General features: G+C 45.4%; 1 protein-coding gene across 1 annotated transcript; it reads right to left on the reverse strand.

The window, feature by feature from the left end:
• Positions 1-35,290: 35,290 nt before the first annotated feature.
• On the reverse strand, positions 35,291-39,395 carry LOC125506689 (photosystem II protein D1-like). Its single transcript, XM_048671444.1, has 2 exons — positions 38,302-39,395; positions 35,291-35,443 (listed from the first exon to the last, which is right to left on the reverse strand). The coding sequence occupies exons 1-2, from the start codon at positions 39,316-39,318 to the stop codon at positions 35,291-35,293; spliced, it is 1,170 nt and encodes a 389-aa protein (XP_048527401.1). The 5' UTR covers positions 39,319-39,395.
• Positions 39,396-72,089: the final 32,694 nt, after the last annotated feature.

The raw sequence follows: 72,089 nt of genomic DNA on the forward strand, positions 1-72,089 counted from the left end.
TCTCGGATGAGATCCCGGACGTCACGAGGAGTTCCGGAATGGTCCTGGAGGTGAATATTTATATATAGGAAGTCAAGTTTCGGCCATCGGGAAAGTTTCGGGGGTAATCGGTATTGTACCGGGACCACCGGAAGGGTCCCGGGGGTCCACCGGGTGGGGCCACCTATCCCGGAGGGCCCCATGGGCTGAAGTGGAGGGGAACCAGCCCCAGTGGGCTGGTGCGCCCCCTTGGGCCTCCCTGCGCCTAGGGTTGGAAACCCTAGGGGTGGGGGGCGCCCCACTCTAACTTGGGGTGCAAGTTCCCCCCCTTTGGCCGCTGCCCCCCCTTGAATGGATCTCTAGGGGGGCCGGCGCCCCCCTGGACCCCTACATAAAGAGAGGGGGGGGGAGGGCTGCGCACCCTAGCCCCTGGCGCCTCCTCTCCCTCCCGTGACACCTCTCCCTAGTTGGAGCTTGCAAAGCCTGCGAGATCCACCGCTGCTTCACCACACGCCGTCGTGCGCTGATCTCCATCAACTCTCATCCCCTTGCTGGATCAAGAAGGAGAAGATGTCCATCCCCAACCATACGTGTGTTTGAACGCGGGTGCCGTCCGTTCGACGCTCGGTCACGTCGGTGATTTGGATCACGACGAGTACGACTCCCTCACGCTCCTTGAAACGCTTCCTCTCGTGATCTACAAGGTATGTAAGATGCACTCCTCTCTTCTTATAAGATGAATCCATAGATTGATCTTGGTGAAGCGTAGAAATTTTTTATTTTCTGCAATGTTCCCCAACATCTATCCCCCTAGGAGCATGCGCGTAATGCTTTGGTTTTTGATGGCTTGTAGATTTTTGCAATAAGTATATGAGTTCTTTATGACTAATGTTGAGTCCATGGATTATACACACTCTCACCCTTCCATCATTGCTAGCCTCTATGATACCGTGCATTGCCCTTTCTCACATCGAGAGTTGGTGCAAACTTCGCTGGTGCATCAAACCCGTGATATGATACGCTCTTTCACATAAACCTCCTTTATCTTCCTCAAACAGCCACCATACCTACTATTATGGCCATTTCCATAGCCATTCCGAGATAATATTGCCATGCCTTTCCACCATCCAGTTTATCATGACACATCCATCATTGTCATATTGCTTAGCATGATCATGTAGTTGACATAGTATTTGTGGCAAATCCACCGTTCATAATTTTTTCATACTTGTCACTCTTGATTCATTGCATATCCCGGTACACCGCCGGAGGCATTCATCATACTTTGTTCTAGTATCGAGTTGTAATCATTGAGTTGTAAATAAATAGAAGTGTGATGATCATGTGAGGGAGTCCTGGATTAGGGGGTGTCCGGATGGCCGGACTATACCTTCAGCCAGACTCCTGGACTATGAAGATACAAGACTGAAGACTCCGTCCCGTGTCCGGAAGGGACTTTCCTTGGCGTGGAAGGCAAGCTTGGCGATACGGATATGTAGATCTCCTACCATTGTAACCGACTTTGTGTAACCCTAACCCTCTCCGGTGTCTATATAAACCGGAGGGTTTTAGTCCGTAGGACAACATACACAACAACAATCATACCATAGGCTAGCTTCTAGGGTTTAGCCTCTCCGATCTCGTGGTAGATCTACTCTTGTACTACCCATATCATCAATATTAATCAAGCAGGACGTAGGGTTTTACCTCCATCGAGAGGGCCCGAACCTGGGTAAAACTTCGTGTCCCTTGCCTCCTGTTACCATCCGGCCTAGACGCACAGTTCGGGACACCCTACCCGAGATCCGCTGGTTTTGACGCCGACATTGGTGCTTTCATTGAGAGTTCCTCTGTGTCGTCGCCATCAGGAAGGATGCCTCGCCCCGTCTTTAAAGACGGCACCGTTGCTAAGGGAGCTTTGGCTGTCGGCCAAACCCTCCGGCTAGGTGGTTTTCTTATGACCGCCTGTTCGGCTTCTGCGCCGACGATGACCTCTCGAGCCATCGAAAACAATCTTCATGTCAGCTCGGAACTCGCCGAGCAGTTAGATCCAATGGAGCTCTCCTCCATAAACGAGCTCTTAGATAGCTTCGCCGCCCTGGGAGTCGCTACGGATTATGACCAGATTGGGCCTAAACTCGATCTAAGAGAGATTAACTCTCCCCAAGTCACCCATCACGTTGTCGTGCTAGAGGGACAGCGCGGTGACCCTTCATCTATCTTAAGGACTCGCTACGTCCGGATTCCCGATCCCTCCAAGCCGGATACCCGCGGAGGGGAGGATATCACTCAAGACCTGAACTTAGAGTCAGGTGACGGGCTGGATTCATTGGGCAACATCCAGGAATCCAAATTTTCGAGTTCGGAAATTCCTCGGCCTCTGAGCCTCAGATGGGGTGAGGCTTCGGATTTAATTCCACCCACCCACCCCAACATAAGCGATCTATCCAAAATCAGGCAAGAGCCCGATGAAACAGTACATCATTACTGGGCCAGATTCCTCCTGGTTAAGAGTAGGCTAAGGGACTGCCGCGAGGAAGACGCAATCTCAATCTTCTGCAATAATTGCACAGACAAGGGAATACTCAACGCCATAAGTCACCGTGATATTACACACTTCGCTGACTTGGCGTCCATTGTACGAAAGTACTGTGCGATGGAAAGCGCCTGGAAAACCGAGATCAAATTTTGGGACAATCCGGCCCTGAATACAAACCCAGTCCGAAATAAAAGGGTGCATCATCACCAGACACCCGGGTCAAGCACTAAAAAGCAAAAACCCTCTACAGGGCATGGAACCGTACTGGAAGGATGGCTAAATGGACCCTGTAAAATTCACAGTACAGAGGACGCCACACCAACTCACAGCCTCAGAGCATGTTGGATACTCCGGCAGGTGGCCAAAATTGGCGAAAATCTCCTAATTCCGGAGGCCACAGAAAGCCACCCCAGAGACACCAATATGGTATTAACAGTCTTCGAGACTTTTGCATCAAATAATATGTGAAAAAGGACACTCCGCAGCCTTGCCGAAGTCTACCAAGTAGCAACAATAAACCCATGGAGTGACACGGCTATTACCTTTAACGCCGGTGATGAACCTAAATTCCGAACAGCCCGAGCACCAGCCGCATTGGTCCTCAGTCCAATAGTGGACGGCTTTCATCTTGCCAAGGTACTCATGGACGGCGGCAGCGGATTGAACCTCAGTTATGAGGAAACCCTTCAAAAAATGGAAATAGACTGGAATCGCATTGAGCGAAGCAGCACAACCTTTAGAGGAATAATTCCCAGCCGGGAAGCGCGCTGTACAGGAAAAATCACACTAGATGTGGTGTTCGGCACGCCGGATAATTATAGGTCCGAAGAGGTCACGTTCCATGTGGCTCCGTTCAGCAGCGGTTATCACGCTCTGCTAGGGCGGGAAGCGTTTACAATCTTCCAAGCAATACCCCATTACGGGTACATGAAGCTCAAGATGCCCGGGCCTAACGGGGTCATCACTCTCGCTAGTGATCCGGACATAGCACTCCGCGCCGAAAACAAGACAGCCGCACTAGCCCTCGAGGCACTATCCGAAGCCCTAGCGGCTGAGGAATTGACTACGCTGCGCTCTACGGTGAATAGGGACGATGTGGTACTCGACAAAAGATCCAAGTCCACCTCCTTTAAACCGGCGGACGAAATAGTCAAATTCCAAGTCCATCCAACGGACCCCAATAAAACAACTTCCATCGGGGCACAGTTAAACCCTGATGTAGACGCCGCACTGCGAGAGTTCCAATGAGAGAACTGGGACATTTTCGCCTGGCACCCTTCAGACATGCCAGGAATTCCACGCAGGCTGGCCGAGCACAGCTTAAATATCCAAACAGGATTCAAACCTGTCAAACAGGCTCTTCGGCGTTTTTCCGAACCTAAGAGACAGGCCATGGGAGAGGAGCTAGCAAAGCTATTGGAGGCCGGATTCATCAGAGATATAAAACATCCGGACTGGCTAGCAAACCTGGTGACGGTACCAAAGAAGGACAAATCCTGGTGCCTGTGTGTTGATTTTAAAGACCTTAACAAGGCTTGCCCAAAGGATCCCTTCCCCCTCCCCCGCATCGATCAAATTATCGACGCTACCGCAGGACACGATTCGTTGTGTTTCCTCGGCGCATATTCCGGCTACCATCAAATCAAGATGGCAGAACCAGACCAAGCCGCAACGGCATTTATCACACCATACGACCCATTCTGCTTCAACACGATGCCCTTCGGGCTCAAAAACGCCGGCGCAACATATCAGCGCATGATTCAGACATGTCTGGCAAGCCAGATCGGCAAAACAGTGGAGGCATATGTAGATGATGTGGTCGTCAAAACAAGACATGTTGAATCTCTAGTAGACGACTTGAGGCTCACATTTGATAACCTCCGAACATACGACATCAAGCTCAACCCGGAAAAATGCGTTTTCGGCGTTCCAGCCGGAAAGCTCTTGGGCTTCATTGTATCCGGTAGAGGCATTGAAGCAAATCCTGCCAAGATCTGAGCTCTGTCGCAACTGGATATCCCAAAGGACCTCAAACAAATACAAAAGTTAACTGGATGCGTGGCGGCTCTAAGCCGCTTTATCTCCCGCTTGGGAGAAAAGGCCCTACCCCTTTACCGCCTCCTCCGGCGCACCGAACACTTCAAATGGACAGATGCAGCCACGGCCGGACTCGACGAAATAAAAGCCATACTGGCAACAAACCCAGTCCTGGCCGCGCCAAACATTGGCGAACCAATGCTATTATACATTGCAGCAACACATCAGGTTGTAAGCGCAGTGCTCGTCGTCGAACGAGAAGCGGACGGACACAAATTCCCCCTTCAAAAGACGGTCTATTATGTGTCCACTGTCCTCACTCCCTGCAAATCACGGTACCCGCATTATCGAAAGATTGCGTACGCGGTATTCATGGCATCCCGGAAGCTACGACACTACTTTCAAGAGTGTTCAATAACAGTAGCCTCGGAAGTACCACTTAACGATATTATAAACAACCGTGACACAACGGGCCGGATTGCAAAATGGGCCATTGAGCTCCTCCCGTTTGACATAACTTATAAGCCACGGTGAGCCATCAAGTCGCAAGTCTTGGCCGACTTCGTCGCAGAATGGACGGAGGCCGAACTCCCTAAAGAGTACGGCACATATTCAAATTGGATCATGCATTTCGACGGCTCCAAGATGTTGGCCGGACTGGGGGCCGGCGTCGTTTTGACGTCCCCCACAGGAGACACAGTTCAATACGTACTCCAGATTATGTACACGGACTCCAACAATGCAGCCGAATATGAGGCCCTTTTACATGGTCTCCGGATGGCAGTATCCATGGGCATTCAATGCCTAGAGGTGCGTGGGGACTCGAACCTCGCAATAACCCAAATAAATGGAGACTTTGATGCCAAGGATCCAAAAATGGCAGCTTACCGCAACGCCATCTTAAAAATGTCAGCTCGGTTCGAGGGGCTTGAATTTCACCATATAGCCCGGGAAAATAATCAGGCGGCAGGTGTCCTAGCATGCATCGGCGCAAAACGCGATGTAGTCCCCCCAACATCTTCTTGGAAAGGCTGTTCAAGCCATCCGTAGTATGGGAAGGGGAGCCGAACAATAACAGCCCGGACCCAACCGCACTGCCCGACACCGAACATCCTGGCACAATTGGAGGCTCTGTCAATGAAATAACACCTTCAGCCCACGTAATAATGGCCGTCATCGCCCCGTGGACAGAACCATTCCTCGCCTACCTTACTAGGCAGGAACTCCCCGAGGACCAAAATGAGGCATGCTGCATAGTGCGGCGATCCAAAGCCTATAGAGTCCATGAGGGAGAGCTTTATAAGAAAAGCACTACCAGAGTCCTTCAAAGGTGCATCTCCAAAGAGGAGGGGTGGAACCTCCTGGCTGAAATTCATGCCGGACTCGGCGGTCATCACGCTGCAGCTCGGTCCCTTGTAAGCAAGGCCTTCCGTATGGACTTTTATTGGCCGACGGCCCAGGCAGACGCTCAGGACTTAGTCCAACGATGCACCGGTTGCCAGCTCTTTGCAAACCAAAGCCATATGCCACCCACCACCCTCCAAACTATCCCCATTACTTGGCCCTTCGTGGTCTGGGGGCTTGACATGGTTGGACCCCTTAAAGGCCGAACCCACAAGCAAAAATACTTACTGGTCATGGTGGATAAGTTCACCAAATGGATAGAAGCCAAGCCTGTTAAGACGGCCGAATCCGGACCGGTGATAGACTTTATATCCAGGGTTGTACACCATTACGGCGTCCCCCACAGCATCATCACTGATAACGGCACGAACTTCATGGCTAACGAGGTAAAACTCTGGTGCAAAAACATGGGCATCAAGCTCGATTATGCTTCCGTCTATCACCCACAAACTAACGGCCAGGTCGAACGTGCAAATGGTCTTATCATGAGCGGCATCAAACCCAGATTAGTGCGGTCCCTCAAGGATTCTAACACGCACTGGGTAGAGGAGCTCGACTCTGTACTTTGGGGGTTGGGGACCACGCCAAATCGCACCACCGGATACACACCATTCTTTATGGTGTACGGCGCAGAGGCAGTTTTGCCTTGCGACATAATTCATGACTCACCTCGAGTGCGCATGTACGAAGAAAGAGAAGTCGAGCTCAATCGGCAGGACATCTTGGACGCATTGGAGGAGGAGCGTGACGTGGCAAAAGCCCGTTCCGCATTCTATCAACAGCAGGCTCGAAGATACCAAAGCAGAGAAGTACGGGCCAAAAATTACAACGTTGGCGAATTAGTTCTACGACTACCGGACAAGAAAAAGGACAAACTCAAGACCAAGTGGGAAGGTCCCTTCATAATTGACCAAGTCCTGACTGGTGGAGCGTACCGCCTGCGGGATGCATCAGATAACCGACTCGAGCCGAACCCATGGAACGCAGCCCGTCTCCGACGATTCTACGCCTAGCGCCGGACTCTGTGTTCGTCTCCTTCCTCTGTCCATTTTTTATATATTTATGTCTTACATTTCTCTTCTTCTCTCTCTCTCTCTCTTATAGCCTTTAAAGGCTCATAAAGTGACGCGCTATCCGCGCTCATTAAACCTGGGGGATTCTTTAAACAGAAGCTTATTCATACGGGCTTCATGCCCCACACATGTGTCACACTTCCGCATGTACCTTTTATTCACCATTATATGCATCGATATGACTTAAGTTTTGGCCAAGCTGGGTTACCTGGCTCCTGTGCTTACCCCTACGTTCCCAATTGTTCGGCTAGGTGGTAAAGGGAGCACCTCTGCGATTGTTACTGTCGGGTCAGCCGGACGTGTACCTCAGACTGGGTGAAGCCGAAAGCTAACGTTCTTAAGGGAATATTCGGTTGGTGAACTAAAGATGATCTTTTTTTATCTATACACCCCCAGATGTTTTTCCTGCGTTTCTTTTCGCAGCATGGACATGCACCTTAGGGCATGCCTCCCAGGGAAAGGAACCCCTAACGAAACTATTCTCCCTGGAAGATGTTTCTTACTAACCATGTAATATAACATAACTAGTCGGGCACTTGTCTGTTCACGCACTAATGACCCCTATGCCTGGTCTCCATGCATTCCCTGGTTCCTATATAACCGCATGGGAATTCGGACACACTCCGGACCGTCAGGTCCCGAGGCTGAAGCGAAAAGGTCGGCCATGACAAATGATCTACAATCCGGCTAGAAGGCATTATAAATGTCAATTAAATTACATAGTCATTTTGACTGATTGTATTCCTCTTCAATACCATCTAACAGGCTGTCTAATTTACAGTCCTACTGGGAATACTTTGCGGCCAATTCTACTTGGCCGTATACTAAGCTTACAGGGATCTCCTTCCCATCGGGCCCAACAGGACCGACCTCGGCCATGTGGTTGGGGTCAGCCTTTGCGTACCGCGTCTTCACCATGGCCCAAGCCTCCCTAGCGCCTTGACAGCAGGCCGATATCTTCCACAATCGGAAGCACCGCCGTGCTCCCTTTAGCTTCTCCGCAAGCTCTCCAAGACCTTCGGGCATGGAGACGGATGGCCACAGGGCCTGGGTGATGCCTTGCATCGCCTGCCGAACTCAATCGAGCAGTAGCGAGAGCTCGGGAAGAAGGTCACCCGTAGAACCGGGCATCTCCTCTGCAGGACGACCTGTCAGCACACCTATAGACATTGCTCTGTTACTCGACTTCCCCACCGAACTTTCTTTCAAAGGTTCATTCAAGCACTTACTAAATATGCCGCGCCGAAGCCGCTGATTCTCCTTCACGGAGTCTAACAGCTGGGCACGAACATCTTTCAACTCGATGCCCAGCTTGGTGTTGGCATCTTGGAGATTGTTCTTCTCCCGCCTCACCTTTGTCAGCACCTTCTCACCAGCCTTTAGCTGACGTAGGAGGTGTTGCCTTTCCGAATTCAATCCGGCGCCATCTGCAATTTCATTTGTCAGATTCGCACCCATGCCGTGCTTCGCAAAATACTTATCTTTCGAAGTGTATATTACCAGAGGGGGTCTCCTTGGGCTCCCCTGCCGCGGCTAGTGCAGCCTCAAGTTGGGCTTTGCACTCTTCCAGCTCCTTGGACAGTAGGGAATTCTTTTCTGTAAGAACCTGCATAACAAATGAACGTTAAATCAGTTATTCTAACTGTTTCAAGTCTCGGGGGCTACTAGTATATATATATATATAATTACCAAAATTTTCTTACCCGTATGTCTTTTACATATTGCTCCGTGGCTCTGGCTAGACCATTTTGAGCGGCACGGAGGTACGCATCTCCCGAGTTGAAGGCATCTAACGCCCCTTGGGAGAAACAAGCATCGTGAAGAATTGTCCGGCGACGCCTGTGGTTCATGGTACTCTCCACCTCAGAGTTGGTGGCAGACAACCCGTCCACATCCTCCATCGGAGGAGCGTCTGGCGCGTGCCTTGTGTTCGCCTCCGTCTCCGGACCAGGCTTTGGAGCCTAGCTGGTGGAGGCGCGATTGGCAGCCTATTCGGATATAGTCCGGCGAGGTCTCTTTGTACTAAAGAGAGCATGAGTGTCAATGTGCCTCGAAGGTATAACACCTGGGATAAGGGGGCGCGCCATACCTTTGTGCTGACGCCTCGGTCCGGACTGCACTTCTTTTCTGCCCACGGGGCCCTGCGGCCCCTCGTTGGCTTGTCGCCGCGGGTTCGGCCTTCCGCCTTAAAAACCTCCCCTGCAAAGTTTGGTTGTAATCAGGGAACTGAAAACACGAGAGGGCGGACACCTATTCGGGGTACTGGGACTTCGATCTCAGTTACCTGGGAGGCCGGGATTAGCCCTGGGTAATCGGCCGTAATGGCCACCAAGGCGTTGTCCTTGCTCAATTGATGGAACACTCCATCAATCAGCTCCACAGATATGTCCGGATCCTCTTGAGATGCCGGGTCGAGGGACCGTCCTGGGTCCTCGGGTTGTGGAGGAGGGCTGCTTATTTCCTTAACAGCCCAGCGCAGTTCCTGCGTTGAAGTCATCAGACTGAATATTTAACAATGGGATTACAAAACGGATGGGCAAGTAAATATGACCGCTTACCCAGCTTGGGGGATTGTGCATAGAGAATCCACCCTGTGGGTTGACGCGGAGAAATTCCTCCTCTTCTCCCTTATACAAAGTGGACAAGATCTTTAGTAGAGCGGCAGCTGAATCCGGCCCCTTACAGCCGTAGCGGGTGGCGTCGTCCTCCCCGTTGAAGTCCCACATGGGGTGGCTTCTATACTGAAGTGGTTGCACCCCCCGCATAATGCATTCAGCCATAACCCCGATCATGGTTAGTCCGGAATGGGCTAACAATCTTATTCGGCCCATCAGGTAAATGATGTCCCTGTCACTTTCCCTCTGAGGGCTCCATGGATGCCAGCTTAGGCTCTTCTTTAAGGGAGCACTGTCGAATTCAGGGAGGACGATCCGGACAGTATCCGACAGCGGGACGTCTTCTATATAAAACCATTCCGAGGGCCAGTCTTCGGACGCCTTCTTTGGGGTTCCGAACAGGTATCCGGTCCCGGCGATGCGCCACACTTCGGCTCCGCCCACTTGATACATTGACCCCTCCTTAGAGCGGGGCACAAGGCAGAATAACCTTTTCCATAGCCCAAAATGAGCCTCGATACCCAAAAACAGATCATAGAGGGCTACGAAGCCCGCGATATGCAATACGGAGGCGGGCGTGAGATTGTGTAGCTGGAGGCCATAGAACTCCAGGAGCCCCCGGAGAAATTGATGGATTGGAAATCCGAGCCCCCTTATTAAATAAGGGACGAGGCACACCCGCTCTCCTTTGGAGGGATTAGGGGCACTCTCCGCTTGCTCTCCGCCATTATAGATGGCAAGGCCGGCTTGAACCGGGACCATATAGGCCGGGGGGAGAAATCCCTTGGTCTGGAGCGTCACTAGCTCGCTATGCGGGATGGATCATCTCTCCCAATATCCAGGCTGAGGGCTGGAAGGGCGAGAGGAGGAGTCGCGACGGCTGGCCATGGTGGAATGGACCTTTGTCGGATGCGCTCTGATGAACACTCGCGAAGGGGGAAGATGTGGTTTGGATCTAAATCCTCGTCCCCTTAAATAGGTCAGCTCATTTACGTGGCTAGGGGTGTGAATGTAAAAACACTCAGACTTTTCATATTCGTTTGACACGTGGGAAGCGGCCATTATTGGGCGTAGAAGCCAAGGAGCGCAACATCTACAAGAAACCGGACTTTATTCAACAGGTACATGGAATTTGGAGGAGAACCCGCCTTTCAATGCCGAAGACAATCTGCGCGCCGGACTCATCTTCATTGAAGCCTAGTTCGGGGGCTACTGAGGGAGTCCTGGATTAGGGGGTGTCCGGATGGCCGGACTATACCTTCAGCCGGACTCCTGGACTATGAAGATACAAGACTGAAGACTCCGTCCCGTGTCCGGAAGGGACTTTCCTTGGCGTGGAAGGCAAGCTTGGCGATACGGATATGTAGATCTCCTACCATTGTAACCGACTTTGTGTAACCCTAACCCTCTCCGGTGTCTATATAAACCGGAGGGTTTTAGTCCGTAGGACAACATACACAACAACAATCATGCCATAGGCTAGCTTCTAGGGTTTAGCCTCTCCGATCTCGTGGTAGATCTACTCTTGTACTACCCATATCATCAATATTAATCAAGCAGGACGTAGGGTTTTACCTCCATCGAGAGGGCCCAAACCTGGGTAAAACTTCGTGTCCCTTGCCTCCTGTTACCATCCGGCCTAGACGCACAGTTCGGGACCCCCTACCCGAGATCCGCCGGTTTTGACACCGACAATGAGCATCATAAAGTGCAGAGTTTTTGCAAAAAAGATGACTTAAAAACTTAGTTTTAGTTCTCCACAGAAAGCATTTAGGAGCTACTGATTTGATAAACTCGGTGATACCAAAGCAGCTTTTGGAACCTAAACCATTGAACTCGGTCAGACCGAGTCACAGTTCGGTGGCACTGAGACTGCTAGGGTTTCACAAAGAATCAAACTCGGTCACACCGATTTGCAATTTTTGGTCGGACCGAAAATGCATGTGCTATGGCCTAAGCCAAATCGGTGAGACCGATTTCTACAATTCGGTCAGTCCGAGATGAGTTCGGCGGAGACCTAACCCTAAATTTTCAAATCCAATCTAACCTAAAGGAAGTTTTCAGTGGATGGATTGTTACGTGGTCATGATCATGGCAAAGCAATGTGCTATGAATCAGAGTTAAGGAATTAGGACATATAGTCGAACCCATACCCTAGTTCAGCGGAGGTTCGCTACGACGGCAACGGCAGAGCAGATTTCCATTGACGATGACGGAAACCAGCGGTGGGAGGTCGCTGGCAGCAAGGAGATGATCCGGAGACCTGAGGAGGCAGATCAGGACACACATGCAGGCTGAAGAGTTTGAAGAAATTTCCAAAATCTCACCCGTGGGTATATATATCCTGACCCTGTCGGTGTGACCGAGTGGAACAACTCGGTGGCACCGAGATGTAGAATTGCAAGCGGTTACTGCAACTTGGTGTGACCGAAAAGTTCAAATCGGTTGCAGCGAGATGGAAAACCTAGATCAACTTAGTGAACTCGGTGTGACCAAAGTGGATGACTCGGTCATACCGAAATGCACAAAGAGGTTTTGGAAGTTTAATTCTATGATGAATCGGGGACTCCTAGTGCTCCTCACACAAAGTGGTTCAGATCTGACTTGATCAAACTTTGTGATGTAGCATGAATAGAGTTTGAGACGAGAAAAGCATAGATACCTAGAGGGGGTTCTTAGGCATTCTTGTCCATCCACTTGGCAAAAGAGAAAAATGCCAAACAATCAAAACAACAAGTGGATGTCCTTGAATGAGTAAAATATGCAACCAACATGCTCACACAATAAAATGGCAAATGAAATATGTGGCAAAGCATGCACAAACACACTAGCATCTATCAAGCAATTGGCGATGACTAGGTCATCTATATATGAGTATATATTGACTGAGGAGTCAGATGAGAACATTTGATCGTAGGTCATACTCATCGTTTAAGCACAAGTGGGGTTGCCACTTTTACATAAAGCATTGTTATGTTCACACCATTAGAGTTGCTTTAGCTCAATTGATTAGAGTAAAGCTCCCCCTAGATGTGATATCCCCCCTAAGAGGGATGAACTAACCTTGGGTTTTGTCAATGATGACTTCATGTAGGTGTTGAAGATGTAGATGCTCAATGTTGATGTAGATCATTTGGAGCAATCCATTGGAGTGAGTTGCACTTTCAATACCTACACGGGTTAGTCCCACAAGGAACAAACAAGGATATCCATAGACATAGAGTGATGTTCACATAAGATGGTGTCCATGAAAGCATTAGGTTACCTTGTCCCTTGTCTTACCAACAAGAGGGTTTGTGACTCCTTGAACTAGTGCAAGATATGGAAGTTGTTTGCACATGTCCTTGCCAAAAGATATGAGTGAAGTATGTTGGCGGAGTCACCCTCAAGAACTCTCTAGTTCTTTTTCTTCGGGATCCACACCATCTTGATGGGAATCATGGAGTTGTAGTCGTACTTGATGAAGTGGAACTTGATGTAGTCTTGGGAACCCACTTTACCAAGGCCTTGGGAGCTTCTTCAAATGCATCAATCTCCTCTTGAAGCTTGTCCTTGCCTTTTTGCTTGTGGTCTTGTGGTGGAAGATCATCTTGAGCTTGTGTTCCTTGGAAATAAGTAGGATCATACTTCTCTTGTCGAGGAACAAACTTCGTCTTGGGGTATTGATCGTCTTCCCACTCAACTCCATTGGCATTGAACCTTCGTTCAAAATCAATTCCTTGATTCTTCCGGTGTCTTCCTTGCTTGTGTACAATTTCCTCAAATTGCTTACCTCCGACAAGGCTCTTGTAAACACCTTTCTCTATAATTCCCTTAAATAAGCTATTTTCTTTCTCAAGTGTAACTTAGCTAAGAGAATCATTAGTGGAATCAAGAGAACTACTAGAAGCAACAACATTGGATTTAGCATGATTATTGTTACTACTATAAGAAGAATCTTTCTTGCTCTTGTTGCTAGATTTAACTGGTGGCATGTAAGTAGACAAGAGTAAATGCTTGGCAATGTAAGAAGAACTTTTCTTGCGAAGATCATCATTGATCGCTTTTAAGAACCCATGCTCTTGCTCAAGCTTGAGCTTTTCAAAGCGTAACTTTTCATGAGTCTTTAAAAGCTCTCAATGATTTTCCAAGGTAGTTTCATGAGCTAACTTAAGAGTGTTTAGTTCTTTAGTTAGACGATCAATCTCCTTATTATCATCGTCATTCGTTTTATCTTGATTAGCATGATTAATAGCAAGTTCATCATAGTTTTTATCACTAGAATTGTCAACAAGTAAATCATCATCACCTAGAAAATTATCTTCATCACTATTGAAATCAACATACTCGGGGTGTGATACCTTTGGGCCTTTAGCCATGAAGCATCTTCCAATTCCTTCATTTGGTGACTCAAATATGTCATAGGGGTTGGTTAACACAAGTGCTAGACCAGCAACACCTTCAGCTTGAGTATATTCGGAGTCGGAGTGATAACTTCTCTCGGAATGATTGTCAGAGTTAGAGCCGGATACCCATTAACCAACATGAGCTTGATGTATTCATTTTGTGTAGCTCCTTGATGATTTGTCCTTCCTTTCCGAATCCTTGCTTCTCCGTGATGTTCTTCGTTCATAACGGTCATCTCTACTCCTTCTCTCTCTTGGTGGTGATTCTTATCTTCTACTTCTTCTTTTGGGAGAATCTTCTCTTCTTTTGTAGGGAGCCGTACACTCATTGGAGTAGTGTCCGAGTCTTCCACAATTGTAGCAATTTCGTTCACGACTTGAAGATCTTTTGTCATTGTAGGACCTTGACTTGGAACTTCTCTCCTTGCTTCTACTCTTGTAGAACTTGTTGAAGTTCTTCACCATTAGGCTCAATTCTTCATTGAAGGCTTGTTTCTCACTTGATGATGTGGGAGCATCACATGAGGCTTTGTAAGCACCACTTGACTTGTTGTGAAGCTCTTCCTTATCCTTGAGTGACATCTCATGAGCAACAATTCTTCAAGTGACTTCCGTTGGCTTGAGATCTTTGTAATTGGGCATCATTTGGATCAATGTGCACACAGTGTTATATTTTCCATCTAAGGCTCTTAGGATCTTCTTGATGATGAATCTATCGATCATATCTTCACTTCCTAAGCCGGCAATCTCATTTGTGATGAGAGCAAGCCTAGAGTACATTTCAGCGACACCTTCACCATCCTTCATTTTGAACTTGTCAAGTTGACTTTCAAGCACATACAATTTGGATTCCTTGACGGAGTCGGTACCTTCATGCATATCAATCAAAGTATCCCAAATTTCCTTTGCATTCTCAAGATGACTGATTTTGTTGAATTCTTCGGGGCACAATCCGTTGAAGAGAATATCAAAAGCTTGAGCATTGTATTGCAGCATCTTCAACTCTTTCGCACTAGCTTCACGGTTCAGTTCTCTCCCATCAAAGAATTCACCTTGCAAGCCAATACACACAATAGCCCAAACGGCGGGGTTATGTCCAAGAATATGCATTTTTATCTTATGGTTCCAACTAGAAAAATTAGTACCATCAAAGTAAGGACCTCTACGGTGGTAATTTCCCTTGCTAGATGCTATACTCTCCTAGGTTGTGAAACCAAGGCTATGATCACCAAAAGCTATGGAAATCAAGGCAAATGGAGACCAAAGCTCTGATACCACTTGTAGGATCGAAAGTATGTCTAGAGGGGGTGATTAGACTACTTGACCAAATAAAAATCTAGCCTTTTCCCAATTTTAAGTCTTGGCAGATTTTAGCAACTTAGCACTAGTCAAGCAATCAACCTACACATGCAAGTCTAATAGTATAGCAGCGGAATGTAAAAAATTGCACATGAAGGTAAAGGGAGGAGTTTGGAGGGAGGAAACGCAATGTGGACATGGAGATTTTTGGTGTGGTTCCGATAGGTGGTGCTATCGTACATCCACGTTGATGGAGACTTCAACCCACGAAGGGTAACGGTTGCGCGAGTCCACGGAGGGCTCCACCCACGAAGGGTCCACGAAGAAGCAACCTTGTCTATCCCACCATGGCCATCGCCCATGAAGGACTTGCCTCACTAGGGTAGATCTTCACGAAGTAGGAGATCTCCTTGCCCGTACAAACTTCTTGGTTCAACTCCACAATCTTGACGGAGGCTCCCAAGTGACACCTAACCAATCTAGGAGACACCACTCTCCAAAAGGTAATAGAGGGTGTGTTGATGATGAACTCCTTGCTCTTGTGCTTCAAATGATAGTCTCCCCAACACTCAACTCTCTCTCTCACTGATTTGGATTTGGTGGAAAGATGATTTGAGTGGAAAGCAACGTGGATAAGGCTAGAGATCAAGATTCATATGGTTGGAATGAGTAGGTGGTTCTCTCTCAGAAAATGTATGATGGAAGTGTAGGCATGTTCTGATGGCTCTCCTCACGAATGAAGAGTGGGTGGAGGGGTATATATAGCCTCCACACAAAATCTAACCGTTACACACAAATCACCAAACTCGGTGGGACCAAATAATGAAACTCGGTTGGACCGATTTAGTTCAAAATGTGAACATTAGGATTTTCGGTGGGATCGACATGTCAACTCGGTGAGACTGATTTCATTAGGGTTAGGGCATAACGTAATCTCGGTGAGACCGATTACACAAACTCGGTGGGACCGATTTTGGTAATAAGCTAACTAGAGAGTTGGTCAGGCAAACTTGGTGGGACCGATTCGCTCATCTCGGTGAGACCGAAACGTTTCGAAGGGGAACAGAGAGTTTGCATTGCGAACTCGGTGGGACCGATTGCTCATTTCAGTTGGACCGAAATGTTACGAAGGGAAATAGAGAGTTTACAATCCCATCTCAGTGAGACCGAGATCCCTATCTGTCAGACCAAAAAAACTAGGGTTTTGTGGCAGTGGCTATGTCAACTGAACTCGGTGGCGCCGGATAGAAAGTTTCGGTGAGGTCGAGTTTGACTTTTGTTTTGGGACATATGTGGATATGTGAAAGTGGTTGAGGGTTTTGGAGCATATCACTAAGCATTTTGAGCAAGTAACCCATTAAGCAACACCTCATCCCCTTTTAATAGTATTGGCTTTTCCTATGGACTCAATGTGATCTTGGATCACTAAAAGGTAAAATTTAGAGTCTTGAGCTTTAGAGCTTGATCCAATATTTTGTCCTTAGCATTTTTGAGGGGTCCACATTTATAATCCATGCCATTCCAATCATTGAGCTTTCCTGAAATATTTATCTTGAAATAGTATTATCTCAATGAGCTATATGTTGTTAGGAATTACCAAAACCACCCAGGGATAGTTGCACCTTCAGAGATCCGAAGGACCAACATACGGATCAGAGGGATCAAGATCGAGCCAGAGAAGCAAGATACCATCAGAGGAGAGGCCTCCTTTGCCGGGCAGGCGAGCCCGGCAAAGGGCGAGGCCACACTCAGAAGCAGACAACCAAGGCGTCCCGGCAGGGCCTGCCGGGACTCACGGAGGCGAACCCACCTCAGCAACCACTCCACCACGACCCACGTCGTCAATCAGTGTGGTGTCAAGCCGCAAAGTGACTGAGTGGCAGCCATTCACCACATGGCAGCCTCTCCCTACAGGAAAAACCCACAGATGACACCCGTCCTGCGACGTGTCAGACGAGTAGGCGTGGAGCTGGCAAGATGGCCCGGCAAGCCTTGTCGGGCAACCAACTATGTTACGTTGAGCGGTGCATTCAATGCGCCCTGTCAGCCCGCAGAGTTAGGTATGATAGCACTATTTTCTATCTTATCAGTGCATAATGACTACTTTGCCATTGTGGTAACCCCTTTATCTATAAAAGGAGGCCCATCGCAACCATAGAAAGAGTTAGAAGATTAGATAACTCACACACCCATACGCGCGTAGCCACTGCCGCCCTGAGGCAACCCCTGTCGGGCAAGTGTACTATGCTCCACCACCACCCTTCCACCATCAATCCACCAAAGCAGGAGTAGGGTTTTACGCCTCGTGGCGGCACGAACCTGGGTAAAATTGCTCGCGTAATCTCTGTCGTGCTATCCCATGCTTGTTTGCTCTTTGTGCAACGCGATGCCCCCTGTAGAACCAGCAAGGGGCCTTCTGGTCCCATAGGTGGTCGTGGTTTCCTGCGACACGAAGTCCAAATGCAATAAAATTTTACAAAGAATTATTTTGGAATTTTTATGAATTTTGGGAGGTGGAATCAACGCAAACGGAGTCCCACAGTGACCAAGATACACCAGGCCACGCCCAAGGGGCCAGGCGCGTGGTGGTTGGTTGTGCTCACCTCGTACGTTGGGTGGAGCTATACTTTGAGCGTAAGGAAGCTTATATCCGAAAAAAATTATGTTAAAATCTCAGCGCAATCGGAGTTACGGATCTCCGGGAATATAAGAAACGGTTTTCGGCCAGAAAACAGGAAAGCTAAACAGAAGAGAACAGAGAGGGAGATCCAATCTCGAAGGGGCTCCCGCACCTCCGCCGCCATGGAAGCCATGGACCAGAGGGGGAACTCTCCCCCATCTTGGGGGAGGCCAAGGAAGAAGAAGAAGGAGGGGGCCGGAGTGCCGCCAGGGCAAGGATCGTGACAGCCATCTACATCAACAATCTTGCTACCGTCAACACCAACTCTCTTCCCCTCTATGCAGTGGTGGAACACCTCTTCTCCCTGTTGTAATCTCAACTTAAACATGATGCTCAGCACTATATATTATTTCCCAATGATATGTGGTCATCCTATGATGTTTGAGTAGATCCATTTTATCCTATGGGTTGATAGATGGTCATGATTGGTTGAGTTGTATATTTTATTTTGATGTTGTCCTACGGTGTCCTCCGTGTTGCGCAAACGGAGGGATCCTTGTTGTAGGGTGTTGCAATATGTTCATGGTTCGCTTATGGTGGGTGGCGTGAGTGACAAAAGCACATACGTGAGTTTGGGGGGGGGGGTCATTGCATATGGGATAAAGAGGACTTGATACTTAATGCTATGGTTGGGTTTCACGACCTTAATGATCTTTAATATTTGCGGATGCTTGCTAGAGTTCCAATCATAAGTGCATATGATCCAAGTAGAGAAAGTATGTTAGCTCATGCCTCTCCCTCATATAAAATTGCAACAATGATCACCGGTTTAGTTATCGATCACCTAGGGACAAATGACTTTCTTGTTGACAAAAACTATCTACTTTTATTCTCTTGCATTTTATTCATAGTTTTATTCTCGCAAGTACTCATAGTTTATTCTTGCAAAATAGTTTCATACTTGTTTTAGGTAAAGCAGACGTCAAGTGTGTGTAGGGTTGTATCGGTGGTCGATAGAACTTGAGGGAATATTTGTTCTACATTTAGCTCCTCGTTGGGTTCGACACTCTTATTTATCGAAAAGGCTACAAACGACCCCTATACTTGTGGGTTATCAGGCACGCACTGGGTTCGTGGTCAACCGGTATTGTTTTTTTCCTCACTGGTTTTAGTAACCTTCTAGAAGGTTTCATTGGGTTTTTTGAGTGGGTTTCCCTTGGGTTTTTTTGCAGGATGAGTTTGTACAGTTTTTCTTTTTTCCTTTTTAGCAAATTCTTGAACTTCCTACAAAATCATGAACTTTTTCCAAATTTGATTTTAAAAAATCCACTCAAGTTGGTGAAGCCTTTTTCAAATTTCGTGAACTTTTTTCGAACTATATTTTTTAATCTTGCAAACTTTTTTCAATGAACTTTTCTCGTTTTTGCAAACTTTTTCAAATTACGAACATTTCCAAGTGTTGAACTTTTCTTCGAATTCATGAACTTTTCTCAAATTCGCGAAAAAAATCAAAAAATTGAACATTTTTTCATTTCTGCAAGTTTTTCCCTTTTTTAGAAAAAGTGAACATTTAATTCTCTATGATAAACGCTGACTAGTAAACGGTCATTGGTCCACCAATAAACCTATTCAATAAAAATGGAGCTGAGCCAACCCATAAGCTTCCGCGTGTGAGAGCGAGTTAGCTTACCTGGCGCGAAAGGTATATGTATAGGAGCTCTCAGCAAGCGTGCTCATGCGTTGCAATAGGTGAAAATAATAACATACAAACCTAGTGCGATAAGCATGGCTCAAGACCCCCTCCCAATAGGATGCATTCCCTCTATTTGAACGTAACGTCCTACATGTATCCTCACTTATTCTCCTTGTTGTTATGTCAATGGTGGTCATTGTGTATGAAGGAAATATGTCTTAGAGGAATAATAAAAGTTATTATTTATTTTCATGTTCATAATTAATGTTTTATGTTATATGTTATAATTGCAATTTTCTCCGCTCTGCAATTACCACGAGTCTCAGAGGAAAACCCATATGCACGTGTGGAATAATAAATGGTAAATAGATTCCTAGTCTCGCCTTTAAGACTAACTCAAGTGTTGCATGATGGTTCTGTTTCTTTGATCATGGGCATAAGTTAAGTGTAACGAGGATGCTGGCAAATTTGAGGGCACAATGTTAGAAGAACACTTATGTTGAACTCACATAATTTGAATGTTATACTAAGAGATCATTTCATCAAAAGTTTAAGTACACAAAGATGTTAACATATGCACGATTCCTTAGACCATAAGAGTATCGAGTCCCTTTGAAAGAACATGCGGTACCCCCATGTTTGGTTTTGGTAATTGATGACAATCTCTATGGACTAATGGTTTCCTTGAGTTATATTTGAAGGTTTTGTCCATAGGCTTTTCTTGGAGTACATGTGTTGGTTTCAAGGAGAGTTTGTGTGGACCAAGGTGCTATTCAAGGAATTATCCAAAGATTGGTCATGTGAGTGTTGAGCTTATTGCAAGCATGCCTTTAAGAAGAAGATTGTGTGATCATTCATTTCTACCTTCAATACATCATCCAAATGAAGAGAATTGGAAAGATTCAAAGTTGATCAAGATTAAGTCAGGAATGAATCAAGTTGATTAACACACAAAGCATACAAGATGTACTGAGGGATCAAGTGATCCCATGGTATGGTAAGCATTGGTTGTTATGCTTTGTTTGCTAACCCATGGTTTTTGTGAGAGTTCTTTGTGGGGTTACACTACAAAAAAATACACTTCTGTGATGATACGTGTTTGTCACAGTAGGTCGCGTTTTTTGTCATGCATGTACATCCATGACGATTTTATGACAGAATCAAGATAGTCATACATGTGTTGTCGTAGAAGTGTTCCATGACATTACCAAAATTATCATCATGGAAGTGTCCACTTCCATGATGATAAATCGCGCGTCACAGAAGTGCTTTCGTCAAGGGTGACCGACACGTGGCATCCACCGTAACGGAATGCCGTTAAGCTATCGGGTCGGGTTTTGGATCCGATAACCCGTTAACAGCCCCGACCAATGGGGATTTTCCATGTGTAAAATCATCATTGGCTAGAGGAGACACGTGTCAGGTCCGCGTTGGTACAGGTGTCACTCATCCAATGGGCGAGACGCGCCTATGATATGTTGACACGTGGACCGACCCATCAAGTTTAAATGGGTCGGCCCAACTGAAGGCCCACAAGATTTTGCGGACCATAATGGGCCGGCCCAGCTAAAGGCCCATGAGATTTTGCGGACCATAATGGGCTGGCCCAGCTAAAGGCCCACAAGATTTTGCGGGCCATAATGGGCCGGCCCAGGTAAAGGCCCACAAGATTTTTGTGTGCCATAATGAGCCGGCCCAGGTAAAGGCCCACAAGATTCTTGCGGATCATAATGGGACGGCCTAGCTAAAGGCCCACGAGATTTCGCCGACATTAATGAGCCAGCCCAGCTGTAGGCCCACAAGATTTTGAGGACCCTAGTAGGCCGGCCCATTAACTGGCTGCCATGTTTTGGGCCAAATGCCGGCCCATATTTGATCCGGTCCATTAATGGCCTGCCATGCTCCGGGCCTAATAGTGGCCCATATGAGATCCGACCCGTTAAAAGCCTACCACATTCTAGGCCAAATTACGGCCCAGATCAGGTCCAGCCCTTTAAGAGGCTTTGGGCTCAATTATGGCCCATATCAGATTCGGCCCGTCAACTAGACACTATGCTTTTGGGCCCACTTGCTAAAGGCCCACTTAGTAATTCGGTCTCATATTAGTTTTGGCCTGTTAAGGGCCCGTTTAACATTTCGGCCCTATATTAATTTCGGCCTGTTAAAAGCCCGTCATATAGTTGGGCCTAACTATGGCCCGGTTTGCATCCGGCCTGCTCGAGGCCGATATTTGATTGGGACAAACAAGGACCTAGACAATTTTGGCCTGTTAAAAGCCCGTGATTTGATTCGCACAATCATGGGTCGGGGTTCATTTCGGGCTGCTACCGGCCTGTGAGCTGTTCGGCACGTTTCAGGCCCAACCTACATCGTGATTGCATGACGGCTCGATTATGTACCGTAATTTTACGGTTTGGCAGGTTTACTGCAAAGACAGGATATATATACAGTAAAATAACTGCAGCATCGTGAATAAGAAAAAACCTAGACTATACAATAAAGAAATTACGGCATATTACATCCACTGGGCATCAAAGTTCGCCACTATGATAATAAAGCACAAGCAGACAGCAGATTACATACACTGGGCATCAAAGATCGCCACCAGTGCAAATAAACACGCCGAAAAATAATATACAAAACCGACAGCACTTCAATAGAGTTCAAGAAAGGTTAGCCCTGGTGGGGAGCTGCAGCGCAAGCAGCTGAGCAAGATGATGAGACTGCGCTTGTTCAACACTTATATCTTCCTCACTCTGAAAGATAAACAAGCAGACAGATGACAGGTTTTGCACATAAAAGTATCAGTGCTGACAAATCATCACATTTCTTACTGATGAATAAAGTGACACAGTTTAAAATTGCATTAACATAATATGGTATTGTTCAAGTGAAGACATGGCAGGAAATGACATTGTGAAGGAGTTGGTAGCTTCACGACACCACTGGATTACAGATCAAGAACTCATAAGTATCAATGGTTAGTGTGCTATCAATTTATACCATTTCAGATTGGCAAATAAAGAGACAGTTTAAATAATAGTAGAATGATATGACATTGTTCATAGTTAAGACATTGCAGAATATGACATTGTGTTGTAGTGGGTAGGTTCACCACACCACTGGATTACGGATGAAGAACAGAAGCATACATGCAGTGCAAAAGAACATCACTTGCTCTGTATAGTTTAATTTACATGGTATGAAGAAGGAACTTGGTTGTACAACTGAAAATTTAAATTGAGAAAGGACAAACTTTTGTTTATGAACTACATAATAAACTTTAAACAAGCAATTTGATGCAAACACCAGAAATAAACAGCTGTTGCAGTCATGCCTAACCAAATATATACAACAAAGTTTGAAGGCTTGAGATGGACAAACTTACATTATTGATGAAGACAGGCTCTCTAAAGGCCTTGTCCATGCTGATGGGGGGGCAATTCAAGAAGTTTACCACAGAATCTTCTTCAAAAGCATTGCCTTTATTCTACATTTTGTTAAGAGTAAATATAGATGTGATAATATACGAAAAATGGAGAATATTTAAGATAAGATGAAGAGTGATGCTACATAACCAAGTAGCTATAAATGTAAGTGCAGCGATACAGGCAAAAGGTACAGCCAAGAGCAATGCACAGCTAAACTTCTTCAGTACCAACCTTATGGTAAGAGTAAATATAGATCTGATGTGTAGAAAATGGAGGGCAAAGGAAAATAAGCTGCAAAGTGATGGTACATGAACAACTACCTATCATTATAAGTACACTGATAAAGTACAGCATGTACTTACAAGAACAATGTAGAGCTAAAAAACATTGGCATTGGATATATTCTACACTAATGTAACCATTCATACAGATCAGATAACTTGGACCGAACAATTGATAAGCAAGCTATCATGCATACTGTTGTCACATAATGAACCAGGTATGTATGCAAGTACAGTGATACAGGACAACAGGTACTAACAAGAGCAAAGCAGTGGGCAGCATATTTGCGATATCCTGTCGTTCTTGTCAAACCGGAATTCTTCTTCGAGCAGATTTCCTGCAAAAAAGATCCGTAAGGCACATGCGGAAAAGTAGAAGTTCAAATTGTCATGTGATTTCATAGACAGTACCTCATCCTGGGAACGAGACCAGTGCATAACAAGGTTTTTCCATTCAATGTCTTCTAAATTTAGCATAGGAGACTTCACCGGAAATTCGTTTGTAGACTTGCCATCAAAGTGTGATTTCCTCAGGTAACACCGATACTGCTGCAATGCTTCCTTGAAAAGCACAAGCAAGCTTTGCTCGTCATGACTATCCAGATTGACCCTCGCCTAGTTACAACAATGTAATGTAAATCATTGATGTGTTCAATCAGCAGAAAACAAGAAAATAATAACCATGAATAATAGCACTTACATGTAAGTTGGACAGGAAGATGTGAAAATGGTGTTTGTCTTCACAATAATCTTCCCATGATGGGAATATATGCACGTAGTCCCTAACAACATTGAAAGCATTGTCTTTTAAACTAGGAATAAATGGAATGGGGTTCCAATCTACAGGAATTGGCCGTCTCCGTAGTTGGGATAGGTCTTCGGCTGGTGGACTTGCTGTACTTTTTGCTGGAGTGGGATTTTTCTGTGGTACAGCTAGTGCTATGGCAAATGAAATCGGTATACCTTTTGCTGGAGTGCAGGTCCTGTGTGGTGGGGCTAGTGGTGTGGCCAGTGAAGTATGGGTACAGTCTGCTAGAGTCGGTCCTATGTTTTGTGTCACTGGTTGTACAGCCAATATAAGTGGGGTGTTGTCTGATTTCTCCGGCACCACCATGTTTTTCAAGGACTTTGCTAGTGCTCCTTCAGGTTCGGTAATCACCCTCTTCCTTTTTTATGTCTGATGCACAAGAACACCATTTGAGTGCAAAAACATGGTATGATGACAGGTGGAATATGTATTGACAATGGATGGGCATGGCATCTCGACATATATGATGAGTAAACTAAGCAGACGGTGATGCAACAAAGTAGAAGAAATGCAAGACAACATATGCAAGATACCCGCAATCAATAAAACATTGCCAAATTAGAATAGGCACCTTGATGGGTGAACAGGACAAGCCATCTGCCTTTGACTCCTCGAGGTTAGAATAGTCATTAGGATCATATTCTGAACAAGAATCAACAGGTGGGAGCGTATGAGTTTCATTGCATCCAGAATGGCACTCAATGCCTTGGTGCCAATTTTGTAAGTCATTGCAGTGTTTAGCTTCAAGAGTGGACTGCTGCTAGTTCGGCACAAAGCAGCTACACAGATCATAGGGTAGATATAATGGGAAAACCTTAAGCATCAGAGTAAAATCAACAAAGTGGAACTTGCTGGAATATATGTGCTAGTATTGCCGGTATGGCTAGAAAGGCTTCGGATACCAGCTCTCTTCAAGTGAAGGTGCGGTACTATTAATATCAGTGTAACTCTTAAAGGCGACACAGCTCCCCGCATTTCCTTGCTATTCTTATAGGATTTAAGTGGGCAGGCCACTACAAATCCTATTCCTATGTTTACAAGATCCTACGAATCAAAGAGGCTCAAAGTGTCCATCACAACCGACCGTATAGACCTCTACACTACAAATGTCCCTGCTCATCTTCAGTACAAGGAACATACTGTACTACTATCATACTCCCTCCGTTCCAAAATATAAGTCTTGGTAGAGATTTCCACTATGGATCACATACAGATGTATCCAGATACATTTTAGAGTGTAGATTCACTCATTTTGCTCCATATGTAGTCCATGGTGGAATCTATACAAAGACTTGTATTTAGGAACGGAGAGAGTGCATATTAAAGAAGAACGAAAGAGGAACATGGTAAAGAAGAGCAAGCAGATTTTGGATAATAAAATGTTGGTTGCGCAGTGCCCACACATGATGAACCAAAGCGCATTAAGAATGCAACTCCCAGCTGTCTCTCGACCATTTCAGGCGGTTGGATGAAGATCCTACATCTCCTAAACCTTCTTCTTCCTCGTCTCTGATTCTTCCCATACATAACACCGCACGGGCCGCCGACCCCCACCGCCTGTGTTCCTCCACCACCCCCACCCCCCACCCCCGCCCCAACCCCCACCCGTGTCAACTTTTCTTCGTTCGGCGAGGCCCCACAACCACCCGAGCCCCTTCGATCGCACCAGCGAACTCCGGCGAGCTCTGAAAAATCGACTGGCCCAATTTTGAAATTTAGTCTACTATGATTTAACTAGTGTGGAATATAAAAGGGGAAAACCATAAGCATTGGGAGTATAGTGTTGAGCGTGCCATGGCGGATCTGAAGGTGCAAACTGGACAAAGGCAACTTCGCAACCAAGACAAGAAATCAGAGTAAAGCAGTGGCGATCTATTTTCTTGCTGCGATAAATAAGTTGAGAAGATACGAAAGAGTACCGCCTCTGGTGCGGCGCCGTGTACGCATCTGCTGAGAATTTGATGGTGTTGCGGTAGCGATGGCTGTCGGCAGCGTGGAAGCAGATCTAGGAGGGTAGATGGTGGCAGCTGGGCGCGGTGGATGAGACGGTCGTAGGAGCGGCGCCGGCAAGGTGGACGACGACGGGGATGAAGCGAGAGGACGGGATGCAAGGATCCCGGTCCGAAGCCGTGGATGAGAGAGGTCGATCTCTTGTAATGGACGGCGGCGTCGGGGTATCAGCTCCGGCATGGTGGAGGAGGAAGGTGGTGGATGGGGTGGCGGACGGCGGCGGACAGAGGAGGGTGGGGTGGAGAGGGTGTTTTGGCGCCCACGGAGTACAAATGGGGAAAGGGAGGTAGAGAGGAAGGGGGAACCATGTACTCAGGGCGCGCTTGCCTCAAATGCGAGGAAATTTACAAACTTAGCCCCCGTTTCAAATTTCTACTATATCACGGCAACATTAGTCGGTTGGGGATAGGACGGTAATCTCATACACCGAATATTTGCCGACGAGAGTTTGTTTTTGGCGCCCACCGTGTATGAATATGAATCGGGGAGGGAGTCGATTTCGGCCGAGGACACACTGTGTTTTGGCGCCCACCATGTATGAATCCGGGTGAGAGGCGGTTACATCACGTTTGGGTGAAATTACAAACCTACCCTTATCGAAACCTATAGAAATCCAGCAGATAGGCTTTGCGTGGCAGGGATAGGCAGTAGTGATTTCCATCTCGCAGATTTTGGTTTCGCACGGTTACTGCGACTTTCCCCGCTTCGTTCAAATTTTGTAGAGTGCACATTTACCGTGCCAACTCAATTCGAATCCCGTTTGTATTCTATTTTTTTCGGGCGGGATCCATTTTCAATTGGAATTACATTCTATATACATCATTTTTATATATACTTTCAAAAGCACAACACCATTTATACATAAATATGGTTTACAAATGGCAAGATCTCAGATTCATAAGGTTGTATCCATCAATTTGGATTTTCAAATATTTGAAACCACTTTATGTTGAAATCCAATGTATGCATTCCTCGCTAACTGTCTCCAATTAATGTGTGTTTCATGCGGGCTTTTTTTACTTCTCAAACATGTATAATGTGTTTCACACACGCAACATATAGTGTAATCCCGTTTAGACATTAATTGCATATAAACCATGCATTGCTTGTAATTGAAGAATCTATGGATCACCAATATTGATAAACTATATAACATTACATGTGTGCCCAAATTCAAATGAATATGCATGTTTGATACACCGATTTGTGTTATGATATTATCAATGTCGTGATCTCCAGTTTAAATATTTGAATCCCCTTTAATCCAGATATTCGTCTCATATAGCTATCACTCATGCTTATATAGGACTATCTCTCTGGACCTATACGCGATCATCGTCTCTCAGGTATCTCTCGTGCTACCTGTATGTCGACAATGATCTTTTATCTTCGTAACACACTGGCGGTACTCTCTCCCTCGACCTTCATCACTCTATCTCTCTCTTAGTATATCTCGCTCCCTATTATTTGTCTCTAACTATGATTCTCCATGTGGAATCTCTTTCTCTCACACATACACAAAACTTTGTCTCCCGGGGTCTCATTTCTCTCTACTATTCCCATGTGTGCCACTCGCACACCCCTCATACAGAGATGTCTTTCGCTCCTTAGATATGAGAACCTACGACTCTTCCTCTTCAATATCTCCTTCTCATACACAAACACAAACTCTGTCTCCCAGGGTCTCATATTTCTCCATTGTTCTCTTGTATGTCGCTCACACACACCCTCTCTCCCTAGAGATATCTCGCGATCCCTCGTATGTATCTCTAGCTATCACTCTCGTTGTGAAATATCTTTCTCTCTCGCATACACGAAACTCCGTCTCTCTGGATCTCATTTCTCTCTGATATCTGTTTGTATGTGACTCACATGCACCCTCTCTCTATCTCTCTCACACCCACACACATAACCCAGCCTTCTGATCCACTCGACTCCTATCTCTAACGCACACTAGCTAGCATCTTTATCTTTCTATTTATCTGTTTCTCCATCAACCTTCTTTCTTGCCCTCACTCTTGATTCCTATCACTCACACTACATATGTTTCTCTCTACATGCAGTCAAGCGCCCTCTCACACACATATATAACTTCACCCTTTGAACCACCCGACGGTCATCTCCAACACCCAAACTAGCGGATGTCCCTCTAGCTAGCATCTCCATCTCTGTATCTATCTGTAGTTTCTCCGTCAACATTTCTTTCTCGCACGGAGTCTTGCTTCCTATCACCCACACTATATATGTCTCTCCATATATATGCATTTATAGGTTGGTCTCTTTTGCACAATCGTTGCGCCTCACTCCCTCTGCTCGCCATAGATGCATGCTCCAGCCCACGCCACTATCTCTTAGAGACAAAAACACATGCTCAATTGTCGGGCCTTCTTCCCTGCATTCTCACATGCATGCATATTGTCATACCGATCCGTCTCTCCCATGTTGTTGATCTTATGACTTATGTCTTCTTTCTTTTATCTCGATGATACATCTCCAACGTATCTATAATTTTTTATTGCTCCATGCTATGTTATCTACTGTTTTCGGCAATATTGGGCTTTATTATCCACTTTTATATTATTTTTGGGACTAACCTATTAACCGGAGGCCCAGCCCAGATTTGCTGTTTTTTTGCCTATTTCAGTGTTTCGAAGAAAAGGAATATCAAACGGAGTCGAAACGGAACGAAATCAACTGGAGAAGTTATTTTTGGAAGGAAAGCTACCGGATGGACTTGGACCCCACGTCAGGAGCCAAGGGAGGTGCTCACGAGGGTGGGGGCGCCCCCCCCCCCTAGGGCGCGCCCCCCTGCACCCATATATACCTACGTATCCTAAAACTTCCAGAACGAAGATTAGATTGGGAGTTCCGCCGCCAGAAGCCTCCGTAGCCACCGAAAACCAATCTAGACCTATTCTGGCACCCTACCGAAGGGGGAATCCTTCTCCGGTGGCCATCTTCATCATCCCGATGCTCTCCATGATGAGGAGGGAGTAGTTCTCCCTCGGGGCTGAGGGTATGTACCATTAGCTATGTGTTTGATCTCTCTCTCTCGTGTTCTTGAGGTGATACGATCTTGATGTATCGCGAGCTTTGCTATTATATTTGGATCCTATGATGTTTCTTCCCCCCTCTACTCTCTTGTAATGGATTGAGTTTCCCCTTTGAAGTTATATTATCGGATTGAGTCTTTAAAGATTTGAGAACACTTGATGTATGTCTTGTCGTGGATATCTGTGGTGACAATGGGATATCACGTGATTCACTTGATGTATGTTTTGGTGATCAACTTGCGGGTTCCGCCCATGAACCTATGCATAGGGGTTGGCACATGTTTTCGTCGTATTCTCTGGTAGAAACTTTGGGGCACTCTTTGAGGTCCTTTGTGTTGGTTGAATAGATGAATCTGAGATTGTGTGATGCATATCGTATAATCATACCCACGGATACTTGAGGTGACATTAGGGTTTTGGTTGATTTGTGTCTTAAGGTGTTATTCTAGTACGAACTCTAGGGATGTTTGTGACACCTATAGGAATAGCCCAACGGATTGATTGGAAAGAATAACTTTGAGGTGGTTTCGTACCCTACCATAATCTCTTCGATCGTTCTCCGCTATTAGTGACTTTGGAGTGACTCTTTGTTGCATGTTGAGGGATAGATGTGATCCAATTATGATATTATTGTTGAGGGAACTTACACTAGCGAAAGTATGAATCCTAGGCCTTGTTTCCTATCATTGCAATACCGTTTACGCTCACTTTTATCATTAGTTACCTTGCTGTTTTTATAATTTCAGATTACAAATACCTTTATCTACTATCCATATTGCACTTGTATCACCATCTCTTCGCCGAACTAGTGCACCTATACAATTTACCATTGTATTGGGTGTGTTGGGGACACAAGAGACTCTTTCTTATTTGGTTGCAGGGTTGCTTGAGAGAGACCATCTTCATCCTACGCCTCCTATGGATTGATAAACCTTAGGTCATCCACTTGAGGGAAATTTGCTACTGTCCTGCAAACCTCTGCAATTGGAAGCCCAACAATGTCTACAAGAAGAAGGTTGTGTAGTAGACATCACTCGATCATGCGCGCGCGCACACACACACATCCCACGTATACATGTATACCTCTCACACATGCACGTTCAAGGTCTCTATGTCTCCATACGTAGTTAATTACCCTCAATCCTAACGCCACATCGAATCATTCTCCTCTTTTTTGCACATAACTTCCGCCTGGATGGGTAAAACACACACTCACACTTAACAATCTCTTTCTAGCTACCCCCCCCCACCTCTCACTCTTCCCCTATATCCCCGAAACCAATAAGACCATCCCTTTGTTTAATTCCCGCCTACATGCACCATCGATATATAGTAGTCTTCCTCGGTGTCTCTCGAACAAACACGTTCTCTCGATGTCGACTCCTCTCACGCGCACACACCTTCTCTTCCCTCTCTACGGCCATTTTCTCTCTCCAACCCATCGTTGGTGGCCTCTGCCATACACATCACCTCTCTATGATGAAGCCATGCACACTTAAATTACATCCGCCATAGAGGACCCCGCGACACACACACACGCACACACACACACTAAGACTCCATCTCTCTCTCTCACACACACACACACGCATGCACGCACCCCCCCCCACACACACACACCAAGACTCCCTCTCTCTCTCTCTCACACACACACACACAAACTAAGACTCCATCTCTCTCTCTCCTCTCTCTCTCTCACTCTCTCTCTCTCTCACACACACACACACTAAGACTCCATCTCACACACACATGCTCTAGGCGGAGCATTTGTTCCTACCACCCTTCATCCAACCTTACCCGTACGATAAACAATCACCTTTATTTACTTGCATAACATGGACAAATTCCATTTTACTTTAGTAGTCAGCAAACTTATCATCTGTACCCTTATAAAAAAACGAGTTGGCGGTGATGGTGTGCCTGCCATATTGTAATACAGACCGTATGATCTATATCTGAGGATAGAAAGCAAACTATGATAATTTTACAAAAGATACCCACACCTCTCTCCACATCATTATCTCCCGCAACCTCATTGCTCAGCAATTAAAAAAGGAATAAGTCTCTAGAACAATCTAGCATGCATGGTGGCCGCTGCCGCCTGCCGATGCCGTCCATCCCCATGCCTCCGCCCATTCTGACCACCAGTCACCACCATGCTCCACTCCTCCTCGCCTTATCTCTCATCTTTCATTTTTTCGATGACATTCTCGAGATACCAGTTTTCCAATAAAATTCTCAAGATATCATTAGTTTTTACACATGGGATTACTCTTGCATGGGTCAATCACAATAGGTGTTTTGTAAAAAAATGCATATTGATGTTCCCTGCAATGCACGAGAATCTTGCTTGTAATTATATAACGCAAATCACGTTAACATGGCCACGTAAATCACTAGCTAAAGTAAATACCATTATACTTATATCCCGATGCAAAAGGTTGAGTACATGTCCGAAGAGTAGAGTCGCACACACGCACTCTGTCTCTCAGAATCTCTATCACACACACACCAGTTACGTGACGCCCACTTAAGCAGACATGTATGTTACAATTTGTGCACCCGCGGGTACACGTGATGTTGCGCATTTATTTAAGCCAGAAGGCGAACCCAAATAGTAGCTGCATTCATTCCCCTCCTGCCACCTCTTCTCTGGTCACCGTCGCCCAGTAGCCATGGGCCGGCCGAAGGTAACAACATACGCCATACTCCCGCCGGAGTGGCGCTTTAATATGGAAATTTTAGTGGTCATGCATGCATCTTTTTGTGCTAGCACTCCTATATAAGGGTTGACCGGTCGCTTCCCGCGGACGTGCGCGGGCGGTGGAAGAGGAAGGAGAAGGGAAGCGGGCTGTGGAGTAACGTTTTTTACCACAATTTCTTAGGAAACTAAGTGCAATAATTGAGTAGCTTCGCAAACTACCAGTACTACACCTGAAACGGTTCAAAACCTATACTCCCTTGCCAGCGCGCGCTTCCCGCGTGAAACGGTCAGCGTCGCCCTGGAGCGTAAGTGCCGCATTAATGCCTGGCCAGAGCGGAGGCGACCTCTCACTGGCGTCGGCTTTGAAGTGGCGCGACGGCCGAGAGAGGGCCGCTTCCCGGTGCACGCGACTGCTCTGCGTCGAGACTGGCCATAGGCCCTGTTTGGATCCATGGGTTAGAGTTAGTTGGGGCTAGTTGGGCTCAAATAGCCCTAAAGTATCCAAGCATGAGGGTTTAAATTGGAGCAAGTTGCACTGAACCCACCAAAAAAACTATCCCACCCAAGAGGTGCTAACTGGAGATAGTTCTCATTAGGACCACTGAAAAATCACTTTTCTCTCTCCATGAAGTGCATTTATTGTCAATCTAACCCTGTCACCCAAAAACCTCTTTGGCTACAGTTAGTTCAGGGTTAGTCATGAGTTAGTCTAACCTCTAGCTAAGTTAGAGTATCAAACAGGAGCAGTATAAGACATGCAAGTTGCTCAAAACATACAGGCAAATTCGTACTTGAAAGTATTTTTTTTCTTTTTGAAAACGGAACGTGAAAGGACTTTTTTTAGAAGGCTCTTGGCATGTCGCTAACATGTGATAGTTAACCGACCTCAATAGACGGCAGAAACGCCAGCCCGCCGCACTTTGATAGAGACGAGGAGGGAGAAGCGATATGGGCTGCTGGATTACTAGAGATAGGTGTCGCACGAAAGCCAAGAAATATGGTGATAGCGTGGGTTAGCCATGTACTAGTATGATGTAACTACACTGGGCTGCCGTGTTTCGTACTCTTCCAGTCCACTGTGGAGATGATTGGTTAATTTTATATTGCTGAATAATATTAAATATTATGAGTGCAGACGCTCCACCACGAGGTTCCTTGCTCCTTCTCGGTCGTCTGGAATCTATATTCTTCCACTCTATTTTTTTACGTGAGATTTGTTCATCCTTTTGCCAACACGCGAGACATCTAGCATCAAGGTGCACGTGTTATGCAAGGATCGTTCCATCTATATGAAGAACACGTGGGACTGGAACTACGAGATGAACATGTACCCAGGAGTGGACGTACGAACCTGAGTAATGTAGCGCAGTAAGTGAAGTAGAAAGGCACAAATGGTATGAACATGCCTGGCATATAGGGTCTGTTTGGTTGCGTTCTGGTCTCAGCATAGTTGTTCCCTCTTCATGCATGCTTCTAGTGTATTTGTGCTAAATTAGTGTGGACTCATGCACCCTCCATACACTCTACCAAACACCCAAAAGTAGGTCGAGAAGGGAACTCTTGGGTGGCATTTGTCTCTTACTATGTACTACCACTAAATGTTGTACGTGCAATGCACGGTGATGTTATGGAGTATGTGCCTAAGTACTCTACTACTACTATATTAGTTGGAGCCACATATTAACTTTTATATTTGTTTACGTGTATGCCCTGAGACCTTCCAACTAGACGTGTCTTTCTCTCCAGGTCGCACTTTGTATCGTTCATACCACTAAGTACTACTACGTGTGGTCTCCGACCCAGAAGTGGAAGAAGTGGAGACGCTCTACCACGCTGTTTTTTTACGCTGGGCTCTACCATGCTGTTCATGTCCCACTCCTTTCGCTGACGTGTGGGACATCAGCACATGCCATGTTTGGCACCCTTCGTTGTAAGAGTTGAAACGCTAGCATTCATCAGAAATAAAAAATAATTATAAATCGGTAGTGATACTATTTTTTTGCGAACCAATCAGCAGTGATACTATACCACGCGGTTTCCTTGCTCCTCGATATCGGAAAGAATACTTCCGTTCGCCAACATGTGGGACGTCGATCACCCTGGTCCACTTGTCATGCACGCAGAACTCCAAGGGAGAGTCACCCAGGTCGTCGCGCCGCAGTAACAATGACTAATGAGCCGTCAAATCACAGGCCCACTTCCCACTTTGAAGTTGCTCGAACGAAGGAACCATCATGACTTCGTTGAATTCCGCTTCTTGAAGAAAATTATTGTACCAGCAGTACTGCTAGCTACAGTAGTTACTCCAACAGAGACCTCCTTTCGTTCATAGGGTAGGAATATGAAAATCATAGAAAGTGAGATGACATGCATCTCAATTCCTACAGAGAAAGAGATGCCATTTGATTCTTAGGATAGGAATTTTTCCATTTAGTCTAGGCTAATGTACTGGTAATTTGCTCTAAAAACTACAGTAGTAACTAGTAGTATTGGTACATGCTCGTACTCAGACATAGACACAAACACACTAACTACTAGTACTACTACTTCTCACATGCTGGCCAGACACCGTCGTTCTCCTTCCCGGCTTTGTCGGCGACACCCCACCGTGCTTGGATCTCCGCCGACCTCTCCGCAGCAGCGCGTGCGTCCTTTTCTTTCTTGCGGCGGCGGGCCTCTCTTTTCTTGAGTGCTTTCTGACTTTTTCGCTCCCTCTGTGCGGCTTTGGCCGCCTCTTGCTCTACCGCCCATTCGGCCTTGGCATCTTCAAATTCCTCCCACATAGTTGTGAGGTCGCGAGTGGCGATGAACTCAGCACAGCGGGATGCCATCGCTTCCCTGCCATTTTGTGTATGGTCGTGGGCGGCGAGGAACTCGGCGTGGCGGGATGCCATCGCTGCCTTACCAATTAGTGTGCGGCGCGGTGGCATGAGCGACGCTTGGTGAGAGCTCTGGGGTGGGGTGGCCGGACAATCGTATAGTGCATTGGTTTGTCAAGAGCTCAAGGACAGAAGACGAAGCAAATTTGGATTCCCCTTCAATCCTGGTCATTTATTACTGAGTAAAATGCATTGGCGGTCTCGAACTTGTCTTGATAGCTCACTTTGATCATTGTATACGAGATATGGTGATTATACGGTCACTGGCTCAGCGTATAGCTCCGTATTTGTCTGGTTGACCAGTCAAACAGTCCACATGCGCCTCATCAGCTCGTGTTCTTTATCTATCTACGTGGGCCTATGTGTCAATGGAGAAAGAAATACTGTAAAAACCAAAATTATGTGTATGTGGGGAATCAAACCACGGACTCGTCGCTGCAACGCACCCTCGTCAGCCAAATGAAAATGAAATACTTCACGTCAGACACTCACGCTCACGCTGTCAAAGCATGCTAATGCATGCACGTCGCCCTCTAAATCAAAGTCCTGCTCATGGCGCAATGCAAACGGTGAGCCCATCACCTGCGCTCCCCGGCGGTGCCTGACATTACTGTTTAGATGTTTGATGGAGGCCTACGCGAACGCCAAGCATGTATTCACCTGGCTCAACACCAATGGTCATACTCGGACCGCCTTGCTCATGTATATCGTCCATCACAACGACAATCTATAAAACAACCTAAGCTAGAGAGGGTACTATGGTAGTATGGTACGGAGTATGTACTATCGTGAGCGACCGATCTTAGTGCCACTACACACTGAAACCCCTTGCATTGCTAGCACGCGCTTCCCGCCTGAAACGGTCAACGTCTCTCCAGAATGTCAATGCCGCATTCACCGGACTTAACTGTAGGTGCAATTGGTGTGTCACTGACATGCGGGCCAGATGCCCGTTGGGCCCGCATGTCAGTAACCCAAACACATCTGCAGTTAAGTCACTGAAGCAGCGTCCGCATTCACGCCCGACGAACCTACTCGGCGCTAGTTGTCCATCCATCTGCCGCGGCTCATTGCCATTCGCCCGCTATATTAACTTGAGCCCCAGCTCCCAGCCATAGCCAAAGACCCACACTTATTCTCCTCCGGTCCCTTCCTTCTGTCGGCACCACTTCAACCATGGCCTCCTGGCACTCCTAAGCTCTCTTGGACGTACTGTCGCAGGAGCAGACGAGGGACATCGGCGGCTCCGCTCCGGGCGCGCTCCAAAGCTCTCTTCGACGTACTGTCGCAGGAGCCAATGAAGGAGATCGCCGCCCCCCCCCCCCCCCGGTCGCCCTCCGCCGCCACAACCACGAAGCCAGCGAGCATGCGCGGGCGCAGCCAGCAGCGAGGAAGAGTAGTACACGGTAGGTCGCCGCCGCTCTGGTCCCAGGAAGGCCACCGCTACTCCACTCAGTCGACACCAAGCTTGGTGGGGTAAACATCGGCGGCCGATTAGCCGCTTGACGGCAACGTGGAGGCGGAAATCTTCATAACCTTGTGCTCCGGAGGAGGAGGTTATCGAGGCGGATGAGGAGGAGGCAAAGGCAATGGCCGGCTTTCTCGGGTTCATGGCCGGACATGGTGGTCGGGCGCCGACGATCGTTTAGATTAGGTTTACAGTAGGTTTTAGTACGGTTTGTGCGAAATATGTAATGAATTTCGTCCAGTTTGTAGGAAAAGTTTTCGAAATGTAATGAATTTCATCCGGTTAATTTGAAATTTGCTTTGTTTGCATGAATTTCGTCCGGTTAGTTCATATAGTTGTCGAAAGGTATGCGGGCAGCATCGGATGGCATCCATCAGTGTCCTCGGACAGATGCCGGTGTAAATTTGTGGGCCAACGCTGGAGATGCCCTAACTATCATGCTATAATTGCTAACAATCCTCCATTATTTGGCAGGGAACAGTTATCCCTCGATCAAAATCAGATCCGTGGTGTTTCGCACTCCTCCCGCGTAAGAGTGTAAACTCTTGCTTACATAAAAATGGAGCAAGTGGACGGCACTGTAGCACGTCATATCACTCGAGCTAGCCCGCCTAACGAGCGGGAAAGCACCTCCCTCGTCATTTTGTTCTGGATTTCTATCGATCGATCACGTGAAAATGTTACGCTTCGCAAGTTCTAAAGGAAAAGGCGGCACACTTACGACTCGTACGCGTCGCAACCCCGACAGTCCGGCTCGCACGCCGCTCACCAGAGGGGACACGCGTTGTCTTGCAATTTCACTGACATGTGGGACCGTAATTGAATAAACCGTCGATAGCCGAAATCTAATCGCTCAGCGGGCGTCGGCTGAGAAGAGAGAAACGGGGGAGGGAGAAGAGATCGCCCGCCTGCCGTGCACGGACTCCAAGAAATATATGGTGATAATGTGAGGTGGGCCATGCTGGAGTCCGGACCGCTTCCGGAGCCCGCTCTCACCGCCCTGGCCCCTCAAGACGCCAGCTGCCTGCCGCATGCATGCATAGCAAGTAGTACTCCTTATGTGGAGGAGAGAGAGGCATTGACAAAGTCAAGGAGTGGGCTCTGCAAGAGCCCGTCTCTACATGTGCTCCTAGGTATAAAAAAATAATTCTAAAAAAGGCATAAAAAAACAATTGTGTCTTAAAAAATAAAGGTAAAAAACATTTGAGAGGAAATAGATAGAGAGAAAGTGAGAAAAAGTTGTAACCTGGGCATTACATGAGGAAGGAGGGAGTGGTGCACATGCCAAGTTCACTGGGCTGCCGTGTTTCACACTCCTCTGTCGTAACAGTGGAGACAATAGCTTTCATAAAAAATAAACAATGAATACTCGTTGCTCGTCCTCTATATCGGAAAGAATACTTTCATTCGCCGACATGTGGGAGTCGACCATCCTGGTCCACCTGCCATGCACAAAATTATCCTGGTCTACCCCGGTCGTATCACAGGACCAACCTTTCCCACTGTAAGTTGCTCGGACGAAGGAACCATCATGACTTCGTTGAATTCCGCTTTTTCAAGAAAACTTACTGTACCCGCAATACTGCTACCACACGCAAAGACTGGACGGCACTATACCACGTCATATCACTGAAACCCACTAGGCCAAACTAGCCCGCCTAGGTCATCTATTCTGGAACGGAGGGAGTACGTCTCTGCACTACTATGATTTTGTGTTGCATGTTCTCTGTACTTTTGCTACGATTTTCCTACCCTATGAACCAAATGAGGCCTGAATGTATGTCGACTATTGTCTGATCGAACACTAAGCCTACAATTTTAGGAGCTAGGGCTATTGGTCGATCGACGAGGGATAAGTATAAGCGTACCACGAGCTCATCAGCCCCAACGTTTCTCTTCGGTGAGTGTTTTGCAAGTACTATAGCTCGCACAGTAGCTAGCCTACTAACACCAAGAATCATCAAACAAGCCCTGCTGATATGATAAACAGTTCAAACTTACATCTAAGCATGCCATATATTACATCAAAAGCTGGTGAGGGTTCGTGCATTACTTCCATACCAAGGTTAGCACGGTTGATGATATCAGCCCAAGTATTAATAACGCGACCTTGACTATCAACTACAGATTGGTTGAAATTGAAACCATTTAGGTTGAAAGCCATAGTACTAATACCTAAAGCAGTGAACCAGATTCCTACTACAGGCCAAGCAGCCAAGAAGAAGTGTAAAGAACGAGAGTTGTTGAAACTAGCATATTGGAAGATTAATCGGCCAAAATAACCATGAGCAGCCACAATATTATAAGTTTCTTCCTCTTGACCAAATTTGTAACCCTCATTAGCGGATTCATTTTCAGTAGTTTCCCTGATCAAACTAGAGGTTACCAAGGAACCATGCATAGCACTGAATAGGGAACCGCCGAATACACCAGCTACACCTAACATGTGGAATGGATGCATAAGGATGTTGTGCTCTGCCTGGAATACAATCATAAAGTTGAAAGTACCAGAGATTCCTAAAGGCATACCATCAGAAAAGCTTCCTTGACCAATAGGGTAAATCAAGAAAACAGCAGTAGCAGCTGCAACAGGAGCTGAATATGCAACAGCAATCCAAGGACGCATACCCAGACGGAAACTAAGTTCCCACTCACGACCCATATAACAAGCTACACCAAGTAAGAAGTGTAGAACAATTAGCTCATAAGGACCACCATTGTATAACCACTCATCAACAGATGCAGCTTCCCAAATTGGGTAAAAGTGCAATCCGATCGCCGCAGAAGTAGGGATAATAGCACCAGAGATAATATTGTTTCCATAAAGTAAAGAACCAGAAACAGGCTCACGAATACCATCAATATCTACTGGAGGGGCAGCGATGAAGGCGATAATAAATACAGAAGTTGCGGTCAATAAGGTAGGGATCATCAAAACACCGAACCATCCGATGTAAAGACGATTTTCAGTGCTAGTTATCCAGTTGCAGAAGCGACCCCACAGGCTTGTACTTTCGCGTCTCTCTAAAATTGCAGTCATGGTAAGATCTTGGTTTATTCAAATTGCAAGGACTCCCAAGCACACGTATTAACTAAGAATATAGATAATAGAAGGCTTGTTATTTAACAGTATAACATAGACTATATACCAATGTCAACCAAGTCAGCCCAAAGATTAGCTATCCATATAACTAAATTAACCAAACCAATAATTTTGTATTTGTAAATGAAGTGAGTCAAAGTGAAAAACTTTGATGGGTCTTTTCTATATGGGTTGCCCGGGACTCGAACCCGGAACTAGTCGGATGGAGTAGATAATTCTTCCTTGTTACAATAGAGAAAAATCCCTCCCCAAATCGTGCTTGCATTTTTCATTGCACACGACTTTCCCTATGTAGAAATAGCCAATTTCTATTCCAAAGAGGAAGTTCTACTAATTTTTTTAATTAGTAAGTTGATTCACCTACTCTTTATTATAATAAAAAGAACATTTCAGAATGAAAAATAGAAAAGTTTTTTCTTGATCATTTATCAACCCTTTCCTGTTTCTTAATTTCTTCTAATGATTAATTAAGAGGGTTGACCAGGTCATTGATATGTATAATATCCAAATACCAAATACGCTCAGTGTGTGATCCACAGAAAGAAAAAAGAGTTGTTTTGGTGAACATCAAAGAAAAAACTTGCTCTTCTTCCATAAAAAATTCTTCTAAAAATGCCGAACCCAATCGTTGCATAAAAGTTCGTACCGTGCTTTTATGTTTACGAGCTAAAGTTCTAGCACATGAAAGTCAAAGTATATACTTTAGTCGATACAAAGTCCGTTTTTTCGAAGATCCACTATGATAATGAAAAAGATTTCTACATACATCTGTTTCCATAACTCGGAGAGGGTTCGCATGATTCATCGCATGATTCACTATCAAACAAAAGTAGCAAGATCCGCCCACACAAGACAGTGCACTAGCCCTAAGATGGTTTGATAACACGCATCGTTCTGGTAATTAAACATGGGGCAATGCAAACTACCCTGAAGGATTAGCGCGACCAACTATTTCTTGTCATCGATCTCTCGGGCAATGACCACAGCACGGATAGCGACATGGGAATCAATTTCTGGGGCGATGTCCACACAACTAACCGCGACATCGGGATCGATCTCTGGGGGCGATGTCCACAGGATGGACAGCGGCATCGGAATCGATCTCCGGGGCGATGCCAACAGGACGGGCCACGACATCGGAATCATCAAGGACGTCCACCGGCACCTGCACAACCCTAACATATTGGCAGGCACATTGCAAATAATCAAAAACCACAACTATGGTAATAAGCCATTATTTTTTACCTTGTGCAGCTCATCGGGGGATCTCATCCCTTCGGGGGCCATCTCCTCGTCCTCGATGGGGGCCATCACCTTGCCAAGGGAATACTGCTTCTCAACGGCAACTATCTCCTCAAACTCGGTCTTGAGCCTCACATAGGTGGCAATCAGAGTTCCTGGGGTAGGCACGGTGGGGCCCTTGATGTTCTTCCAACTTCCTTTGAGGAGTTCATCCGCCAACATCCTCAACTCTTTGGCCAGTGCTTGTTTCTTGGAGTTCTTCGTCTCCATGGGTTGGCCCGCCAACATGGTCAACTCGTTGGTCGGTCCTCGCTTCCTGGAGATCGCTATCTCAAGTGGGTTGTCCTCCGGTAACTCTTTGCCTAGTGCTCCAGGATCCATCAATGAACTGACAAACAAAAAGCAATCGAAAGGAAACCACAATCGCAATGAAAACGGGAAAAGAATAGGATGTGAGAATCGGTTGGTGCTTCACAAAAAGAAGATTCTTGAAATGAAAATATAGTAGCATAACTGATTCTCCCACCTTTCCTTCGTCGGTACAAAAGAAAAATGGCAAGAGTGAGTAGCCTAGAGTGAGGTTTTCTTCAAGAAAGGGAAGAAAGGGCTTGAACGAGCGTTCCAATTAGGGCCGGCCCTGGGCCAGGGCAACAAGGGCGACGGCCTGGGGGCCAGCCAAATTAGGGGCCCCGACCCAGGCCATATATATGCTTGCTAAAGGCTTGGGTACAGCCGTACAAGCCCAACACTACTGATGGAAAACAAAAATGGCCTGAGAGGCCCATCCGTGATATGTACTAGATTAGAAGCCCAATAAAAGCACACACATAGCTCAATGCGTTCCAGATTACGGATCGGCTGTAGCCTATACATGTATGCACGTGTTTGCACCGAGCCGTGGCTGTATTTTTTCTGAGGGAAGGACCTTTCCCGTGGCTGTTAGTTTGATTGCTTCTTCAATTCTTCAAACCCAATGTAGCAACCTTCCTCTTTTTTCTTCTTTTTTGGCGGGATCAATCTAGCAATCTTCACTCGCTCAGGGCCCATGGCTTCGTTCCCGGTCACACACGGAGGACGGAGCGGGCGAACGCCGTGCAACATTATTGCTGCTAATTTACTACAAAGTTGAGGTGTGCTCTTTTTTGTTTTCACAAACATGTTGCCTAGCTTAGAAGGAGGCTATGAATAAATTTAGTTTTTGGAGTGTACTGATAATCTAAAGCAATTAGACGTCAAATACTCCCTCCGTTCCTAAATATTTGTCTTTTTGGAGATTTCAAATGGACTACCACATACGGATGTATATAGACATATTTTAGAGTGTAGATTCACTTATTTTGCTTCGTATGTAGTCACTTATTGAAATCTCTAAAAAGAAAAATATTTAGGAACGGAGGGAGTACAACCTCCTTCACAAATTATTTATCTTAAATTTGTCTACATACGGATATCTAGACAATTTGAGATGGAGTACTATTTATAACAAAAAATTATATTATAGTTTATGGCTTTACAAGAATTTTTCCATGTCAATTTTTTTAGGGGAAGAATTTTTCCATATCAAAGTATGGAATTTTTATTTTCTCCACCGCAGCCGTTGGGCCCACTCTTGGAGACCGCCCTTGGGCCCTCGAAACTCTAGGGCCGGCCCTGGTTCCAGTGAAATGATGGTTGTTTCGTCTAGTCCAACTTGGAGGCTACCTTACCACTTCTGGTAAAGGTGTGGCTTTTGTGATATGACGGGTCATGACGGCCACACCGGGGTGACAGGTGAGTCTCGACTATAGCACCTCGCTGTGATTTGGTGGACAGCACGCGGGCCCGGATGCTTTGAAATGTCCCGCATGTAGATAGAGCGGCTAGTCATATAGGAGTGCTCAATATTGTGCACCGCGACCAAGGCGGAGAGGAAAACGAGAGAACTACATAATTAATGCTTGAGTTTAATTAGGATAGTTTTGTAAAGTATGAGATACATTCCTCCAATCGCAAAATGCCTTGGTTCATGAGATTTGAGATTTGAGCCCTATAAACCGGAAGGGAGGGAGTACTGCACACGGTGTAGTCTAGTCACTTGTTGAAATCTCTAGAAAGGCAAATACTCCTTTCCGGTTTACAGGGCTATACTACTCCCTTCGTCTAGGTGTGTAAGTCATCTTATGAAAACCAAATAGTCCCAAAACACTTAGGCATGGTGCATTAACTTCTACCTTGTTTCTTGTTTCTTGACATATCAACCAATAAGAGATGAGAGGTGTGCATGCTTTTAATGACTTGCAATGGCTAGTTCATTGCATGCAATGCTATTAATTAGCAAATAAACATTGGTGACCCCAGGAGGAAACGGTGCTAAGCGCGTGGACCTATGCAGAATGAGTATCAACCAATGGATAATGGAGTTTAATTGTTAAACAATAGCAATTTTGTCTCATGCAAGAGCCTGGCTAGTACTCCAAGGAACCGCACCACGCGAGTGTTCGCAAATGCCACATTCGGGTTGCGCTTGGCTCTTCGCCTCTTCGAGAAGATGAACAATGATGTTACTCCTACTTCTACAGTATCGAATCCACTGCTGCATGTCCGTCCACCTTGTGCGGGAGGGATAGCGTGTAGCGAAAGCTTCTACTTACTGCTCCTGCCTTTGCGTCTATGACAGGTGGGCCCAACAGGTGGTTGGCCCTCCTGTCATGCAGCCAAAGGCAGGTGCAGTTAAGGCACCGGAGCTCAGTCCGCAAGGGAGAGGGCGTTGTAGTAATCAAATTTCTCGGTCTTGTACGAGTTGACGCGACACATCAAAGCACTGCACTCGATATAAGTCTTTTTACACATTTCAAATGGGCTACTTCGTATGTAGGAGTAGACATATTCTGCTTTGTATGTAGTCACCTGTTGCAATCTCTAAAAAGACTTATATTTCGAAACGGAGGGAGTACAACGCATGCATGCATGCCGTGACTTTCCTTTTGATACTTTCATGTGTTGATTTGATGCACCTTGCCAAATTTTGACTATAAATTTAACTAACCAAATTTTCATGCATGTCACAAAAAATTACGGGACTGTTTGGATTGTGACTATGTTTGTCTTATGTTGCCACATTATTTTTCCCACACTTGCCACACTTACCTAACCTGAGTTGCTCAAATTGTTAGACACACTTTGGCTTGCCTAAGGGAATCTTGCCACAATTTTTGTGTCTATGACATGTGGGGTTCACTGCTAATAAAAAAATTATTGTCTTGGGTGTGGCTAATAAAAAAGACTTATATTTAGGAACGAAGGGAGTAGAAAATATAAATAACAATGCATGTTGGGGCAACCCACGTTTCCGCTAATTTTAGCCGTGGGCTTGTTTACAATTTTTACGAGGGGGTAGTTGTTCATTTAATGGAGGGACTTGTAGTACCAGACTTGAACGATACAAAGTGCGACCTAGCACATCGTAACACCACTTGGAACAAGCGGGTAGCTATCTCAAAAAACAATCAACAACTAAAAAAACCACGACCTGGCATGTAGTAGTACACAATTTTAAACGATTGTTTTGATGGAGTGAAAAAGGAAAACTACCCCACTATGTATATATAGGTCGGAGCCTCCGCGCTTGCTTGCTAGGGTTGCTCTATTCACACACTCTCATCCTCTCCAGATCTAAACAAGATAGGGGTAGTAACACTGTCTTTCTCCCTTCAAAAAACACTGGCTTTCTATCCTCACTGCTGGTTACAGATCCGGACGTATCCCCCTCCGCCGGTGAAGGGGAGGAGGGGCAGCGTTTAGGCCATCGTCGACAGCGAGGGAAGAGACCCACTACCGGCCGCACCGTTATCTCTGGTCGAGCGCCAGCGCGAGAGGTCCTTCGATCCCTTCGTCGTTGCCTGTGGGCGGATCCGGCCTCCCGCCGCCCACCTATCCACATCCCGACGACCTTCAGGTATATCTTCATTCGAAACTGCCTTAGCTCTACTTCCCCAGCTCGCTACGTCATTGCATGTGCATCATTTTCTACCTCTCAGCCCCTCTCGGTTGGATGGCCCAACGTCACATTTTTTCTTCTATTGTTAGAGGTAAAGCTACTTCATGGAGTCGAATCTTGTACTCCCTCCGTCCGAAAATACTTGTCATTGAAATGGATGTATCTAGATGTATTTTAGTTCTAGACACATCCATTTTGATGACAAGTAATTCCGGACGGAGGGAGTACTTGGTTCAAACAAGAAATAAAGTAGGGTGGGGGAATTTAGTATGTACATCGGACTTGGTACAAACAGGAAGGAAAGGGGGTGAAAGTAGTACAGACTGGTCATCCAACCGGTCGCTTGGTCGAAAAGGGAAATATAGGGGTAACGCTGTACACAGTGGTATGACCAGGACTAGATTTGCTATCCACACATAGGAGTAGGTGGCTAGAGTGAACAAAAATGGGACCAATCCAGATATGTTTCTTGGATGTTTGTTTCTCGGGAAACAAACTATGAATCACCACTTTATGCCCCTGTTTACGTACATGGTGCTGGACTGCTGGTGCACCCACTGTTCTTAATCTAATGTCCCTGAAAAAAATGAAGCCATGCCACTGTTATAAGCCATGACAAGTTTAGCCAAATGTTTTTGCCTGTAATTGTTTGAGACTCTGACTGTTTCCTCTGTGCCTTTTTGTGTAAATAGGGATATCCAATTCACCTGGTTGTTGTTGTGACCTTTTGGTGCACTGCACAAAACTCTTCTTAAAAGAAGTGACTTTTGTGCTATTTAACTGGAATGTCAGAATGGAACAGTTGGTTCATTTTGGTGGAACTTCACAAAGGGAGATCTGTGTTCCAATCCTCATCATCCATATTTGCACCATAACCTTCCTTTAGGTAAGAATGATATTTAATGCATGCGTTCATCTCTATTTTCCGACTGCCATGAGAAAATAATGTTGTTTTTTACTAGTACACTTGTACTCCCTCACTGACAAAACCAATTTTGAATTAGAAGGCCAATCATGTACTTGGTTTCACCAACTGGTGAGGAGAAAGAGAAACAGAGCATGAAGAGGAAGAATAAGAAGAATAAACAGTGCCAAGGCGATCTTGCTGAAGCCAGAGGCCTTAGTCGAGGCCATTCAAGGGCTCCGGTAACGACTACCTTACATGTGAGATGATCCTCCAGGGAGCCCTTCCACTTCTGCTGTCTCACTTAATTAATTAGGAGTACTTAAGTACCACTAATTCATTACTGCCTAATTTTCCTGTTGGAGTTAAACAAATCTTTAGTAGGACCCTATGCTGAATCATGTGCGTGTGTATGTTTGTCTATGGAGGTGAATCATGTGGTGGAGCAGGCAGGGAATATTATTAGTGTCATGACATAATAGTGTTATTGTTTTGCATGTCAATTTATTGCCATTGGTTCAATGACGCAATGTTTTGCGTATTATCCATCATGAATTTGATGCTACTGTTTGAGTAATATGCTAATTTCTTCCTATCCTTTCTCACTAAGCTAATGAAGGTTTTACCTTGTTCCTACTTGTGCAAACAGGGATCATGTTGTGCCAATCATACATTTTAGTGGAACTACACAAGAAAATACAATGAACTGTATCCCAGCCAGTGCTTTAACTCTGCTGGAAGTTCTTGATAATCTTTCGATATAATCTCAGCACTGGTAAACAAGAGTGATTTCAACCATACATTTGAAGTGCACAAAAATATATACTATTGTGTGATTCCAGTGAGTGCTTTATCATCTCTTATGGGACTACATGAATAAGCTTTTTTTCTCAGGTTGGTACGGGCCTAAGGCCTTCATCCATATTAGTTTGCTGTCATCTCTATTTGTATCGTGCTACTGCCATGAGAAACTCCTTTATCTTTGCACGTTAAAGTTTTGCAACCTATGATAAATGGCAATGCTTTGAGTGTTGAGTTGAGCTAATTAGCACTGATTAAATAAATTAATACCTCTCTTTAAGAAAGACTACTATGTTGCTAACTTTACCCATTAAGATAATGAGGGTGCTTCTATTTGTTAGTATATGTTTCATCAACTAGTCCCACTATTACAGTAATCTCACTCTCTCAATATATGTGCCAACAGGGATGCTCAATTTTGGTGGAACTGCACAAAAACTTTGGGTGCTTCATTGCCTTGACAGCTTCCGTCCTTTCCTGTCAGTCGCCAATCTCCACTTGCTTTCTTCCTTTGCTGTCAGTCGCTTGGCTTATCTCGGCTTCCAGTCAAAGGAAATAGTAATTTATATGCTACCTCACACAGGTTGGCACTGGTCTTTATCCTGATTATTGTGCCTGTCATATGTATTTGTAATTTGGTATTGTGCTACTATTTGCCGATTTCATAAAGGAGTAATTTGGAGCCTGAACTCGCAGGCAAATCATTACATCGGGTGATTTCAGTAGAACTGCACAAAATGATCAGATGGGGTATAAAATGTAATGTTGTGTCCAATTTATGTTTTCCCTTCTAACCACATTATATATACTAGCAAAAGGGCCCGTGCGTTGCAATGGGAAAAAAATATGGCACACACTTACGTTCTATTCTTCTTTACCGGGTCTGTCATTTAATGTGCTCCGGTGTAATAACATCATAAATTAGCAAACTGCCTTAGGAGTTTTTGTCTCAGGCACCACAGTGAGAATGATTGACAATATGAGCATCACCAGCCTGAAGAAAGTTGTTGTTGTTATGACCGGCATGGCTAAGAGGATATATGATGCGCACTGACATCCAACAACAACATTTCTCATGGTTTTGGTTTTTTTTATGAACCAGTGCTATATCTGATTATTTGGCACAAAAAAGTTGTAATTCTTTCACTCCAACTACGGCCAACATGGCTCGTCATTCTTCCAAAAGATGTCCCTTATGATATTTTTTCAGAAAAAAGGAGTGCCTTATCTCCTTGCTGTCGTCTAACTGAAGGAAACTGAATGTGAAAATTTAAGTGTATATAGACTGACCCACTCGGAGTGCATACAAAAATATTTTTATCCAAGTCGTCAGTGCCAACACTGTACCTCCAATGTCCATCTGCATCTACACGGCTAGGTCTAATCTTAAGCAAGAATGAAACTACCAAGCAAACTGAGATAACAGCATGTAGCCGACCCCGGGCAGCAGGTGGTCAGGGATCAGAAGCAGAGAAACACGAAGTCGGCTGACGACCGCCGAGCATGGCCAGGCCCATCTCGCTCTTGTGGCTGTCGTGGTGGCTCCCAGGCCTCTCCGTGGCTCCTCCACTCCGAGTCCACAGCCCGACCTCGGCATTCCACCTCCATCCTCCTCCGCCCTCTGTCCCGCGTGCTCCTCCACACCTCCCTCTCCAAGCCGATGGATCTGACCTTCCCCTCGCTGGATCCGGTCCACCACGAGCCTCAAGCCACCCTGCCACTGCGCTCGTGTCCATGTCGTGCATGGTGTAGAAGTGGCCAACGTGTGGAACAGGCTGCGTCGCAGGCATCTGCGCGCTGCGCCTCCGCTTCCTCACCCCAGCGAGCGCCGGACTGAATAGCTTCGCGCCGGACTGCTGTTTTGTTGTACAATTTCCCTTCGTTCTCATTCTGTGTTTGTTGATTCAAGAAGCTCGTTGTTGATATGCAATTTTCCTAGGTATATAAACTGGCAGACTTTCATGTAAGCAATCGAGGTGGGATTACTCCGAGTACATGTGTGAAAATCAGGTAAGGTACAGATACAGAAGCGTGCATGCAGGCCGAAACATGCGTACAGGCCCAATAAGAGAATGTGGACATGGACCAATTGGATGGACAAAGTTTTTAATACCTCCTCGCAGCAATTGGACGGACTGTCGATCAAAACTAACGGAAAAAAACTGAAAGCGTAAATTCACGGAAAGAAGCGTATTGTGACGGTGAACCCAAAGAGTCAATCTGTGCTTTATTATTAGGGAAAGATTTATATTATTACTATTATCATATATTTTATAGAGACTTATATATACATTATAAAAACATCCCACGTGTTATTAACTTATAAAAGTAAATGTTTAACGGAAGTTGGCAAGGAAAATCCTGGTTGTTTTTTACTCACGGGCAAGGAAAATTCTGGTGATTGCGTACAAAAGCTTGCGAAGATTTTAAGGACCAATTTAATAATAACGCGCTTATTTTTATTTTGAGCAATAACTCGCTAATTTCTTAATTATATATATATAATGTGCCTCTCCGGTTTATTCTTTGATATTAATTGCTCCTTCTAACATAACATTATATATATAACGAGCCCACCTAATACGTGTATTTCAAGGAAGTGCAAATGGGCTGGGATTTCTTAAAAAATATAAATGGGCCTGATTGACGCGAAATTATTTGTTCACCCAGCCCAGCAAATGAACTGTACATTCTAGAAAACATGGGTTAAATATATGCCACATTTTTGCAGGCTCACATGTGGGCCAATAGGTCGAAGCCTACGCAGGGCGTTGTCAACTTGGTCAACAAATGATTGTGTCATCCACAGCCATTGGATTTATATCCAACGGCCGGCATGCACCTTCAATCTCTCGTCTTCTTCCTCCAACGTCGCCGGGACCGCCTGGTCCGGCCTCCGGCGGCTAGCGGCTCTGCTTAGCACGCATCGCTGCGAAGCGCTACCCCACCGTCGGCCAGGCTATCCCTCCACCCCTCGACACCTCCTGTTATTCTCCACAGACTATAGCCCCACGCCGCAACAGAACCAGTTATAACCCTTCTCCTCCTCTCAATCTGCGACTCCACTGCCGCGTTTTCCCATCTCCGAGTCGTTCCCGTCCGGGGCCTCGCCGTCATCCACCGCCTCGCTGCATTCGGTGCGGCGTGGTCAACAAACGACAGTAATCGGAAGAGGACTGTACGTGGAGAGCCTGACGGCTGGGACCCACGAGGTCCATGGTCGCATGCAAGGAAAGTTCCTCCTTATTAAGCTGAAAAAATGTTTCCTCCACCTGACAGCTGGGACCCACCGGCTGTATCTTTGCACGGAAGGAAGTGCCTCCTTGTTTTGCGAAAAACATTATTCATCCCGTTGACAGCTGGGACCCGTCAGATTTGGTCACTGACTTGTGGGCCTACTAAGCGGACGTGTACGCACGGCTTTGTCAACTTAATCAACAAATGATTCTAGCAGCTGGACCGTTGGATGTTAATCCAACAGCCGTGCTCCTTCTTCAACCTCTGTTCTTGCTCCTATCTCCCATGGGCGGCACCGCGGCTGTGCTGCCGCGCACCCGAACCAGTGAAGTTTCCCACTCCTCTCCATCTGCGACTCCACTGCCCCGTCTTCCCCATCTCCGGGTTGTTCCAGTCTGGGTGCGCTCGGCACGGTGTGGTCAACATGGTCAACAACCGAGAGTCATCGGAAGATGACTGTACGTGAGAGGCTGACAGTGGGGACGCACCACGCCCATGGACGCATGCATGCAACGGAATGCGGCGAGGTCAACATGGTCAAGGAACGACTTCCATCGGAAGTATACTGTACATGGAGAGTCTCAGCTGGGTCCACGGTCGCAGCAAGTAAGTGCCTCCTTATTACGCGGAAAATAATGATTCCTCCAACTGACAGCAGGGACCCACTGGACGGGCCACCGTATTTTGCGAAAAAAAACGTTTGGCCCCTGACTGCTGGGACCCACCTGACGGGCCACCGTATTTCGTGAAAAAAGCGTTCCCCCCGCTGTCAGCTCGGACTCACCGAAAGTGCCTCCTTATTACGCACAAAAAAATGAATACCCCCCGGCTAGCTGGGACCCACCTTGGTGGGAGGCTGACTTGTGGGCCTACTAAGTTGACGGGGACGAAGGGCTTTGTCAACTTAGTCAATATGAATGATTCTAGCTCCATTGACCGTACGATGTCCATCCAACGACCGTAGTGCTTCTTCAACCTCTAGTCTTCTTGCTCTAGTCACCCAAAGCAGCGCCGGTCGTGCCGCATGCTCCTGCCTCCCGTGGCCGGTTGTGCTGCCGCGGAGGCCTCACCGCCCCCTACTATTCCCACCGCTGGCCAGGCCCTGCGGCGACGACAGCCTCACACCGCAGCCGAACCAGTGAACCCTCATACTCCTCTCCGCGCGGGCTTCCACTGCCGCGTCTTCCCCGGCTTCGCGTCGTCCCCTTCCTAGGCCTCGTCGTCATCCACCGCCGTGGTGCTCTCCGCGCGGCGTGGTCAACGTGGTCAAGGAACGACTTCCATCGGAAGAGTACTATACGTGGAGAGGCTGACAGCTAGGTCCACGGCCACAGCCCAATTTTTTTGTGATTTGCCAAGTAAGTCGCTTTGTCAGGACTGTTGGGCTGCAAATCTTTCAAGACAAGGAGAGCTTTCATTCGGCTGGCCGAGAAAATGGCCCATCAGTAATGAGAAATGGGTTGTACATTTTTAAAACACATCAACCGGCAATTAGTTTCAAATATCTTTTTTTCATTTCGAGATTTCAAATTACATTAATTTTTATGCGTGGAGAATTTGTTGGATTTTATATTGATATACATTTATTTTTAAAATCAGTTTGAATGTGAGCCGAAATTTTGGGATTAAAAATAGTTCGGACCGCACAGAAATATGCAAAATTTTGTATAATTTTTTAACCGTGGCCACAATATGGGCTGTAATGCTAACAAAAAGAATATGGGCTCCAAAAAAACCTTAAGAATTAGCAAATGGGCTGTAAATTATTAGAAATAATGGCAGATGGGTTGTATGTTGTTTTCCACAGATTTGAGGCTTTCCTAAAAAAAGGTTGACGCACAAGCAGTGACTGTTGGATGTCCATCGAACGGCCGTCATGCTTCTTCAATATCTGCTCTTCCTGCTCCAGCCACTCAAACAAGTGCCGGCGGGACTGCCTGCTCCCTCCTCCCCGCGGCCGGCTGTGCTGCCGCGCAGGGCTCACCGCCCAACCGTACTCCCATCGCTGGCCTAGCCATCCCTCTACTCACCCACACCTGTTGTTATTCTCCGGCGACGGTAGACGAACTAGTAAACCCTCGTACAATCGTACTCCCCTCCGCGTGGGAAACAACTGCCGAGTCTTCCCTGCCTCCCTGTCGTTCCCTTTCTAGGCCTCGCCGTCGTCCACCGCCCTGGTGCTCTCGGCGTGGCCTAGTCAACATGGTCAATGACCGACACCCCCTGTTATTCTGTGGCGACGGCAGCCTCACACTGCAGCGAACCAGTGAACCCTCGTACTCCTCTATGCGTGGGCATCCACTGCCGCGTCTTCCCCGGCTCCGCGTCGTCCCCTTCCTAGGCCTCGTCATCGTCCACCTCCCTGGTGCTCTCGACGCGGCGTGGTCAACGTGGTCAAGGAATGGCTTCCATCGGACGTGGACTGTATGTGGAGAGGCTGACAGCTGGGTCCACGGCCGCAGCAAGGAAGTGCCTGATAACCCACAAGTATAGGGGATCGCAACAGCTTTCGAGGGTAGAGTATTCAACCCAAATTTATTGATTCGACGCAAGGGGAGCCAAAGAATATTCTCAAGTATTAGCAGCTGAGTTGTCAATTCAACCACACCTGGAAACTTAGTATCTGTAGCAAAGTGTTTAGTAGCAAAGTAATATGATACTGGTGGTAGCAGCAACAAAAGTAAAGACAGCAAAAGTAATGTTTTTGGTATTTTGTACTGATTGTAACAGTAGCAGCAGGAAAGTAAATAAGCGAGAACCGGTATATGGAAAACTCGTAGGCACCGGATCAGTGATGGATAATTATGCCGGATGCGGTTCATCATGTAACAGTCATAACATAGGGTGACACAGAACTAGCTTCAATTCATCAATGTAATGTAGGCATGTATTCCGTATATAGTCATACGTGCTTATGGAAAAGAACTTGCATGACATCTTTTGTCCTACCATCCCGTGGCAGCGGGGTCCTATTGGAAACTAAGGGATATTAAGGCCTCCTTTTAATAGAGAACCGGAACAAAGAATTAGCACATAGTGAATACATGAACTCCTCAAACTAAGGTCATCACCGTGAGTGGTCCCGATTATTGTCACTTCGGGGTTGCCGGATCATAACACATAGTAGGTGACTATAGACTTGCAAGATAGGATCAAGAACTCACATATATTCATGAAAACATAATAGGTTCAGATCTGAAATCATGGCACTCGAGCCCTAGTGACAAGCATTAAGCATAGCAAAGTCATAGCAACATCAATCTCAGAACATAATGGATACTAGGGATCAAACCCTAACAAAACTAACTCGATTACATGATAAATCTCATCCAACCCATCACCGTACAGCAAGCCTATGATAGAATTACTCACGCACGACGGTGGGCATCATGAAATTGGTGATGGGGGATGGTTGATGATGACGACGGCGACGAATCCCCCTCTCCGGAGCCCCGAACGGACTCCAGATCGGCCCTCTCGAGAGGTTTTAGGGCTTGGCGGCGGCTCCGTATCATAAAACGCGATGATTTCTTCTCTCTTATTTTTTTTCTTTCCGAAAGCAAATATATAGAGTTGGAGTTGGCGTCGGAGGGCATCCAGGGGGCCCACGAGGTAGGGGGCGCGCCCTAGAGGGGGGCCCCACCCTCGTGGACAGGGTGTGAGCCCCCTGGTCTTCATCTTTGGCGAGGATTTTTTATTATTTTTTCTAAGATGTTCCATGGAGTTTCAGGTCATTCCAAGAATATTTGTTTTCTGCACATAAAACAACAGCATGGCAATTCTGCTGAAAACAGCGTCAGTCCGGGTTAGTTCCATTCAAATCATACAAGTTAGAGTCCAAAACAAGGGCAAAAGTGTTTGGAAAAGTAGATACAACGGAGACGTATCAACTCCCCCAAGCTTAAACCCTTGCTTGTCCTCAAGCAATTCAGTTGACAAACTGAAAGAAAGAAAGAAAAACTTTTACAAACTCTGTTTGCTCTTGTTGTTGTAACTATGTCAAGCCAGCATTCAAGTTTTCAGCATAGATCATAACTAACCACATTTGCAATAATTCTCAGGTCTCATAATTACTCATATCAATAGCATAATCAACTAGCAAGTCATAATAATAAATCTCGGATGACAACACTTTCTCAAAACAATCATAATATGATATAACAAGGTGGTATCTCGCTAGCCCTTTCTGAGACCGCAAAACATAAATGCAGAGCACCTTTAAAGATCAAGGACTGACTAGACATTGTAATTCATGGTAAAAGAGATCCAATCATAGTCACACCCAATATAAATTAATAGTGATGAATGCAAATGACAGATGTGCTCTCCAGCTAGTGCTTTTTAATAAGAGGGTGATGACTCAACATAAAAGTAAATGGATAGGCCCTTCGCAGAGGGAAGCAGGGATTTGTAGAGGTGCCAGAGCTCGGTTTTGAAATAGAGATAAATTGTATTTTTGAGCGATATACTTTCATTGTCAATGTAACAACTAAGAGATGGCGATATCTTCCATGCTAAGCACATTATAGGCGGTTCCCAACCAGAATGGTAAAGTTTATACTCCCCCTCCACCAACAAGCATCAATCCATGGCTTGCTCGAAACAACGAGTGCCTCCAACATACATCAGGTCCCAGGGGGAGTTTTGTTTGCAATTAATTTTGATTTAGTTTGCATAAAGCATGGGACTGGGCATCCCGGTGACCAGCCATTTTCTCGTGAGTGAGGAGCGGAGTCCACTCCTCTTGAGAATAACCCGCCTAACACAAAAGATAAGGACAGCCTTGGTTGATACATGAGCTATTCGAGCATACACAACAGAATGTTTATTTGAAGGTTTAGAGTTTGGCACATACAAATTTACTTGGAACGGCAGGTAGATACCGCATATAGGAAGGTATGGTGGACTCATCTGGAATAACTTTCGGGTTTAAGGGATTGGATGCACAAGCAGTATTCCCGCGTAGTATAGGTGAAGGCTATCAAAAGACTGGGAAGTGACCAACTAGAGAGCGACAACAGCCATGTACATGCATTAAAATTAATAAACATTGGATGCAAGCATGAGTAGGATATAATCCATCATGAACATAAATATCGTGAAGGCTATGTTGATTTTGTTTCAACTACATGCGTGAACATGTGCCAAGTCAAGTCACTTAAATCATTCAAAGGAGGATACCACCCCATCATACCACATCATAATCATCGCAATAGCATGTTGGCACACAAGGCAAATCATTATAACTCATAGCTAATCAAGCATGGCACAAGCAACTATGATCTCTAATTGTCATTGCAAACATGTTTATTCATAATAAGCTGAATCAAGAACGAGGGACTCATCATATTTACAAAAACAAAAGAGGTCGAGTTCATACCAGCTTTTCTCATCTCAGTCAGTCCATCATATATCATCATAATTGCCTTTCACTTGCACGACCGAACGGTGTGAATAATAATAAGAGTGTACGTGCATTGGACTAAGCTGGAATCTGCCAGCATTCAATAAACAGGAGAAGACAAGGCAATATGGGCTCTTGGTTAAATCAACAATAATGCTTATGAGAGCCACTTCAACAATTTAATTATGGTCTTATCCTACTGACCCCCAAAGAAAAGAAAAGAAATAAAACTATTTACACGGGAAAGCTCCCAACAAGCAAAAGAAGAACGGGAAATATTTTTGGGTTTTCTTTTTAATTATTACTACTACAGCAGAAAAATAAACTACTACTAATTTTTTGGTTTTTCTTAAGGTTTAACAAACACACAAGAAGAAAGCAGGAAAAAGACAATAAACTAGCATGGATATTACAGTGAAAGAGTATGAGCACCGACATCTAGCAATGAGTGTGTGTGAACATAAATGTAATGTCGGTGAGAAATACGTACTCCCCCAAGCTTAGGCTTTTGGCCTAAGTTGGTCTATTGCCAGGGATAGCCTGGCGGATACCCATAGGTGTAGCCGGGGTCATACTGCGACGAAGAATAGTTGGGATCATACTGTGATGAAGAAGAAGACTCTGACTGCCACTGGCTGACAGTCATCTCTGGATCCCAAGAATAAACAGATTGTCGTGGAGACTCATCTTGTGGTTCCTGTTCCGGGGCTGGTGCAGGATTCTTGTAAGCTTGGACGGCAGCCCACGTAACGAGGTAGGGTCCTACAAAATTAAACAAAGAAGGAGCAGGCAACGTAATAGTTTCAGGATAATGTTTATCAAAGTATAACTTATATTTGAGCTCTCCATTCCTGTCCTTAACAAGAAAATCATGGGCTATCATGCTCTTATAGTCTAGATAGGCATTAGACAGCATTTTTTCTTCTTTCTCATAATGCCTAATAGCTATGTTAAAGTGTGCAGCAAGGCGAGAAGCATAAATGCCTCCAAAGATGGGGCCTTTAGTACGGTTCAGACTCAACCGCCTAGCGATAATTCCACCCATACTGACAGTGTTGTCATGGTATATACCATGGAACAGAATAATAATATCAGGAACACTAAAGTTCCCACAGTTCCCACGACCAATCAAGCATTGACTAGCAAATAAAGCAAAATAGCGTAACACAGGAAAATGTATGCTAGTGATTCTTGCATCAGAAACCTTCCTAGTTTCTCCCATAGAGATAAGGTTAATAAATGGTTCCAACTCTTTACGAGGTGGTTCCTCTGAGATACCATCAGGAGGTATGTTGCAGACTGCACAAAATTCAGACAATGGCATTTTCTTCACAACGTCATATAAATGAAACTCTACTGAAGGAGGTGACTCTTTAGGGAAAAAGTAGAAGTTTTGCACAAAAGTATTGGTGAGTAACACATACTGTGGACGTTGGTCGCGGACGAAGTCGGTGAGGCCAGCATTCTTAATCAATGAATAGAAATCCTCATAAATCCCGGCCTCTCTCAAGAAATTATCAGAAGGCCACTCACACGGCCGGATCTCCGCAATACGAGGCAAATTATATTTGGGCCTCTGAGCTTCTTCATTTTGTTTATCCTTTGAGCTTCGGCTCGATGAACCCCTCAAAAATATCCTCATTATTTTTCTGAAATAATCAGAAATTTTTAGTAACTTCAAACAAAAGTGAACCAACTTCAATAAAACTGATAGCAACTACTCCTACAAGTGCCCAGAGCCTAAATCAAGCATTAGAACTACTTGGAACCATACAAATTTGACATGCAAGCTCAAGAACATGGTCACCTATGCAGCACAAATTTGCAAAGAATAAAGCACTAGAACAAAAACTAATTGGACCAATGGAGGAGTCAAATACCAAGGAACAATCTCCTCAAGCAGTTTTGCGAGAGGTGCTTTGAGCAAGGAGATCGAAAATCACAGCAAAAGTGGCTGGAACTCGTGCTTGAGTTGGTTTTTCGGGTTTGTGTGAGACAGAGGAAGAAGATGGGTGCTGGGATAAGTGGAGGAGGGCTACAGTGGGCCCATGAGGCAGGGGGCGCGCCCACCACCCTCGTGGCCAGGTGGCAGCTCCTCCCGCGGTAATTTTTGCACGGTAAATCCTCAAATATTCCCGAAAAAATCATATTAGATTGGCATGGCATTTTGAGGACTTTTATTTTTGGGATATTTTTATATTGCACGAATAAGTCAGGAAACAGACAGAAAAATACTATTTTTACTTTATTTCTACTAATTAACAGAAAATAAAGAGAAGGTACAGAAGGTGGTGCTTCTAGTTTCATCCATCTCATGCTCATCAAAAAGAATCCACTAACAAGGTTGATCAAGTATTGTTAACAAACTCATTCCGATAATCATGAAACCGGAGAAATTTTGAATAACACTAAGTTACCTCAATGGGGATATGCACACCCCCTATAATAAGTATATCATATTTCTTTTTGAAAGTAGGAAGAGGAAATTCAAAACCTCCAATTATAATCGATGGAATTTTTCCAATGGAGTTGATACTATGAACTTGAGGTTGTTTCCTCGGAAAGTGTACCGTATGCTCATTACCATTAACATGAAAAGTGACATTGCATTTGTTGCAATCAATAACAGCCCCTGCAGTATTAAGAAAAGGTCTTCCAAGAATAATAGACATACTATCATCCTCTAGAATATCAAGAATAAGAAAGTCCGTTAAAATAGTAACGTTTGCAACCACAACAGGCACATCCTCACAGATACTAACAGGTATAGCAGTTGATTTATCATCCATTTGCAAAGATATTTCAGTAGGTGTCAACTTATTCAAGTCAAGTCTACGATATAAAGAGAGAGGCTTAATACTAACACCGGCTCCAAGATCACATAAAGCAGTTAAATATAATTTCTTTTAATGGAGCAAGGTATAGTAGGTACTCCGGGGTCTCCAAGTTTCTTTGGTATTCCACTCTTAAAAGTATAATTAGCAAGCATGGTGGAAATCTCAGCTTCCGGTATCTTTCTTTTATTAGTAATGATATCCTTCATATATTTAGCATAAGGATTTGTTTTGAGCACATCAGTTAATCGCATACGCAAAAAGATAGGCCTAATCATTTCAGGAAAGCGCTCAAAATCCTCATCATCCTTTTTCTTGGATGGTTTTGGAGGAAAAGGCATGGGTTTCTGAACCCAAGGTTCCCTTTCTTTACCATGTTTCCTAGCAACAAAGTCTCTTTTATCATAATGTTGATTCTTTGATTGTGGGTTATCAAGATCAACAGCAGGTTCAATTTCTACATCATTGTCATTACTAGGTTGAGCATCATCATGAACATCGTCATTAATATTTTCACTAGGTTCATGTTCATTACCAGATTGTGTTTTAGCATCAGACATAGATATATCATTTGGATTATCAGGTGATTCAGCAATAGGTTCACTAGAAGTTTGCACAATTCTATCATTTTTCTTCTTCTTCTTTTTAGAAGAACTAGGAACATCAATATTATTTCTTTGAGAATCTTGCTCGATTCTCTTAGGGTGGCCTTCAGAATACAAAGGTTCCTGAGTCATTCTACCAGTTCTAGTAGCCACTCTAACATCATAATCATTTTTCTTACTATTCATTTCATCAAGCACTTCTTTTTGAGCCTTAAGTACTTGTTCTACTTGAGTGGTAACCATAGAAGCATGTTTGCTAACAAGTTTAAGTTCACCTTTAATATTAGCCATATAATCACCCAAGCGTCTAATCATATAAGCATTTTCTTTTAATTGTCTACCAAAATAAGCATTGAAGTCGTCTTGCTTAAACTTAAAGTTATCAAACTCATCCAAGCACTGACTACCAATTTTAGTAGGAGGGACTTTAGCTTTATCATATCTATAGAAAGAATTTACCTTTACTACCTGTGTCGGGATATCGGGATCTGGAGGTTCTTCAGTAAATAAAGAATTGAGATCATATGTTTCTTCAACAGGCGGTATATTAAGACCATGTATTTCTTCAATAGAAGGTAAATTCTTAACATCTTCAGCTTTAATACCTTTTTCTTTCATAGATTTCTTTGCCTCTTGCATATCTTCGGGACTGAGGAATAGAACACCTCTCTTCTTCGGAGTTGGTTTAAGAATAGGCTCAGTAATTGGAGCAGGAGCCGGCTCAGGAGGTGGCTCGGGAGGTGCCCAATTATTTTCATTTGTTAACATATTATTCAATAGAATTTCAGCTTCATCCGGTGTTCTTTCCCTGAAAAGAGAACCAGCACAACTATCCAGGTAATCTCTGGAAGCATCGGCTAGTCCATTATAAAAGATATCAAGTATTTCGGGTTTCTTAAGAGGATGATCAGGCAAAGCATTAAGTAACTTGAGAAGCCTCCCCCAAGATTGTGGGAGACTCTCTTCTTTAATTTGCACGAAGTTGTATATTTCCCTCAAAGCAGCTTGTTTCTTATGAGCAGGGAAATATTTAGCAGAGAAGTAATAAATCATATCCTGGGGACTAGGCACACAACCAGGATCAAGAGAGTTAAACCATATCTTAGCATCACCCTTTAAGGAGAACGGAAATATTTTAAGTATATAGAAGTAATGCGATCTCTCATCATTAGTGAATAGGGCAGCTATATCATTTAACTTAGTAAGATGTGCCACAACAGTTTCAGATTCATAGCCATAAAACGGATCAGATTCAACCAAAGTAATTATATCAGGATCAACAGAGAATTCATAATCCTTATCAGGAACACAGATAGGTGAAGTAGCAAAAGCAGGGTCGGGTTTCATTTTATCTCTAAGTGATTCTTTGTTCCATTTAACTAATAACCTCTTAAGCTCATATCTATCCCTGCAAGCTAAAATAGCGGCAGAAGATTCCATATCAAAAAGATAACCCTCAGGGATAACAGGCATATTTTCATCATCACTATGATCATCGTATTCAGATTCAATAATTTCTTTTTCTCTAGCCCTAGCAATTTGTTCATCAAGAAAGTCACCAAGGGGCATAGTAGTATCAGGCATAGAAGTAGTTTCATCATAAGTATCATGCATAGCAGAAGTGGCATCATCAATAACATGCGACATATCGGAACGAATAGCAGAAGTAGGTTTAGGTGTCGCTAGCCTACTCATAACAGAAGGTGAATCAAGTGCAGAGCTAGATGGCAGCTCCTTACCTCCCCTCGTAGTTGAGGGATAAATTGTTGTCTTAGTGTCTTTCAAGTTCTTCATAGTGTCCAGCAGATATAAATCCCAAGTGACTCAAAGAATAGAGCTATGCTCCCCGGCAACGACGCCAGAAATTGGTCTTGATAACCCACAAGTATAGGGGATCGCAACAGCTTTCGAGGGTAGAGTATTCAACCCAAATTTATTGATTCGACACAAGGGGAGCCAAAGAATATTCTCAAGTATTAGCAGCTGAGTTGTCAATTCAACCACACCTGGAAACTTAGTATCTGCAGCAAAGTGTTTAGTAGAAAAGTAATATGATACTGGTGGTAGCAGCAACAAAAGTAAAGACAGCAAAAGTAATGTTTTTGGTATTTGTAGTGATTGTAACAGTAGCAGCGGGAAAGTAAATAAGCGAGAACCAGTATATGGAAAACTCGTAGGCACCGGATCAGTGATGGATAATTATGCCGGATGCGGTTCATCATGTAACAGTCATAACATAGGGTGACACAGAACTAGCTCCAATTCATCAATGTAATGTAGGCATGTATTCCGTATATAGTCATACGTGCTTATGGAAAAGAACTTGCATGACATCTTTTGTCCTACCCTCCCGTGGCAGCGGGGTCCTATTGGAAACTAAGGGATATTAAGGCCTCCGTTTAATAGAGAACCGGAACAAAGCATTAGCACATAGTGAATACATGAACTCCTTAAACTAAGGTCATCACCGGGAGTGGTCCCGATTATTGTCACTTCGGGGTTGCCGGATCATAACACATAGTAGGTGACTATAGACTTGCAAGATAGGATCAAGAACTCACATATATTCATGAAAACATAATAGGTTCAGATATGAAATCATGGCACTCGGGCCCTAGTGACAAGCATTAAGCATAGCAAAGTCATAGCAACATCAATCTCAGAACATAATGGATACTAGGGATCAAACCCTAACAAAACTAACTCGACTACATGATAAATCTCATCCAACCCATCACCGCCCAGCAAGCCTACGATAGAATTACTCACGCACGCGGTGAGCATTATGAAATTGGTGATGGAGGATGGTTGATGATGACGACGGCGATGAATCCCCCTCTCCGGAGCCCCGAACGGACTCCAGATCAGCCCTCCCGAGAGGTTTTAGGGCTTGGTGGCGGCTCCGTATCATAAAATGCGATGATTTATTCTCTCTTATTTTTTTTCTCTCCAAAAGCAAATATATAGAGTTGGAGTTGGCGTCGGAGGGCATCCAGGGGGCCACGAGGTAGGGGCGCGCCCTAGAGGGGGGGCACCCTCATGGACAGGGTGTGGGCCCCCTGGTCTTCATCTTTGGCGATGATTTTTTATTATTTTTTCTAAGATGTTCCGTGGAATTTCAGGTCATTCTGAGAATATTTGTTTTCTGCACATAAAACAACACCATGGCAATTCTGCTGAAAACAGCGTCAGTCCGGGTTAGTTCCATTCAAATCATACAAGTTACAGTCCAAAACAAGGGCAAAAGTGTTTGGAAAAGTAGATACGACGGAGACGTATCAGTGCCTCCTCATTACGTGCAAAATAATTATTCCTCCACCTGACAGCGGGGACCCACCGGACGGGCCACCGTATTTCACGAAAAAACGTTTGCCCCTGACTGCTGGGACACACCAGCTACATCTTCGCACGCAAGGAAGTGCGTCCGAGCAAAAAAATGATTCGGCCCCCTGACTGATGGGACCCACCAGCTACATCTTCGCAGGCAAGGAAGTGCCTGACAGTCGGAACCCACCTGGTCGAAGCGTACGTAGCGTTGTCATTCTAGTCGCGAACGTGTACGTACATATATACTGGTGGATGTAGAGGTGCGCACATGTCGTAGTAGAGGCGCGTACGTGTCGTAGTAGAGGCGCGCACGTAGCATGTACACGTACGTACAGCGGCCAGGGTGCAAGAAAGAAAATACGGCCACGTATGTGTACATACGGGCGGGGTCTCGAATGCCTACTCGCGCATACGTACGGCCAGGGCTCTTGTACATGGATGGATCGATACGGAGAAATGGCGTCGTCGTCGTGTTCATGGGGAGGCAATGGAATGCATCATGTTCATGGGGAGGCAACGGAATGCGTCGTGTTCATCGGGAGGCAACGGAACATGTGGGAGCCAACCGGCTGGGTCGGAACGGAATGCGTGGTCGTGTTCATCGGGAGGGCTTGGATGGAACAGACGATGGAAACGAGGCCTGGCGTACTGCACAACGGAGGAAACGGACCTCCTACGTTCGTAACGGGGTCCTGTTGATCGGGAGGGGTCTGGGGTACCGCAAAACGGAGGAAACGGACCTCCTACGGTCGAAACGGGGGTCCTGTTGATCGGGAGGGGTGTGGCGTACCGCAAAATGGACGAAACGGACCTCCTACAGTCGAAATGGGGATCCTGTTGATTGGGAGGGGTGTGGCGTACCGCAAAACGGACGAAACGGACCTCCTACGGTCGAAACGGGGGTCCTGTTCATCGGGAGGGTTGTGACGTACCGCAAAACAGGACTCCACGGGATACTGTTCATCTCCACCGTCGACCTCTTCCAGCCTCCACGGGCTACTGTCGACCTCCTCCAGCCTCCACGGGCTCTTGTTCATCCAGCCTCCACCGCGCGCTACTTCACAGGCTACTGTTCAACCACCCCTCCACCGTCTACTATTCATCCAGCCCTCCACACCACGGGGTCCTGTTCAACCACCCCTCCACGGGCACCCCTTCACCGTCTACTATTCATCCAGCCCTCCACCACACCACGGGGTCCTGTTCATCCAGAGGCAACGCCACCGCTCACTGTTCATCCAAACCCCCCCCCAACGCTCACTGTTCATCCCAGAGGCAGCATCGATCGGCTTCAGTTAGCAGCAGTAGTGAAGGAATCGCTCGATCGGGTTCAGTTAACAGCCATCGGTCGATCGCTCAGGTTCAGTAACGCGTAGCCTGCAGTGCATTCGCTCGGGTTCAGTTAGAGCCCAACGCCTCGCTCGGGTTCAGTTAGAGCCAACGCCTCGCACACACGCGCGTACGTGTACGAGAGAAACGCGCATCGCTCGGCCCCGACCTCCCACCGTAACCAGGAACTCCCCGAAATTTTCCTCCCCCTCGCTTCTACCACGGTTTTTTCCGTCATGGACGGCCCAAAGAATGTCATGCAGCTGCGTCTCCGGCCCGCCCAGGACGAAAAGCCCATTTTCTGTCATGATTTTTTGTCATAGAAGTAGGAGCCCACCACATCGATGATACCGGGTTTTGTCACAATTATCGTCATAGAAGTGTCATATGTATGACAGGAAAAAAATTCGTTCGGCCCAAAATGTCACGGATGTGTCTTTTTTTTGTAGTGTTAGGTTGCGATGTAGAAGTTCAAGTGGAGCATCATGAAGAGATCAAATGCTTGAAGCTTGCCGTCCATTATGGTAACAGTGGATTTATGAAGATGTGCCGAAGAGTGTCTCGCCCATAGTGGAGTATGGGGAGCAATCAACTAGTCTTCATCGAGCCAACACAATCAAGAAAGGTGGTCCAACTTGAGGAAATCAAGATCGTCATCATCTAGCACAAGTGGACCATGTGCAAGACAAAGGTTTTCCCTTGATAGGTTTTCTATTTTACCGGTCTCATAGTGGTAGTTGGGAGACCGGGTTATAGGATCGATTGTTGTACTATCAAGGGGGGCTCTCGATGAGTAGCTTGATCGTATCGTTCATAGATAGCTCAAACCATTGCATCCTTACATCATATTTCTTGGTTATTGTTTGGTTCTCTTTGAGAGTTTTGGAGCTTATGGTCATTGATACGTCTCCAACGTATCTATAATTTTTGATTGCTCCATGCTATTATATTATCTATTTTGGATGTTAATGGGCTTTATTTTACACTTTCATATCATTTTTGGGACTAACCTACTAACCGGAGGCCAAGCCCAAATTGCTGTTTTTTTGCCTATTTTAGGGTTTCGAAGAAAAGGAATATCAAACAGAGTCCAAACAGAATGAAACCTTCGGGGACGTGATTTTCTCAACAAACGTGATCCACGAGACTTGGAGTGGCCGTCAAGAAACAAGGGAGGAAGGCACGAGGCAGGGGGCGCGCCTACCCCCCTGGGCGCGCCCTCCACCCTCGTGGGCCCTCCGTTGCTCCACCGACGTACTTCTTCCTCCTATATATATCCACGTACCCCCCAAACATCCAGGAGCACCACGAAAACCTAATTCGACTGCCGCAACCTTCTATACTCGAGAGATCCCATCTCGGGGCCTTTTCCGGAGCTCCGCCGGAGGGGGCATTGATCACAGAGGGCCTCTACATCAACTCCATGGCCTCTCCGGTGATGTGTGAGTAGTTTACTTCAGACCTACGGGTCCATAGTTATTAGCTAGATGGCTTCTTCTCTCTCTTTGGATCTCAATACAAAGTTCTCCTCGATTCTCTTGGAGATCTATTAGATGTAATCTTCTTTTGCGGTGTGTTTGTCGAGATCCGATGAATTGTGGGTTTATGATCCAGATTATCTATGAACAATATTTGATTATCCTCTGAATTCTTTTATGTATGATTGGTTTATCTTTGCAAGTCTCTTCGAATTATTAGTTTGGTTTGGCCTACTAGATTGATCTTTCTTGCAATGCGAGAAGTGCTTAGCTTTGGGTTCAATCTTGCAGTGTTCGATCCCAGTGACAGAAAGGGAACCGATACGTATTGTATTGTTGCCATCGAGGATAAAAAGATGGGGTTTATATCATATTGCATGAGTTTATCCCTCTACATCATGTCATCTTCCTTAAAGCATTACTCTGTTCTTATGAACTTAATACTCTAGATGCATGCTGGATAGCGGTTGATGTGTGGAGTAATAGTAGTAGATGCAGAATCGTTTCGGTCTACTTGTCTCGGACGTGATGCCTATATACATGATCATACCTAGATATTCTCATAACTATGCTCAATCCTATCAATTGCTCGACGGTAATTCGTTTACCCACTGTAATACTTATGCTCTTGAGAGAAGCCACTAGTGAAACCTATGGCCCCGGGTCTATCTTTCATCATATTAATCTTCCAACACTTAGTTATTTCCTTTGCCATTTATTTTACTTTGCATCTTTATCATAAAAATACCAAAAATATTATCTTATCATATCTATCAGATCTCACTCTCGTAAGTGACCGAGAAGGGCTTGACAACCCCTTTATCCCGTTGGTTGCGAGGTTCTTATTTGTTTGTGTAGGTAGGTGGGACTTGAGCGTGATCTCCTACTGGATTGATACCTTGGTTCTCAAAAACTAAGGGAAATACTTACGCTACTTTGTTGCATCACCCTTTCCTCTTCAAGGGAAAACTAACGCAGTGCTCAAGAGGTAGCAGTCATCTTGATGACAAGCTCGAGTTCATCGAAAACGGAGTTCACTCGCATCTTCTATGATGTTTTCGACGTTGGAGGTTATGTCGGTTCTTCTCTGTTGGAGGTTTCACTCCTCTATTTGTTAGGCATACCTCCCCTGCCTCTTCTTACTATATCCAATCACTGTTTTGATGCTACTCGCCGTCTTGTTTCCAACAAGCTTGAGCTTGCTCGATTCAGAGCTCATTTGCAGAAGTTATGGCAGTTCTGGTTTTCCTTGGAGTATACTTGTTTTCATGGAAGTGGCATATGTTTGGTGCCAGTGGTAGTACACGGGGCCAGAGCGGCAGTACCGCGTATCGCCACAAGCGGTAGTACCGCTGTCTCACAACGGTAGTACCGCCCATGGCCATAAGCGGTAGTACGTCTCTGGTTCCGCATTGGTACCGCCTCGACTCGAGACGTGGTTTTCTCATGTCGGGTTCAGCGGCAGTAGTAGCGGCAGTAGGAGCAGTTGTGCCGCTCATGTGTGGTAGTACCGCTGGGCCAAGCGGCAGTACCGCCGCTGCCAACGGTATAACTGCTCGCCCAAGCGGTAGTGCCGCTCATACGGCTCTGTCTCGCCCTCTGCTTTGCTCCGCTCTTTGTGTTCTACCGCCCGGGTGGTAGTACCGCTCCCCTGAGCGGTAGTACCGCTCGTGCGTGGACTGAGCACATAATGGTTGGATTCGGGAGCTCCTATAAAAGGGGGTCTTCTTCCCCATTGAGCCTTATCTCTTGAGCTTGTGTTCTTCCCCCATTGTTGACCTTCTTCGAGCTTGCTAACTCTCAATCCCTCCATGGATTCTTGCTAGTTTTTGAGGGAAAAGAGAGAGATCTAGATCCACATTTCCACCAATCACTTTCTCCTCTATGTGAGGGGAACCCCTTGGATCTATATCTTGGAGTTCTTGGTGTTCTCCTTCTTATTCTTCCTCTCATTTTCCTCCCTAGCATTAGTTGCTTCGGTGGGATTTGAGGGAGAAGGACTTGGGCACTCCGTGTGCCCTTGCCGTTGCATTTGGTGCATCGGTTTGAGTTCTGCACGGTGATATGTGGTAGTTACAAGTTGAGAAGCTTATTACTCTTGGGTGCTAGGTGCCCTTGAGCTTGTTCCTCTTGGGTTCTTGGGCGCCCTAGACGGTTGGTGGTGTTCAGAGCTCAATCATTGTGGTGTAAAGCTCCGGGCAAGCGTCGGGGTCTCCAATTAGGTTGTGGAGATCGCCCCGAGCAATTTGATGGGTACTGGTGACCGCCCCCAAGGGTTGCCAAAGTGTACGGGTTCGGTGACCGCCCCCAAGGGTTGCCATTTGTACGGGTTCGGTGACCGCCCTCAAGGGTCCCTTAGTGGAATCATGGCATCTTGCATTGTGCGAGGGCGTGAGGAGATTACGGTGGCCCTAGTGGCTTCTTGGGGAGCATTGTGCCTCCACATCGCTCCAAATAGAGATTAGCATCCGCAAGGGTGTGAACTTCGGGATACATCGTCGTCTCCGCGTGCCTTGGTTATCTCTTACCCGAGCCCTTTACTTATGCACTTTAATTTGTGATAGCCATATTGTTTCTTGTCATATATCTTGCTATCACTTTGTTGTTTATCTTGCTTAGCATAAGTTGTTGGTGCACATAGGTGAGCCTAGTTGTTGTAGGTTTTGTGCTTGACAAATTAACCGCTAGGTTTATTCCGCATTTGTTCAAGCCTAAACCGTAACTATTTTAAAGCGCCTATTCACCCCCCCCCCTCTAGGCGACATCCACATTCTTTCACCCTTCATACCGGATGATGCACTTTCGGTTCCTCAAACATCAACTGTAATAGGGTGATCATAACGGCAACTCACATGTACATCGGAATCGTATAACAGGGGATTAGATAGCTCAAGGCTGAGATTTGCCCCACTTGAGGCAAAGAGGGTGATGTGTTGTAGGATGATGGACGACCAAGAGGGTGATGTGTTGTAGAGTGGTGTGGTTCTTTTACCCCACATTCGCAAATGGTAAGCATCCTTTGTAAGCAAACATATAACCCACAAAGCGCTACAAAGCACATACATCTTGGTCCACCTACATATGTGTGAGCACTAAGAAAGCAAGTGTGATCACTAAGAAAGCAAATCAAAACAAATATCAATTGCATAATAGTGAAGGAATATTTACCATATAACACATGCTTGGTCAAATTTATATTAGAGGTGTGTTGTGCAAATACCTAACAAATTAAGGCAATCTTGATATGACAGCCTCATGAAAGAGATGATGCCAATCCTTGCCTTAATTCTGGTTGTTCTTGTAACAAAATGGGACTAAAGTTCATAAGTAAGATTTCTTGGCTTAGAGTAGCATGCTGATGGGACAGTGAATATATCCATGTAACAACTTGACATGTCCGGGTATAATTAATACTCATAATGTGTTAGATCAAAGTGAATATTTGACACACAAATGGATGAATTTTAAATGTAAATACATAAATATATAAAAGATTCAACACTACAAGTATCTCTTAAGATAACTTACGCAGCAAAAGTGATATGGGAGTATGGGACTGCAGGTGTATCTATAGTATACATGACATGCACAAAAAGTGGAAACCTAGGCCGCAGTTTAGTTCTATTTGTAGCAGGGGACAACAATGCAATGCTAGTAGTTCAAGCTGCTTGACCTCCCTTCTTGCACTCTCAGCTCTCACTCTGGCAAGGGTAGCTTCACCTTCTGCATGTTGCTTGCTTATCTTAGCACTTTCCAGCATAACCTCCAATTCTCTCAACCAAGATGTTAGTTCACCCAATTTATGCAAGTCTATCAATGCTTGCCTCTTAACAACTCAAAAGAGGTAGAAAAATCTTAATTCGAGTAGGAGTAAGAAATTATATTCCCTTGACAATAATATCATTCTTCCTCACAAGTTTCAAGCAAAAGTCATTTTGAATTTGGCAAAGGTACTAGTCGTATAGTTGTGTTTATGATCATAGGGAATATAGTACTCTAAATAATGGTTGGTACTTGGTAACGATGAGTTATAAAAGAAATTTTCTTTGGCAAACTGATGATGGACACATCCACAAATATGCAATGCTGCTACAAGAGGGCTTGTGCAGTTATGTTTATAATCTATAGCTAACGATAAGTTATAAAATAAGTTTTCTGTGGTAAACATGCGACACCCTTCTTTTAGTTGTTTCTGAACTGGTCAATTCGGGTTGCTATGACTAGTTCTTCCACGAGCAACCAACATCCCTCAATAACTTTAGTCCTACTTGCACACTGGTGGTGGTATGAGTTGCTAGCATGCTAGATTATATATTTTCGGTCATAGAAATTGTGTGATCCAAATAAGACGGGCAACGTATAACAAAGTTACGACTTAGGCATACATAGTCTGAGACTTTTTATCTATAATTCAAAAGAAAAATTGATGATTTATCATTTGTTTGCACTCAATCAAAAAATTATTTATGGGGAGATAAGTGCACCCATATTAAGCAACTATCAATTAGTTATTGGCTGACATTGAGTGCAAAGCATAAATCAGACAAAAACAAAAAGAAAACCAAGCAGCCATGATGTTCCTTGTGTGTGTGCGCGGGCACGCGCGCATAAGGATCGCTATTGAAAAGAACATATCCCATAAGTTGAAGAGGAACGAAAGAAGGATCATGTATGTGAGTTCCTATGTATAGAGTTGCCTCAAGTCACATGTTTATACTTTCCAGCGCACTAATTTTAAGTTTTTTCGGTTGCATTGCTGAACATCTCGGGTACAGAGGTGAGGTTGATTCAATGTTTCAGGAACCTGTTACATTCTCTTTGCTAAAACTTTCATTGTTTGTGCTTAGAAGTTTATGCACTTTATAAAGTGTATTAGTTAGGGGAGGTTAATGCTAAGCAGGGCAAGGTGCTCTTTTATCGCCCTTCAATGAAGTATCCATTACTATTAGCAGATGGAAATGATCATGTTGGTGTGTTCTTACAAAGCATGAAGGTTCGAAGCAAATCATCTAATCATGAAGGCCAACAACAAGAAGAACAGGCCAAGAACTGGACACACAAAGGATTATGTGATGAAGAGAATGACGCCAAAGAATGATGGTTGGGAAGCAAACCATCCAAGCATGACGGCCAAGAGAAAACCATCTAGAGTGCTGACAAGCAACAAGCTACTCCACCAACGTTTTCTCCTTATCTACATTCATAAACCATGTAGCTAGATAGTGTACTATCTTAAACCAGTGCTCACCTATTATACTTTTTCACAGACAAATTAAGCTACAAATTTGAGAAATGATTGGCTCATACACGGGCGTAGCGTGCTGCCGCGCCTTTGCCTGCTAGTCTAACACAAGGGGTCAACTTCCTATATACCGCTATGCATCATAAGATAATATTTTGATATTTTGCTCATGGAATAGCACGGTACAACACACTGATAAGATGCATCATAACACGAACCCCTGAGATTCAATCTCATGATGCTTGTTGTCATGTGTCGCTCATGGAATAGCATGGTACAACACTAGAACGCATAACGCCTTAATTTGAAAACTAGAGATTTCCACCCTATAATATGCTCCACTTTGTCTATGTAAGACGGGAATGAAGGAAATATGCCCTAGAGGCAATAATAAAGTTATTATTTATTTCCTTATATCATGATAAATGTTTATTATTCATGCTAGAATTGTATTAACCGGAAACATAATACATGTGTGAATACATAGACAAACAGAATGTCACTAGTATGCCTCTACTTGACTAGCTTGTTGATCAAAGATGGTTAAGTTTCCTAACCATTGACATGGGTTGTCATTTGATTAACGGGATCACACCATTAGGAGAATGATGTGATTGACTTGACCCATTCCGTTAGCTTAGCACCCGATCGTTTAGTATGTTGCTATTGCTTTCTTCATGACTTATACATGTTCCTATGACTATGAGATTATGCAACTCCCATTTACCAGAGGAACACTTTGTGTGCTACCAAACGTCAGAACGTAACTGGGTGATTATAAAGGTGCTCTACAGGTGTCTCCGAAGGTACTTGTTGGGTTGGGGTATTTCGAGATTAGGATTTGTCACTCCGATTGTCAGAGAGGTATCTCTGGGCCCTCTCGGTAATGCACATCACTTAAGCCTTGAAATCATTGCAACTAATGAGTTAGTTGCAGGATGATGTATTACAGAACGAGTAAAGAGACTTGCCGGTAATGAGATTGAACTAGGTATTGAGATACCGACGATCGAATCTCGGGCAAGTAACATACCGATGATAAAGGGAACAACGTATGTTGTTATCCGGTTTGACCGATAAAGATCTTCGTAGAATATGTGGGAGCCAATATGAGCATCCAGGTTCCGCTATTTGTTATTGACCAGAGACATGTCTCGGTCATGTCTACATAGTTCTCAAACCCGTAGGGTCCGCACGCTTAACGTTTTGATGACAGTTATATTATGAGTTTATATGTTTTGATGTACCGAAGGTTGTTTGGAGTCTCGGATGTGATCACGGACATGACGAGGAGTCTCGAAATGGTCGAGACATGAAGATTGATGTATTGGAAGCCTATGTTTGGATATCGGAAGTGTTCCGGGTGAAATCGGGATTTTACCGGAGTACCGGGAGGTTACCAGAACCCCCGGGGACTTAATGGGACTTAGTGGGCCTTGGTGGAAAGAGAGGAGAGGCGGCCAGGGAATGGGCCGCGCCCCCTCCCCCTAGTCCGAATAGGACAAGGAGAGGGGGGCGGCGCCCCCTTCCTTCTTCTCTTCCACCTCTTTCCCCTCTCTCTCCTAGTCCAACAAGGAAAAGGGGGGAGTCCTACTCCCGGTAGGAGTAGGACTCCTCCTGGCGCGCCCCTCTCTAGGCCGGCCGCACCCCCCTTGCTCCTTTATATACGGGGGTAGGGGGGCACCCCAGAGACACAACAATTGATCGTTTGATCTTTTAGCCGTGTGCGGTGCCCCCTCCACCATAGTCCACCTCGATAATACTGTAGCGGTGCTTAGGCGAAGCCCTGCATCGGTAGAACATCATCATCGTCACCATGCCGTCGTGCTGATGAAACTCTCCCTCAACACTCGGCTGGATTGGAGTTCGAGGGACGTCATCGGGCTGAACGTGTGCTGAACTCGGAGGTGCCGTACGTTCGGTACTTGATCGGTCGGATCGTGAAGACGTACGACTACATCAACCGCGTTGTGCCAACGCTTCCGCTTTCGGTCTACGAGGGTACGTGGACAACACTCTCCCCTCTCGTTGCTATGCATCACCATGATCTTGCGTGTGTGTAGGATTTTTTTTTTGAAATTACTACGTTCCCCAATAGTGGCATTCGAGCCTGGTTTTATGCGTATATGTCATATGCACGAGTAGAACACAAGTGAGTTGTGGGCGATATAAGTCATACTGCTTACCAGCATGTCATACTTTGGTTCGGCAGTATTATTGGATGAAGCGGCCCGGACCGACATTACGCGTACGCTTATGCGAGACTGGTTCTACCGACGTGCTTTGCACACAGGTGGCTGGCGGCTGTCAGTTTCTCCAACTTTAGTTG

This window comes from Triticum urartu, chromosome 5, assembly GCF_003073215.2.
Source record: "Triticum urartu cultivar G1812 chromosome 5, Tu2.1, whole genome shotgun sequence".
In the NCBI taxonomy this organism is placed as follows: Eukaryota; Viridiplantae; Streptophyta; class Magnoliopsida; order Poales; family Poaceae; genus Triticum; species Triticum urartu.

Excerpts from the sequence above, each read along its gene's own strand:
- LOC125506689 (XM_048671444.1), bottom strand. The coding sequence starts at position 39,318 with ATGACTGCAATTTTAGAGAGACGCGAAAGTACAAGCCTGTGGGGTCGC. Across the intron at positions 35,444-38,301 it reads AACCCTCACCAGCTTTTGAT|GCCTCCATCAAACATCTAAA; the intron begins GTAATATATGGC and ends GCGTTCGCGTAG.